The sequence below is a fragment of the Gorilla gorilla genome, chromosome 11 (genome assembly GCF_029281585.2).
Source record: "Gorilla gorilla gorilla isolate KB3781 chromosome 11, NHGRI_mGorGor1-v2.1_pri, whole genome shotgun sequence".
In the NCBI taxonomy this organism is placed as follows: domain Eukaryota; kingdom Metazoa; phylum Chordata; class Mammalia; order Primates; family Hominidae; genus Gorilla; species Gorilla gorilla.
Window position 1 is genome coordinate 125,853,921 of NC_073235.2, and position 72,089 is coordinate 125,926,009.

Here is a 72,089-nt window from a genome sequence, read left to right on the forward strand (position 1 = left end):
AATGTCCGTTCACTCATTTTCAGATAGCATAACTCCTGTTTCCTGTTTGTTTTGTCTTATGAAGAGCCATGGTTATATCTGACCATATGAAAGTCAAACTGGGTAACAGCTGGCTGCATTGTGGCCATTTCACATGTTAAGAAGATTACACCTAAGTAGCTTAACACTTTTAAATGTGTCATGGAGCCTCATACTGTGCTGAATAGTGCCCCCCTAAAAAATATTATATGCTCAGGTCCTAATTCCTCAAACATGTGAATGTGATCTTATTTTTTTTTTTTAAAAAGAGTCTTTGCAGATGTGATTAAGTTAAGGATTATCTGGGTGGGCCCCAAATCCAGTGACAACTGCCTTGTAAGAGACACATAAAAGAGATACACAGAGGATGGGGCAAAGAGACCAGGGAGTCAGAGTTTGAGGGATATGGCCCTAGGCCAAGGAATGCCCAGAGACAGAAAAAGCTGGAAGAGACAAGAAATAGATTATCCTTAAGAGCCCTAGGGGAGAGTACAACCCTGCTAACACCTTCCTTGATCTTGGACTTTTGGCCGCCAGGACTGTGAGAGAATAGAGAATACACTTCTGTTATTTTTTTAAATTTATTATTATTATTATTATTATTATTATTTATTTTATTTTTGAGACAGGGCCTCACTCTGTCACCCAAGCTGGATTCAGTCGTGCCATCTCAGCTCACTGCAGCCTTAACCTCCCAAGCCCAAGTGATCCTCCCACCTCAGCCTCCCAAGTAGCTGGGATTACAGACATGTACCACCATACCTGGCTAATTTTTGTATTTTTAGTAGAGACAGGGTTTTGCCATGTTGCCCAGGCTAGTCTCAAACTCCTGAGCTCAAGTGATCCACTTGCGTTGGCCTCCCAAATTGCTGGGATTACAGGCATGAGCTACTGTTCCCGGCTACATTTCCGTTGTTTAAAGCCATTTGTTATGGGAGCCCTCTGAAACTAATTTCAGCCCTAGTGATATCCAAGTTATGCCAAGTGTTGTCACACACAGTGCATGCTACATTTTTTATGATATGGGTTAAACAGGAAGACATTGTTATACTTGGAGACAAGCTTGCTCTTGAACTGGTCTTTCCTTTCTCTGAATTCTTATTGCATGTATGATAAGGTTTTACACAATCAGTATACATTGAGATTTCCAAAGGATTTTCAATGATCTACTGTCTCACTTGAGAGAGTACTACGCAATCTCCAACAGATAGACAGGGGAGGTGTATTAGTCTGTTCTCATGCTACTATGAAGAAATCCCCAAAACTGGTAATTTATAAAGGAAAGAGGCTTAACAGACTCACAGCCCTGCATTGCCAGGGAAGCCTCAGGAAACTTACAGTCATAGGGAGAGGTAAAGGAGAAACAGACACCTTCTCTACAGGGTGGCAGGATGGAGTGAGGGCAAGCAGGGAAAATGCCAGACACTTATAAAACCCTCAGATCTTGAGAAACTCACTCACTATCATGAGAACAGCTTGGGGGAAACAGCCCCCATGATTTAATTCTCCACTTGGTCCCTTAACACATGGGGATTATGGGGATTACAATTCAAGATGAGATTTTGGGTGGGGACACAGCTAAACTGTATCAGGAGGCATGATACTCCACTGATTCAAGAACTGAGGTTTAGGTTGATAACTTTCCCAAATGATTGAGACCCAGGCCTGCTTATCGCTAATGGGTGTCCTTTCAACAACCAGGAAGGCATGCCTAAAGGCCAGCAATAACAAGACAGATGTGCCAAGGACCTCCAATGAAGCAGGGTCTGTACTACAGTCATATCTACTCATGGTTTCCTCGATCAATATCAATAAATGCGGTATTATATTTCCCATTCATTTGGATGGATATTTTCTTTGTGGGAAAGCAAACACAAATGAATTTATTATATATATATAATGTAAGATTTCAGACCCACAGGTCATTAAGCTGAATGTTTTGTTTTTGTGGGGCTAAGTGAACTGTTGTGAATGAGTACGGCTCATCTCCATGGTACTGACCTCAAAAGTTGAGAGAAGTACTACCATTTCACCTTTAGTTTTACTTAATTGTTGCCATAAGCCTACTGGAGAAAATTTAGGTAACATTTTTAACTTCATTCTTCTTCTTATTTTTTTTAATTATACTTTAAGTTTTAGGGTACATGTGCACACCGTGCAGGTTTGTTAAATATGCATACATGTGCCATGTTGGTGTGCCGCACCCATTAACTCATCATTTAACATGAGGTATATCTCCTAATGCTATCCCTCCCCACTCCCCCCACCCCACAACAGGCCCCAGTGTGTGATGTTCCCCTTCGTGTGTCCATGTGATCTCATTGTTCAATTCCCACCTATGAGTGAGAATATGCGGTGTTTGGTTTTTTTGTCCTTGCGATAGTTTGCTGAGAATGATGGTTTCCAGCTTCATCCATGTCCCTACAAAGGACATGAACTCATCCTTTTTTATGGCTGCACAGTATTTCATGGTGTATATGTGCCACATTTTCTTAATCCAGTCTATCGTTGTTGGACATTTGGCTTGGTTCCAAGTCTTTGCTATTGGGAATAGTGCCACAATAAACATACATGTGCATCTTATTTGAAAATCAGAGCTAGGTATAGTGGCTTATGCCTAGAACTTTGAGAGGCTGATGTGGGAGGATTGCTTGAGCCCAGTAGTTCAAGGCTAACCTGGGCAACATGGTGAGACCCTGCCCCTACAAAAAATAATTAAATCAGCTGGGCATGCTGGTGCATACCTGTGGTCCCAGCTACTCAGGAGGCTAAGGTGGGATGATCTCTGGAGCCAGAGAGGTTGAGGCTGCAGTGAGCCATGATCACGCCATTACACTCTAGCCAGGGCAGCTGAGTGTTACCTTGTCTCAAAAAACAAAAACAAAAACAAAGACAAACCAGCCATAAACATTTTTAGGGTTTATCTTGTGTAAAACTTTTCTTATGTATCATTTATAACAACTCTACAAGTTAAGTATTGATATTCCTGTGAATGAAAGAAATTGAGACTTAGAGAGGTTAGAGTTATTCAGAGTCACAGAGCACCAAGTACTAAAGCCAGGATCTAAAGCCCAGGTCATTTGATTCCAGAGCCTGAGGTGTTAGATGTTGGTTACTTTTAATGTAATGGTAAAAACTGCAGTTACTTTTGCACCAGCCTAATAGTATGCTCCCACAAGTGGCAGGGCACAACCTTCCTCAGACCTGTGTGGACTTGGCTCTCACCCCAGGAGGGGAACTCGGAGAAATGGTGTCTTTCTTTGGCCCAGCATGTGTCACAAAGCAAAGCAGACATATTTCAGCAGCTTTGGGCTGCTGAGCTGCTGGGTCCTTGACACAGCACTGATGAAGTGCTCTATTTTCCTATCTGATTTCACTGCTTTTCACAAAGCTATTATTTAGTGTGCAGCAACAAGGAAGCATAAACATCGCTCTGACTTTTTGCAAGTAAATATCAGCTACAATAAGCATTTGGTCTCCCTCAAGGCTTTTAAATCTACTGAAATGTCAGGTGCAATGAGATTCTGGGCAAAGGACAGAAGAGCAAATGGATTTTATAAAGGTTCCCCGAATGCTCAGAGCCTTAAATGAGCTGACCAACCCTGCTTTGGCTAGCAGCTCCCAGGATCATTTGCGTGGTTCTAGCTGTATCTCCTCTGGTGGACAATGAGTGAGGATTTAACTTAGATGTCAATTCAGGTAGTTGCTTAAACTGCAGTCACAGATCACTAACCCATCTCCCCTTGACCATACCTGGAGCATCGTGTGGCACAGAAGACTGCTTGGGGTGTGCCCAATCTGAGGGAAGCAGCTGCCGAAAGGAGACTACTTGTTATCCAATGAATTTAACCTTTCTGCGGGCTTTCGTTAGAGGAAACTTTTTACATCTGGGTTGCCAGAAGAAAAACTGTTTGGGTTTACATTGGCATTCAATACAAATATAGGTCCTTCTGGCCAAGGCACAACATTAGCAGGATGTACACTGGCACTAGTGAGAATGTTCTGAGCATTGCATTCATACCTTCCCACTCATCATAGCTCTGGATTTCCAAGTAAACTATTTACATGGAGTAGGGGGGTCTCCTCATATTTGCCTATCAGAATCTTCAGGCTTTGTACATGAATGTTTTACACCCTCTTTGCACATTATTAAAAGATGAATTTAGGCTGGGCGCGGTGGCTCACGCCTGTAATCCCAGCACTTTGGGAGGCCGAGGAGGGTGGATCACGAGGTCAGGAGATCAAGACCATCCTGGCCAACATGGTGAAACTCTGTCTCTGCTAAAAGTACAAAAACTAGCCAGGCGTGGTGGCATGCACGTGTAGTCCCAGCTACTCAGGAGGCTGAGGCAGGAGAATTGCTTGAACTTGAGAGGCGGAGGTTGCAGTGAGCCGAGATCACACCACTGCACTCCAGACTGGCGACAGAGTGAGACTGCGTCTCAAAAAAAAAAAAAAAAAAAAAGAAGATTTTTTTCTCATGTAACCAGGATCTCCTGGGTAACAATTTTAGATGGGCCAAAAGTTACTGGTAGCTTTTATGGGCCATTTGAGTGGAGTGGTTTATTTACTTCTTCAAATACTTTTTCTCATCATTTATATGTCTCTAGGCTTGGGAGCAACTATTTCCAAAATTACACAGCTATGCCAAAACACCAACAACAATAAAACATAACAACAATGACTTATAGCATAGACTTGGCATTGGGGCGGGCAAGCATCATAAGGATAGCTATAATTCAACATAATTATTTAAATGTCTTTCTGATTTTTTTATGCTAAAAGCATCATCAGCATTTGCCCCATATTAATATTGATCAAGTCTCTGAAACAAACATTTCTGTGAAGTATTTTTATTAGCTATTTTTGTACTTTAAAAATCTATGGAAACATAAAGAAACACCCTATAAGATTTCATATTTTTAAAGGTTTTTAATTAACTCACCATCTCTCACAAGTTAACTCTTCTTTAATAGGAGCTTAAAAGGACATGTTGGGAACTCATAAAACTCTAAAGCCAATTAATTATAGGAGGTCTGGATAATTTATGGTAGTTTTGAGAAATACTAAGTAGCAAAAAAAAAAATTGCTCTTAAATTCATGTCCCTCTTATCTGACCTCTAGAAAAATGTTAGTAAGATTTATTATTTTGTGCTTGGGTGGTTGATGTATTCTGCAGATAATTCAGATAGGGCATTCAGAATTCAGGAACTCTTTAGTTTTATGACACTGCCTTTGCGGATATAAGAAAGTGATCCTCTGATGTGTGCAAAACTGGTGCTAAATCCTTTAGACTCATGTAGCACAAGGGTTTCGAAGTCTGTCAAGCCCCAGTCTTGCAGTAACTTCAAGAGTGCATCATTTGCAGAGGATTTGATGCAATTGTTTCTATGTTAATCTTAACGTTTAGTTGGGTCACTTATTGGAATCATTCTTGATCTCTCTGCTTTTTGTAAACATCAGGCTGGAGCTATGTAGACTCCATTTGCCTGAGGGAGTTGATGAGACCCTGACAACTGATGTGATTACCCTGACTGGTGGTATATCCCCTCCTCTCCCCAGCTGCCCATCCTCATGGCCTTTCCCTGAGTTAGGCAGCAAAGGCAGGGGATGTTGTCTTCAGAAGACCATAAAAAGTACAAATGCTATTTGGAAGCAAAGGGGAGATCTGGGGAATCTTCTTCTTTTTTTTTTTCCCCCCTCGTGAACCCTACTGACATGATTGGTTTGCTCAAGACTTGGAGAGGCACAAAGTCTGGCCCTAAGGAAATGTGATCCAGTGACTGGGGTTTGTTGGAGGGAAGGAAGAGGAGAGGCACACAGACACAAGCCTTTTGTGACCTCCTGAGCACCCGTAAGCCTGGCTTTGAGAAAGGATGTTCTCTGCTTATATTTTCAGTTAAGGAGGCAATGGGAAGCAATGGGAGTTCATAGGTGAAGTGCTTGGCAATGGCAGGTGTGATGGTAGAATGTTCCAAAGGAAAGATGAAGGTACAGCAAGGAAGCCACTCCATCTCTTGCATGATTATGCCTGAATCAACCCTACAGACTGGATTACTGGATTATAAATTCTGTGGGACTCCAGCCAACACCAATTTTAAGCATGTTTTCTAAGCTTTGTTTGAGGGCATTTGTGTATTAAGCCAATATTTCCCAGAGGCTCTGTTCTTTGTAATAGTCCATTTTAATCTTCGTTGTTCTACTAAGCAAATCATGTTTGAATGTTGGCTTATAAAGAATAAATACTGGAATCTAGTCTGTTGGCTTAATATGGCTTTGGGTTAGCATATACTTAACTATCTTTGAAACTGCTGTCTTCCTGCACTCCAATAATGTTGTAAGCTTAGTTAATGGATATAGGGAAATAATCTCCATTTATAAGTTGTTTACCTGCAATCCCCCATATTTCCAGCATCTTAGGCATATCTGTCTTTAAAATATAAACAACAGTATGGTAGCCAGGCTTGCTGGCTAACATACTGTAGATTATGGGCTTTTGGTATTATTCACAGCGGGGGTCCCCAAGCCCCAGGCTGCAGACTGGTACTGGTCTGTGGCCTGTTAGGAACTGGGCCACACTGCAGGAGGTGAGCATTACTGCCTGAGCTCCACCTCCTATCAGATCAGCAGTGGCATTAGGTTCTCACAGGCGTGCGAACCGTATTGTGAACTGCACATGTGGGAGATCTAGGTTGCACGCTCCTTATGAGAATCCACCTAATGCCTGATGATCCGAAGTGGAACAGTTTTATCTTGAAACCATCCCCCGCTGATCCTGTGGAAAAATTGTCTTCCAAAAAGGTTGGGGACTACAAATCTAGAGTAATACTGAAATTCAGAAAGACTGCTGACTGAGGATGAAGAAGATGATGAATTGCACTTTGAAATAGGTTCTAGTCAATGTCCTCAGAATGTGCAGGACTGGAACTCAGGAGAGAGAACAGGGATGGAACAAGAAGGTTAAGTCATTCTGCTGAGGGTGAATGTTAATGCCCTAAGTGTGCTGAGAGATGTGTCAGTTGGGAAAACAATAAAATAATTGCTTAAGAAAAATAGAAGATTATATCTCTATCATGTCACTGAGGTTCAGGCCTGGGATATTGGTCCTATAAAGCAATGATCCAGTATTCTTCCTGCTCATGGCTCCCTATTAGGGCGTGTCTGCATTTGTCTTTATGGTCTAAGATGACTGCTAGAACCGTGGCCGTTACATCTGTATTCCTGGGAGCAAGAAGGGCAAATATATTCATTTAAAGAAGACTTCCAGGAAGTTTCACAAAACATGTTCTTTTACCTCTTATTGGCCTAAATTTAGTCACTTGGGAGGCTGCAGGAGAGTCTGGCAATTGTAGTGTTTTTCCTGGATAGTGAAAGATCTGAGTGATCAGTTAAAAATTGAGAATTTCATTACCAAGGAAGAAATGGAGAGTAGTGGATATTGAGAGGCATCTATGATATTAGTGTCTTCCCTGAAGAGTCCTAAAGGAAATCATTTGGGATGTGAGTGCAACCCAAAAAGGAGAGAAAGATTTCTCCAGAAGGAAGTGTTAATTCCATTGCCAAGTAGAGAGAGAAGTCAAGGAGAATGGGAGCCAAGAAAAAGTCACAGGATTTCATGTTAGTGGATCATTTTAGACTTCAGCAGTATTTAGTTTGAGTACTTTGGGGCCTCGTTGCAGCAGCAAACAAAGCACAAACACCTTCAATTCTTAAGCTTACTGTTTGAGTAAAATAACAAAAAAACTAGCCAATGAACAAACAAATATATAATGTCAAGTAGTTATATACTTTCCATAGAACCAGGCAGGAAGAGGAGAGCATTATTAGTGTACCAGCTTGGAAACAGTGGCCAGGAAAGCTCTTTTGGAAGAGGTGATGTTTGAACAGAGACTTGAGGAAGTGAGGGATGGACTCAAAAAGTTGCCTGTTAGGAACAGAGAACAAATGGTCAAAGCCCCAGGCTGCAGTGTGCTTGTGTTATTACAGGAACCAGAGGAGGGTCATGTGGCCATAAAGAAAGGAACAGAGGAAGGATATTTAGGAAATAAGTCAGAGGAGTATCCAGGTGCTGTATTGTGAAAGCCCGTTCAGAGTACAATAAAATTTTATTCTGAAAATGATGAGGAGTCATTAGAAGGGTGAGTGCAAGAGGGTGACATTTTATTATCTACATTTTATTTTATTTTATTTTTATTTTTTTTAATTTTTTTTTCTTTTATTATTATACTTTAAGTTTTAGGGTACATGTGCACATTGTGCAGATTAGTTACATATGTATACACGTGCCATGCTGGTGCGCTGCACCCACTAACTCGTCATCTAGCATTAGGTATATCTCCCAATGCTATCCCTCCCCCATCCCCCCACCCCACCACAGTCCCCAGAGTGTGATGTTCCCCTTCCTGTGTCCATGTGATCTCATTGTTCAATTCCCACCTACATTTTAAAAGAATCTCTTTGACTACTCTATGGTGCGTGGGTTGCAAGGAAGCAAAAAAGAAGCAGAAAGACCAGACAGGTAGGGGCTGTGGTAATCAAGGCCAGGGATCATGGTGCCTTAGATTTCAGTTGTAGAGGTGGAGGTGGGAAGAGAGTATTTGGATCCATAAGATATTGAAGGTAGATAAAATAATATTTGCTGATGGATTTTATGTGAAATATGAAAGAAAGAAAGAAGTCAAGGACGATTCCTAAGTTTTTCGCTGTTGTAAATGGAGAAATAGCGTTGTCATTTGCTGAGATGAGAGGTTAGTGAGCTGGTTTGTGCAGGGGCGACAGGAGTTTGGTTGGACATGTTAAGCTTGAGATATCCATTAGACATCCAAGAAGAGATGTTTGGTGGACAGAGGGATATGCTAGTTTGGAGTTTATAGGAGAAATGGCTCAGATATAAATATTTGGACTTACCAGCAGATAGACAGTATTTAAAACCATGGGACAGGGTGAGATCACTTAAAGACAGCATGTAAATAGAGGGTAAAAGAAGGCTGGGGAGTGGGGGTGGGGGGCTGAGTCTAGGGGCACACTAACAATTTACAGCTGAGAAGAGAAAGAAGACCCAAAAAGGAGATGGAGAGGAAATGACCAAAGAGATAGGAGGCATACCAAAAGAGTACAGCCTTGCTAAAGCCAAGTGACTAACTTGTTTTAAATAAGAAGTGATCATGTATGTCAAATGCTGCTGAGAGGTCTAGAAAGATGAGGTCCATTGGATCTGGTGATGGGCAGAAGTAGTGGGGATAAGTCTGATTGAAGGGGATTCAGGAAAAAGTGGAATTTAAAAAAAATGGAGAAAAGGGTAGATAATTATTTAAAGAGTTTTTCTATAAAAGGAATCAGAGAACTAGAGGAGTAAATGAAAAATGTGAAGGTCTTAAATATGTATCTTTGTCATGGGAGATATCTTAGCATGTTTGCCTGGCTATGGAAATATCAAGGAGAAAGAGAAAAAAAATTGGTGGTACCACTGCAGGTAGATGGTTAGATTTCGTGGTCAGAAGTTGTAGTTCTTTTCTGATGGCATCTATTTCCTCAGTGAAATAAGAAACAAGATCACTAGATGAGAGTGAGAAGTGGCCAAGGGATCTCCTGGATTTTATGAGAAATATAAAGTGTGAAACAATTATCTTGGAAATTGGGAGATTCACTTGTAACATGGAAAAGGGTCAGTAATAAGCTACTAACACTACTGTGAATCAGCTTATTTGATAGTTTCTTGGAAGAGAGGATGGAACAAGGCTCAGAGAGGAAACCAAATTCCTAAGGTGGAACACACAGCAGGAGGGAAAGAGTTCAGAAGAGAAAGGAAGAGAGATCTCCTTTGTGATTTATTGTAGAACTTTACATACCAGGGGACCTCAAAAAGTTTATGGAAAATGTGCATTATGAAAAAACTATGCATGGATGAACTTTTTTTTGCACCACAATAAACTTAAATAACTTGTACTAACTTGTTATAACATGTCTGAAGAGAATCTACTTTGAGGGCCTGAGGAGGGTAATGTATCAGTTCGAATACAGCCCTTATCATAGTAACATGAATTCTGCTAAAATTGAAGCAAGAACAGACACCAAATTTATGGTGAAGCTTGTGTGGAAGAATGATGAAATTATCGATGCTTTACAGAAAGTTTATGGGGACAATGCCCCAAAGAAATCAGCAGTTTACAAATGGACAGGTCATTTTAAGAAGGGATAAAATGAGGTTGAAGATGAAGTCCACAGTGGCAGAGCATCCACATTAATTTGTGACCAAAAAATTCATCTTATTTGCACTCTAACTGAACAGAACTGATGATTAACAGCAGAAACAATAGCCAACACCATAGACATCTCGATTGGTTCAGATTATACAATTCTGACTGAAAAATTAAAGTTGAGCAAGCTTTTTACTTGGTAGATTGTTAAAACTGTTGTGCCCAGATCAGCTGCAGACATGAGCAGAACCCTCAATGGGAAATATAAACAAGTGAGATCAAGATCCTGAAGCATTTCCTCAAATAATTTAACAGGAGATAGAGCATGGCTTTATCAGTATGATTTTGAAGACAAAGCACAAAGCAGTGACTACTAAGAGATGGAAGTGGTCCAGTCAAAGCAAAAGCAGACCTTTCAAGAGTAAAGGTCATGGCAACAGTTTTTAGGATGCTCGAGGCGTTTTGCTTGTTGACTTTCTGGAAGGCCAAAGAACACTAATAACATCTGCTTATTATGAGGGTGTTTTGAAAAAGTTAGTCAAAGCTTTAGCAGAAAAATGCCCAAGAAAGTTTCACATGAGAGTCCTTCTTCACCATGACAATGTTCCTGCTCATTCCAGTCATCAAACAAAAGCAATTTTGTGAGAGTTTCAATGATAAATCATTAGGCATCTGATGTACGGTCTTGATCTGGATTTTTCTGACTTGTTTTCTAATCTTAAAAATATATACAGGGGACCCATTTTCTTCAGTTTATAATGTAAAAGAGAACATAGAAAAGAATTTAAGCATTGATGAGGTTAAATTCCCTGAATCCTCAGTTCTGTAGGGATGGACTAAATGGCTGGTACTATCATGCATAAAAGTGTCTTGACCTTGATAGGTCTTAGGTTGAGAAATAAAGTTTATGTTTTTCATTTTTATCTTTTAATTTCATTTTCTGTGAACTTTTTTGAAGTCTCCTTCTATACTGAAGAAGGGAGTTTAATCAAAAGGTAGCAGGAAATTATCCCTTTAAGAAATCCATTTGCCATGACTAATGATAGTGACATATATACAATCAGATCTTTAAAACAAGCGTAAAAAATCAGGACTTCTGTATTTGAGACACAATGTGAGTATTTACACCAGAAACTCATAATAATTTCTACAATTAAACATTAACTTATGCTCTGGGATTTTTGGCAGACAGGAAATCAAGCAAGCAAACAAACAAAATAAAACAAAACATAATGGCTTATATAGCTCTTATTGTCTGAAAAACAAAGCATATGATTTTCTAGATGAGTTAAATATTTTTATAGCATGCTATTCCAAAAGAAATTTATTTTGTGGGTTTGTTTACAATGACCAATTTAATTGAAAATCTCTTCAATAGCAATTTTACACAAGATTTAAACACAATTTTCCTATGACCATTTCATATCCAAATTTGCATAGAAGCAGATGGTATTATGTTAATTATTGTTTTGAGAAGACATTTACATGGGATGTAAAAATAATGTAGTCTAGTAGCTTCCTGCTGTTCAACATATACAGGAATAGAACTGAGAGATTCCTGGGGAGGAACAAATGGTTAGCATGTCCTTTAGCCTTCAAATATAAATGATTTCAAAGACATTTAGCATTTATTTTGAGATTAAACTATCTGGAAAGTATTGAGAAATTTGGTATACTGTGCTAAACACGAAAACTTGGGGACAAATGACACTTTGTTATTTATTTATGTAAAGTATTTATTGAGCATCTACAATATGTCTGGTACTGTTCTAGACACTTGGCTTACATTCATGAGCAAAATAAACAATGTTCCCTGCCCTCATGCATAAATGTTATGAAAATTAAAGACCCTGACTTGCTTCATGCTCACACGGGCAATAGCTATAAGATTTGGTGGGGAGGTGGAGTAATTAGCCAGGAGAGGAAAGGTCTTTAAAATTAATGTATTTGTTCATTCATTCTTTCATTCATTCACTCAGTAACATTTAGTAAGTGATTGCTAATAAATCGGGCACTGACCCAGGCTGAGATAGGTGAGTCAAGGCTGTGAGACAGTTATCAGAAAGAAAGACTGTTGGGACAATTTGCATCAAGGAAAAGCCTGTGGGCAAAATATTGGTGTAAGATAAAAGAATATCCTGCCATTTAGACTCCTTCAAAAATGTTGTGGGTTTTCAAGAGTGTGATGATATCCTCCTTACTGGAAATATTCAAACAGAGTCAGAATTAGATGCATCTGATAATAGCTTACTGGAAATTTTCTAACATCAATTCCAGCTCTGAGTTTATTTATTCTTCTGGTCCTGTGTCTTCGTAAATGACCAATGTATGCATATATCTGAAACTCCCTGGGCTGCAAGCTTGGTACTGAGCCTAACAGTGCATCCTAAAGGGAAGGACCTAGAAATCCGGAGGGGATACTTGAGCAATATGTTGTTTGACATGATGCCATGAAGTCCTCATTCCCAACCAGACTGAATTGGTTATTTCCAGAAGCCAACCTTACAATGGCAGAAGTGGAGGTGAGCTGGTGTTTGAAACAGATTTTCTGTATTTGTGTTTTTCTGTTCTGTGTCAGGATCATTTTCTGCCTTATTCTGTCTGGAGAGTTAAGAATGATTTAAGATGGTTGTTAAAATATGGATTTTTAGAGACCTTTAGTTGTCCACGTTGATTTGATGTGGTGTGATAGGTTGTTCACTGTGATGTACAATGGCATTAACGTCTTGAAGCCTAAAGGCCAGTTAGAAAATAGCAACTCTTGAAAGGTGATCATTCGTGAGATGTATTTATCTTGTAGATAGGTGTGAATGCAAAATCTCTCATCTCACTAACATTCTTCCTTGCTGCAGAACGGCAGCTGTCAAAAAGTTGTACAGGTGGAACGAGCGACTCTCAGCTGCAATCTGTTGGAACACTGGAGCCAGGCATCCTGCTCATGACACTCACAAGGGGAGTCCCTTTCTGACCAGAGAAACACGGAATTACTGGAAAAGATTTTCTTCATTAACTTTTTATCTCATAATGCTTTCCCTTTAAATGTTTCTGATTACTCAAAAAATCTCAGAACTAATAATCCTCATTTATCACAATGTGATATAGTTTGTCATTTTAAGTTTTATTAATAATATTTTGTGGTATTTAACAAAGAATAGTAAAATTTTCAGGGGTTCCACTGCCTGGATAAGGTTGAGAAAAGCTGTGTGAGATCCTCCTTTAATTTATATATTTAACAACCATTCATTAAATGTTTGCTAGGACTATACACAGTTAATAACACAGGGAGTGGATACATAAACTTTAAACATGATTCTAAGATAAAAATTATTAAACAGTTTAGGAATATAATGGGAGGAATATTGAACAAACAAGTATAATACAATATGTGATATAATAAGACAAGATAGTTAAATAGTCCAAAGAGAATTTAAATGTTGCCAGTGTCCAAAGCAATAATTAATCTTAACTGGAGATCTGGGGATAAAGTAGCCTTGAAGATTGAGTCGGTAGAAATGCTGGTTTAAGACTTTGGGCATCAGTTACAAAAACAGAGGTATGAAAAGGCACAAATTGTTTAGGGCAGTGAGTTGCCTTGCAAGTATGGTACTTGGTAGGGTGAAGTAGGACACACTAGATGGGTAAGCAGAGATGAGTCATTCAGCAATGGCTATTGAATACTTCCTATCAGCCACACTCCTATCCCAGTTTGTGAGGACCTTGAGTGTCATACTAAGGATTTAGAAGATAGCTCATCGCTTTTATGTTAAAGTCTGAAATCAGTGACTTGACCCTAACTGTGTAACAGAAAAGACTTGGCAGAAGGCTTGTGGATAGAGAGAAGCAAGACCAAAGTCATGGAGACTAATTGGAGAATATTGAAATAATCCAGATAGATGATGGAGAGGATTGGAAATCCTCTTACTTACTGAGGAAGTCAGTGGCAGTAAAAATAGAAAAGTGGGGTTGGTATATATATACCATGGAATATATGCAGCCATAAAAAGGAACAAGATCATGTCCTTTGCAGGGACATGGATGGAGCTGGAAGCTGTTATCCTCAGCAAACTAACACAGGAATAGAAAACCAAATACCGCATTTTCTCACTTACAAGTGGGAACTGTACGATGAGAACACATGGACACATGGTGGGGAGCAACATACACTGGGGTCTGTCGGGGGTCAGGGGAGGGAGAGCATCAGGAAGAACAGCTAATGGATGCTGGGCTTAATACCTGGGTGATGAGTTGATCTGTGCAGCAAACCACCATGGCACATGTTTACCTATGTAACAAACTTGCACATCAAGCATGTATCCCAGAATTTAAAATAAAATAAAAGTTGAAGAAAACATAAGTGGGGTTGGTTTGTTTCCTTTACCACAGATAATTTGCTACTGGGTAATCACAGCTGTATTTCCCATTACTGACTATCTCAGGTCTTTGATAGCTCATGGAAAACATTATCAATATATATCTTTAAAAAACTATCCTTAATTCTTAGCTATGGACTCTGAAACATTATAGAAGACACGTGGGTTTTCTATTTTCTTTCATGATTAATTAAATAGATATTTGTTGAGTACCTAAAGGGTGCTGGGGATAGAGCAGTAATCAAGACAAAGGGCTGCCCTGGGCAGTTTACATCCTCATGGGAAAGCATAGATGAATATGTCAACAAAGAAATAATGTTTACACGTACTGTTTTATTTTTTAATTATGTCTTCACATGCTACTATATTGTCCAAATATGAATCTTTATAGTCATAACATAATCATATGAATACATGCCAATATTGATATTAAGAGATGAGCTTAATATTTAATAGATAGAGGAGGTCTTTGAGAACATATTTTTAAAGCAGCAGTGGATTTGGCATGTATTAATATATTTAAACAAAATTAGAAAAGTTATTCTACTTGTACTGAGATAATATTTAAGCCATAGTAAAAGGCTAATCCACATTTAATTTATGACAAATGGAGGCATGGCAGAATCATGGGGAAAAGATGGTCTTTTCAATAAACAGTGTTGAGTGAATTAGATATGCTTATGTAAAAAAGGAAATTTGAACCCTACACCACATGGAAAATCAATTACAGATGCATTTAAATTTAATTATAAAAGTAAAACAATAAAGCTTCTAAAGGATAATATAGGAAAACATCTTCATAATTTTGAGGCATGGAAAGATTTTTTAAATAGGATACAAAACCACTAATATCACGGGAAAATCAAATAAATTACATTAAAACACGATTTTTTTGTTCTTCAAAGAACGCTGCTGAGAAGGTTAGAGAAAATAAGCAATAAGGTGGAAGATGATAGTTGCTATATATAAACCAACAATGGGCTTTATACAGGATGAATAAAGAATTTCTACAAATTCAAAAAAAGAAAGACAAGCCAACAAAAATGGAGGGGGAACAGATGTCAACAGCCACTTCACAAAGGAGGGTTTAAAAATAATCAATAGGCATTTGAAAAGGTGCTCACCCTCATTAACAATAGGAAATATAAATGACAACCATGATGAGATATTTCAATGAGTCACCTCTAAAGAATAATCAGACCAGGTAAAATAACAAAGAATGACCTGGCCGGGCGTGGTGGCTCATGCCTGTAATCCCAGCTCTTTGGGAGGCCAAGGTGGGTGGAACACTTCAGGTCAGGAGTTTGAGACCAGCCTGGCCAACATGGTGAAACTCCATTTCTACTAAAAATACAAAAATTAGCCGGGCATGGCTGTGGGCACCTGTAATCCCAGCTACTCAAGAGGATGAGGCAGGAGAATTGCTTGAACCCAGAAGGCGGAGTTTGCAGTGAGCTGAGATTCCGCCACTGCACTCCAACCTCGGCAACATAGTGAGACTCCATCTCAAAAAAAAAAAAAAAAAGAATAAGCAAGCTGTAATATGTTAATACAATGCAGTAGTATACAGCAGTGAAAATTAATCTATAGGAACACACAACCACTAGATAAATCTGCAAAACATAGTATTAAGCAAAAGAAGTCATACAAATAAGAAAACATCTTATGTGACTTTACTTGAACTTCAAAAATTAGGCATGAGAAATCTAAGGAGCTAAAAGTCAGGCGCATAGTTAGGTGTGGGGAGGAGGAAGTCAGTGTTCTATATCTTGATCTAGGTGATGATTGCATGGGTATATTCACCATGTAATAATTCATTGATCTATATACTTATAATTTGTGCTTTCTATTCTGAATATATGGTAGTTTACTTTTAAAATTTTTAAATGATTTTCAATTTCCCAGGGGAAGATTTGTTTTGAAGACACCTTGAGAATGGTCAATATGTAATTACCTTAGTTCCCTAACTTTTGTCTTACACTCCACCTTGGGGCTGGGAGGGAAACGTGAAAAATTTGAATTCTTAACACTATCTGTAGTTCTTAGATTTCATAATCGTCCCAGATTTTTTACTTTCAGATAATCCCTTGCTTGTATTTTCCAACAATACATGATAAATTATAGACAAATAAAATCTCATTTTCTCCATTTAAACTAACGTCTTTATTGCCAATCATTTCTGAACCAGCCAACTGTGGTAGAACTGATGAAATAGTATCCCACTTATAATAAATATGTGTTTTTCATTAAAGAGACCCAGACAATCTTGTTTTATTTCCTGCAAACTGATGTGATTTGTTTCTTCATGAAGTTAGAAACTGCTACAGAGCTAATTTATAATAAAAATTAGGAGAAAGTATTTAGCCAAACTTTCAAAAGGCATTTTCCTACCAGGGCATACGTTGAACAAACTGAATCTGTAGCTACTTTTTTGGATTATCTTAATCCAGCATCAAAGGGGTCAGTGGGGCAGGTCTAACAGGTCCGTGATGGCTTAGGTCTTTGATTAGAGACTTAAGTCAGCAAGCTTGGAAGGAAAAGATGCCTGAATTTAATTTTGTCTTTCCATGGCAATGGCTGGCTTTGACTTCTCTTCAGTGGTACTTCTGGTTGTTCTGTTGGAGTTTTTGATTTCCCAAACCAAAGTGAGGGGAGACCATGAAAGTACCTAAGCCCAGACTGCAATATCAATAAACATCCTCAAAGCATTTGTAGGCAGGTGGTAAATGATTTACCTTTGAGTTATAAACTACTAGAAGAATGCTTGTGTGTATAGGAAGAGGACTTCAGGAGCTTGCCTAGGCATGTCATCTTTCTAGGTTTTGCTGGGACTGCATGAAGCCAGATTTCAAGTTCTTTTAGCAGTCCCACTGACAAGATTGGGTTATCTCAAAAAAGGCAGGCAGATTCCCATGATGCAGGAGCCCTTCACAGAGAGATTTTGTTGGGATGACAGCCATTTTTCTCACCAAATTCCAGCCTGGCTTCCGACTGTTACCAGCGGCAAATCTGTGGGAGTCTGCAGCAAACTTGAGTCTTGCCTCCTCAGAGGAAAGAATTTGACTGACGGGAAGAAGTAAGTTTAAGGCAGAGGGAAAAATCAAGGCAAGTTTTTAGAGCAGGAGTGAAAGTTTATTAAAAAGTTTTAGAACAGGAACAAAAGGAAATCAAGTACACCTGGAAGAGGGACAAGCGGGTGGCTTGAAAGATCCTAGTGCCCTGTTTGGCCCTGGGCTTGGGGTTTTATGCAGTGGCATGGTTCTGGGGTTTGTTTCTCCTCCCTTGATTTTTCCCTTGGGGTGGACTGTGCACACGCACAGTGGCCTGCCAGCACTTGGGAGGGGCTGCATGTTCAGTGTGTTTATTGCATTTGTGCACATGTTCACTTGAGGCATTTTTCCCTTACCAGGTGAGTGTTCCCAGAGGAAGGTCATCTACTGGTTAAACTCTGCCATTTCACCTCTTCATGCACATCCTTGAGCCTGCTTGCCCTGGTCTTGAGATCTTATTGGGAAGCTGCTGATCACCAGCTTCAGGTGTTTTCTATCTATTGAGAGAACTTTTTTTTTTTCTGGCACTGGCTATGACAAATTATTATTTTACAGAGAGAGTCTAACAACCAACTGCCTGATCATCCAGGATGGTTACCTGACATTCCTAAGGGAGGAGGGCCTCTCTTGCCCTGCTCAAGTCTGCCTAATTATCTACTCTGGCTCAATGTGCCACTGCCCTCTTGCTTAGCATGAGGCTTTCCTTTTCTCCAACTCATATTTGAAGGTCCTTCTTATTCAAAATTTGATCCAAACATCAGCAGTGTCTAACTGGGGATTTGTTGGAAATGCTTTCAGTTAATCTACAGATTTTGAAGTTCTGTTAATTGCTTCAAAAGATGGAGGAAATCCCAACATCAGAGAGTTTTGACACTGTTAGTCACTCACTGGTTAAATAAAAATGTTATATTTAAACCCCTATTTTGGGAGTTGAAACATAGAACATTATTTGAAAAGTTATACATGGGCTTCAGATATATTTTGCACCTAGTTTCATTTTTCTGGAATTTGCAGAAGGGATTATTATGTGATTCTAGGGGCAGAAAAAAAATTTCACAAATTTCACTCACGTCCATGTGAAGAGACCACCAAACAGGCTTTGTGTGAGCAATAAAGCTGTTTATTTCACCTGGGTGCAGGTGGGCTGAGTCCGAAAAGAGAGTCAGCGAAGGGAAATAGGGGTGGGGCCGTTTTATAGGATTTGGGTAGGTAAAGGAAAAAGTGGGGTTGTTCTCTGAAGGGCAGGAGTGGGGGTCACAAGGTGCTCAGTAGGGGAGCTTTTGAGCCAGGATGAGCCAGGAGAAGAAATTTCACAAGATAATATCATCAGTTAAGGCAGGAACCCGCGATCTGGATGTGTATGTGCAGGTCACAGGGGATATGATGGCTTAGCTTGGGCTCAGAGGCCTGACATTCCTGTCTTCTTATGTTAATATGAAAAATAAAATGAAATAGTGGTAAAGTGTTGGACAGTGAAAATTTTTGGGGGATGATATGGACAGATAATGGGCGATGTTTCTCAGGGCTGCTTTGAGCGGGATTGGGGCGGCGTGGGAACCTAGAGTGGGAGAGATTAAGCTGAAGGAAGATTTTGTGGTAAGGGGTGATATTGTGGGGTTGTTAGAAGAAACATTTGTCATTTACAATTATTGATGATGGCCTGGATACAGTTTTGTATGAATTGAAAAACTAAACGGAATAAGAGAAGAAGAAAAACAGGTATTAAAGGACTGAGAATTGGGAGGACCTAGGACATCTGATTAGAGAGTGCTTAAGGAGGTTCAGCATAGCCTTGCCAGCAAAGATTATTTATTTACTTTAAGAGTTAAGAGTGGCGGTTTGGGGATAGCACCAGGAGATATCAGCTGTGATGGCTTGGAGAAACAGTGTAAACCGGCAGTGTAAACAAGAGCAGGGCATGTATGAGTAGTTAAGAACGGTGAATAGGAGTATGACTAGACAGAAGATAGTAGACATGACAAGTTTTTTGGGGCACAGTCCAAGTTGGTCTGGTGTCTGGAATGAGACTGGGGCCTAATAAAAAGGAATGTCCATACAAGAGCGCAAATGGGCTGTACCTTGTAGCATTCTGAGGACAGGCCTGAATTCTGAGAAGGGAAAGTGATAAAAGTATTGTCCAGTCCTTTTTAAGTTGGTGTCTGAGCTTGGTGAGGTGTGTTTTTTGAAGACCATTAGTCTGTTCTACTTTTCCTGAAGACTGAGGACTGTAAGGGATATAAAGGTTTCACTGAATACTAAGAGCCTGAAAAAATGCTTGGCTGATTTGACTAATAAAGGCCAGTCTGCTATCGGACTGTATAGAGGTGGGAAGGCCAAACCGAGGAATTATGTCTGACAGAAGGGAAGAAATGACCGTGGTGGCCTTCTTAGACCCTGTGGGAAAGGCCTGTACCTATCCAGTGAAAGTGTCTACCTAGACCAAGAGGTATTTTAGTTTCCTGAAGCGGGGCATGTTGAGTAAAGCTAATTTGCCAGTCCTGGGTGGGGGAAAATCCCTGAGCTTGATGTGTAGGGAAGGGAGGGGGCCAGAATAATTGCTGAGGAGTAGTAGAACAGCAGATGGAACACTGAGAAGTTATTTCCTTGAGGATAGATTTCCACGATGGAAAGGAAATGAGAGGTTCTAAGAGGCAGGCTAGTGGCTTGTACTATAGCATAGCCTGCCTTTGCTGGTGTGTGGTGATTAGGCCTGGTGGAACCGCCATCAATAAATCAAGCGTGATCAGGGTGAGGAACAGGAAATAAGGAAATGTGGGGAAATGGGGTGAACGTCAGGTTGGGGTGGATCAGTGTGGGGAAAAGAAAGAGAGATCAGATTGTTAATGTGTCTGTATAGAAAGTAGACATAAGAGACTCCATTTTAATCTGTAACCCTACCCCCAACCCTGTGCTCCCTGAGACACGTGCTGTGTCAACTCAGGGTTAAATGGATTAAGAGCTGTGCAAAATGTGCTTTGTTAAACAAATGCTTGAAGGCAGCATGCTCGTTAAGAGTCATCACCACTCCCTAGTCTCAAGTACCCAGGGACACAAAACACTGCGGAAGGCTGCAGGGACCCCTGCCTACGAAAGCCAGGTATTGTCCAAGGTTTCTCCCCATGTGATAGCCTGAGATATGGCCTTGTGGGAAGGGAAAGACCTGACCGTCCCCCAGCCCAACACCCGTAAAGGGTCTGTGCTGAGGAGGGTTAGTAAAAGAGGAAGGAACGCCTCGTTGCAGTTGAGACAAGAGGAAGGCATCTGTCTTCTGCTAGTCCCTGGGCAATGGAATGTCTCGGTGTAAAACCTGATTGTATATTCCATCTACTGAGATAGGGGAAAACCACCTTAGGGCTGGAGGTGGGACATGCCGGCAGCAATACTGCTCTTTAAGGCATTGAGGTGTTTATGTGTATACATATATAAAGCACAGCACTTAATTCTTTACCTTGTTTATGATGCAGAGACCTTTGTTCCTGCTGACCTTCTCTCCACTGTTATCCTATGATCCTGCCAAATCCCCCTCTCCGAGAAACACCCAATAATAATCAATAAATAATAAGGGAACTCAGAGGCTGGCGGGATCCTCAGTATGCTGAACACAGGTCCCCTGGGCCCCTTTTTCTTTCTCTATACTTTGTCTCTGTGTCTCTTTCTTTTCCAAGTCTCTTGTTCCACCTAATGAGAAACACCCACAGGTGTGGAGGGGCAACCCACCCCTTCAGATCAGAGAGATGCAATCATGAGGGTCAGGTGTGGTATCAGGAATAATGTGGGATGCTGGATTGAAGTCCCGGCCAGGAATAATGGTAACTGTAGGAGACTCAACGAAGAGTGAGTACAGCTGAAGGAGCCAGGAGCAGAAAGTACATGCATCAGGTGTGAGGAAGAAAATAGATTTTGGAAATTATGAGAGCTGTAGAGAGTTAGTTGAGCATAGTTTGTGATTTTAAGGGCCTCTAAAAGTATTAGGGCGGCAGAAGCCACTGCATGGAGACATGATGGCCAGCCTAAAACAGTAAGGTCAAGTTGTTTGGACAAAAAGGCTACAGGATGCGATCCTGGTCCTTGTGTAAGAATTCCGACTGCGCAGCCCTGCACTTCAGCTGTGTGTAATGAAAAGGGTTGGGATGAGTCAGGGAGAGCTGGGGTTGGGGCAGTCTCTAAAGCTGTCTTCAAGGAATGGAAAGAGGAGTGGGGAAAGGATTTAGGATCTATAGGGTCAGCTAGGTTTCCTTTTGTGAGTTTATATAATGGTTTTATTAGGATGGCAAAACCAGGTATCTAAAGGCAAAAGTATCTAACCATGCCTAGGAAGGAAAGGAGTTGTTGTTTTGTAGAAGGAGTTGGGGTTTGAGAGATTAGTCAGACATGATCTGCAGGGAGAACACGTGTGTTTTTATCAGAATTATGCTGAGATAGGTAACAGATAAGGAAGAAATTTGGGCTTGACTGAAGTAATGGGGGCTGTCTGTGAAGCTTTGCAGCAGTACAGCCCAGGTAATTTGCTGAGCCTGATGGGTGTCAGGGTCAGTCCAAGCGAAAGCAAAGAGAGGCTGGAATGAAGGGTGCAAAGGAATAGTAAAGAAAGTATGTTTGAGATCCAGAACAGAATAATGGATTGTGGAGGGAGGTATTGAGGATAGGAGAGTATATGGGTTTGGCACCATGGGGTGGATAGGCAAAACAATTTTGTTGATATGACATAGATCCTGAACTAACTTGTAAGGCTTGTCTAGTTTTAGGACAGGTAAAATGGGGGAATTGTAAGGAGAGTTTACAGGCTTTAAAAGGCCATGCTGTAGCAGGCGAGTGATAACAGGCTTTAATCCTTTCAAAGCATGGTGTGGGATGGGATATTGGCATTGAGTGGGGTAAGGGTGATTAGGTTTTAATGAGATGGTAAGGGGTGCATGATCGGTCACCAAGGAGGGAGTAGAGGTATCTTATACTTGTGGGTTAAGGTGGGGGGATACAAGAGGAGGATGCAAAGGAGGCTTTGGATTGGGAAGAAGGGCAGCAATGAGATGTAGCTGTAGTCCAGGAATAGTCAGGGAAGCAGATAATTTAGTTAAAGTGTCTCGGCCTAATAAGGGAACTGGGCAGGTGGGGATAACTAAAAAGGAGTGCTTAAAAGAGTATTGTTTAAGTTGGCATCAGAGTTGGGGAGTTTTAAGAGGTTTAGAAGCCTAGCTGTCAATACCCACAACAGTTATGGAGGCAAGGGAAACAGCCCGTTGAAAAGAAGGTAATGTGGAGTGGGTAGCCTCCTTATTGATTAAGAAGGGGACGGACTTACCCTCCACTGTGAGAGTTACCTAAAGCTCAGCATCTGTGATGGTCTACAGGGCTTCCGAGGCAATCGGGCAGCATCAGTCTTCAGCCACTAAGCCGAGAAGATCTGGGAAGGAATCAGTCGGAGAGCCTTGGGCCAGAGTTCCAGGGGCTCTGGGAGTGGCTGCCAGGTGAGTTGAACAGTCCAATTTCCAGTGGGGTCCCACACAGATGGGACATGGCTTAGGAGGAATCCCGGGCTGCGGGCATTCCTTGGCCTGGTGGCCAGATTTCTGGCACTTGTAGCAAGCTCCTGGGGGAGGCGGTTCTGGAGGAATGCCTGGCTACTGTGGTTTAGGCATTTGGAAGTTCTTGTATGCTGGAGATGTGGCTGGGGTTTGTCTCACAGTGGAGGCAAGGAATTGCAACTCAAAAATATGTTGCTACTTGGCTGCCTCTACTTTATTATTGTAGACCTTGAAGGTGAGGTTAATTAAGTCCTGTTGTGGGGTTTGAGGGCTGGAATTTAATTTTTGGAGTTTTATTTAATGTCGGGAGCAAATTAGGTAATAAAATGTATATTGAGAATAAGATGACCTTTTGACCTTTTAGGGTCTAGGGCTGTAAAGCGTCGTCTCAGGGTTGCTGCCAAATGAGCCATGAACTGGGCTGGATTTTTATATTTGATGAAAAAAGAGCCTAAACACTATCTGATTTGGGATAGAGAAAAAGGAGCATTAACCTTGACTATGCCTTTAGCTCCAGCCACCTTTTTAAGAGTAAATTGCTGGGCAGGTGGAGGAGGGCTAGTCACGGAACTTAACTGTAAGGTGGACCCAGTGTGAGGAGGGGAGGTGATAAAAGGATTATAGGGTGGAGGAGCGGAGGCTGAGGAAGGATTGGGACCTAGCTCGGCCTGGCGAGGAGGGGAGAGGTCAGATGGGTCTGTAGAAAAGCAAGATTAGAGAGACTCAGCGATGCTTGGGGTTGGGACTGAGGGGACAGGTGGGAGGGAAAGAAGGAAGATTTGGGACGAGTTGCATTGGGAGCAGAGACTAGGGAGGCACCGATGTGTAAAAGAATGCCTGGACGTCAGGCATCTCAGACCGTTTGCCTATTTTACGACAAGAATTATTTAGATCTTGTAGGATGGAAAAATTGAAAGTGCCATTTTCCGGCTATTTGGAACTACTGTCGAGTTTGTATTGGGGTCAAGTGGCATTGCAGAAGAAAATAAGATGCTTAGATTTTAGGTCAGGTGAGAGTTGAAGAGGTTTTAAGTTCTTAAGAACACAGGCTAAGGGAGAAGAAGGAGGAATGGAAGATGTAAGCTTGCCCATAGTGAAGGAGGCAAGCCCAGAGGAAAGAGAGTACAGACACGGAGAAGGGGTGGGGGTTCTTGCCTTCCAGAAAAGCAGAGAAGGGTTTGGGGCACAGAAATAAGGGGTTGGGGTGCAGAGATAAGAGGTTGGGGCACAGAAATAAGGGATCAGGGTGCAGAGATAAGAGGTCGGGGTTCCTGTCCCTCCCTCAGAAAAGCGGGACTTGCCACTAAGGGTGAAGGAGAAGGGGTTGAGGGGTTCTTGCGCCTCCCCTAGAAAAGCAGAGAAGGGGTAGAGACACGGAGATAAGGGTTTGGGGTTCTTGCCCCTCCCCCAGAAAAGCAGGACTTGCTGCTAAGGGTGAAGGACCAAAGCAGGCATCCCTGTGTGGTCTGACACCTCTGAAACCTGGGCGAATAATCAGAGAGGCATCCCTGCAATGATTAAACACCGAGGGAAGGCTGCCTTCCCTAGTCCGTGACCGGCACCAGAGTTTTGGGTCTCCTTTGTCTCTACCAGAAAATGAAAGGAATTGAAATTAAGAGAAGGGAGAGATTGAAGTGTGGCACCAAGATTGAAAGGAGAAAGAGGCTGAGGGATAGTGAGGGAGGTTGGGGAAGAGAGTAAAAAGAGGCCGCTTACCAGATTCGAAATTGGTGAGATATTTCTTGGGCTGGTCGGTCTGAGGACCTGTGGTCGTAGTGGATCTTTCTCATGGAGCAAAGAGCAGGAGGACAGGGGATTGATCTCCCAAGGGAGATCCCCCGATCTGAGTCATGGCACCAAATTTCACTCGCGTCCGTGTGAAGAGACCACCAAACAGGCTTTGTGTGAGCAATAAAGCTGTTTATTTCACCTGGGTGCAGGTGGGCTGAGTCCAAAAAGAGAGTCAGCGAAAGGAGATAGGGGTGGGGCTGTTTTATAGGATTTGGGTAGGTAAAGGAAAAAGGGGGATTGTTCTCTGGTGGGCAGGAGTGGAGGTCACAAGGTGCTCAGTAAGGGAGCTTTTGAGCCAGGACGAGCCAAGAGAAGGAATTTCACAAGATAATGTCATCAGTTAAGGCAGGAACAGGCCATTTTCACTTCTTTTGTGGTGGAATATCATCAGTGAAGGCAAGAACCGGCCATCTGGATGTGTTTGTGCCGGTCACAGGGGATATGATGACTTAGCTTAGGCTCAGAGGCCTGACAATTTGTTTAGGTTCTACCATAGAGAGTTTGTTTTAAGTTAGCAGGGCTATAAAATTAGCTTTATGTTGCCAGTGGAGAAAGGATTTGCAAGGGAAAATAGTCACAATAGCAATAACATGCAGTGCTTATTATTGTCATAAGTATATTGTCATAATTATTATATTATACTAAATATGATAATTATATGCCAGGCACATAGTAACTACCCTATGAGATAGGTACTATAATTATCACTGATTTACAGGTGAGGACACCAAGGGTCAGTGTGGTTTAATAACTTTCGCAGTCACCTAACCAGGAGGTGGGACAGCCAGGATTCAAACTCGGAGAATCTCGGTCCAGTGTCTGTCCCTTTAGAATCATCTTATTAAGATGTATCTCAGCTGTATTTTTAGCGTGGAAATGTAAACTTTTAAAGTTTCTATCAGAGGGGTCCAAAGAGTTGTGGCCATTTTAAAGAAAAGCTAAAAATCTTGATATTCGCCTGGAATTTATGGATCTTTAAATGTTGGCAATTAATTTGAATTGCTTTTAAAAACTCACTTCGGGGGCTAAATTATCTAAGGCTGCCAGTTTGAGATGAATGTCCTATATAATTTCCATTTCATTAAAATCTTGATATGCTAGTCTCAAATAATTATTTTTCTATTTCTTAAAATCTTCATCTGGCGCTTCACCAGGCAACATTTTGTTAACTTATTCTGGTAAAACAATAAATGGTTTATACCTAAACATAATAACATTGCATTTCTTCAAGTTATATTTTATATTTGACCATCTTAGTAGTCCAGGTTGGCCTCAGCTTTCCCCAGGGTCAGAATTCAGGGTGTCTGACTACTTTCAGAGGCCCTGAGGGCATGAAGGTTGCTGGGAACCTTCATGAAAGGTCATGAACAGTACATGAACGGGTTGGCCAGTGAAAGCTCCCTTTGGGCCCCCAGCGTCTACTTCTGACATCGTTTTTCCTGGGGCAGGACATTTCACACAGTCCCCCGCTGCTCCCTGGAATCTGGGACTCCTGCTTTCTTGAAGGAATGCCTTGTTGTGTAAGTGAACCCACAGGGAGGCAGCGGCAGGAAGCATTCTTCACAGGAGGCTCCTTTGAGGACCCAAAGCTGGCCTCTAGGAGGGGTCAGGACTGAACTTGAGTTTGTCTGTGTTGAGACCTTAGGAGACTCCATGATTTCTGTGTCTTCTAGATCCTGAACTGTCAACCACCATGAGTCTGTTGATCCTTTATCTGACACTTCCCCAGTTCCCTGTTCTGTTACTGGAAAGCTGTTCTGTTACTAGAAAGGGATCCAGAACCAGACCCCAGGAGAGGGTTCTTGGATCTTGCGCAAGAAAGGATTCAGGTCAATCTGTAAAGTGAAAGCAAGTTTATTAAGAAAGTAAAGGAATAAAGAATGGCTTCTCCATAGACAGAGCAGCCCTGAAGGCTGTTGGTTGCCCATTTTTATGGTTATTTCTTGATTATATGCTAAACAAGGGCTATGTTTTTTATGCCTCCCCTTTTTAGACCATACTGGGTGAGTTCCTGATGTTGCTATGGCATTTGTAAACTGTCATGAAGCTGGTGGGAGTGTAGCAGTGAGGACAACCAGAGGTCCTTCTTATTGCCATATTGGTTTTGGTGGGTTTTGGCTGGCCTCTTTACTGCAAGCTATTTTAACAGCAGGTCTTTATGACCTGTATCTTGTGCCGACCTCCTATCTCATCCTGTGACTTAGAATGCCTAACTGTCTGGGAATGCAGCCCAGTAGATTTCAGTCTTATTTTACCCAGCCCCTATTCAAGATGCAGTTGCTCTGGTTCAAGTGCCTTTGACAGTTCTTTACCCAGGCCTCTTCCAGTTTCCTCTCTCACTCAATGGAATTGTTCTTTACCAATTCCACAAACAAGCCTGAAACCTAGAATCTGCCCCTGACATTTCTTGCGCTTGCCTCCTACAGTCAACTTTCCTCAAGTCCTAGGGATTTTACCCTCTACCTCTGGAATCTTTATTTCTCTCATGCTCATTGCCACAGTCATATGCCAGGTGACCATTATATCTTGTCAAAGGGTTTTTCACACATTCTGGCCCTGCTCTAGTCTGTTCTCCCCAAAATGTAAAGGGATCATTAAACATGCAAATGTGGTTATATGACCAGCTTCACCTCACTATCCTACAGGGGTCACAGCCAGGCACTCCACAATCTCATTGCCCACCACTCACCCCATCGTGGACTGCCCTGATTAGCTAAGCATGGCTATTCCTACGTTTATGGTAACGGGAGTGTTTTCTGTCACCAGGTAGGAGGTGGGCTGATAGCACAAGCATTGGAGACCAGAATCAAGAGCTACCATACAGTTGGGAAAACTGGCTAGCCATATGCAGAAAACTGAAACTGGACCCCTTCCTTACATCTTATACAAAAATTAACTCAAGATGGATTAAAGACTTAAACATAAGACCTAAAACCATAAAAACCCTAGAAGAAAACCTAGGCAACACCATTAAGGAAGTAGGCATGGGCAAAGACTTCATGACTAAAACACCAAAAGCAATGGCAACAGAAACCAAAATTGACAAATGAGATCTAATTAAACTAAAGAGCTTCTGCACAGCAAAAGAAACATCATCAGAGTGAGCAGGCAACCTACAGAGTGGGAGAAAATGTTTGCAATCTATCCATGTGACAAAGGGCTAATATCCAGAATCTACAAAGAACTTAAACAAATTTGCAAGAAAAAAAAACAACCCCATAAAAAGTGGGCAAAGCATATGAACAGACACTTCTCAAAAGAAGACATTTATGTGACCAACAAACATATGAAAAAAAGCTCATCATCACTGGTCATTAGAGAAATGCAAATAAAAACCACAATGAGATACCATCTCATGCCAGTTAGAATGGTGATCATTAAAAAGTCAGGAAACAACAGATGCTGGAGAGGATGTGGAGAAATAGGAATGCTTTTACACTGTTGGTGGGAGTGTAAACTAGCTCAACCATTGTGGAAGGCAGTGTGGTGATTCCTCAAGGATCTAGAACCAGAAATACTATTTGACCCAGCAATCCCATTACTGGGTATATACCCAAAGGATTATAAAACATTCTACTATAAAGACACATGCACACGTATGTTTATTGCAGCACTGTTCACAATAGCAAAGGCTTGGAACCAACCCAAATGCCCATCAATGGTAGACTGGATTAAGAAAATGTGGCACATATACCCCATGGAATACTATGCAGCCATAAAAAAGGATGAGTTCAGTCCTTTGCAGGGAGATGGATGAAGCTGGAAACTATCATTCTCAGCAAACTAACACAAGAACAGAAAACCAAACACTGCATGTTCTCACTCATAAGTGGGAGTTGAACAATGAGAACAGTTGGACACAGGGAGGGCAACATCAGACACCTGGGCCTGTCAGGGAGTGGGAGGGGGCTAGGGGAGGGATAGCATTAGGAGAAATACCTAATGTAGATGATGAGTTGATGGGTGCAGCAAACCACCATGGCACATGTATACATATGTAACAAACCTGCACATCTGTACATGTATCCCAGAACTTAAAGTATAATAAAAAATTAAAAAATAAAGATGTCATGGGTGGTGAACAAAAAAACAAACCAAAAAAAGAGCTACTATACAATCTCACAGGTAAGACTGGCCTTGTAGTAAGAAAGTTGGTCTCATGTTGACTTAGTGGAGAATGCTACCTAGAATTTTTCTCATCATAGTCTGATTTCTCATATAGTTCTGTCTGCTGCAAGATAATATATTATTTGAGCTGATTTGTCTAACAGTTGTATTTCAGTGTAAATTAATTAATTAATTGCCATTCTGGTTTACACATTACCCCTGTGATCTTGGTAAGAAGTGTCTGTCTTTATGGACAGTTTCCCTTCTCAAGATGCTAACAATTCAGAGTTCTTAGCCTGCAAATCCTATCTGAATATCCATGAATTCACCTGTGGGGGCACCTTACCAGAAGGCCAAAGAGCAGTATCTCAGTGACATCCTCACCTCACCTTATAACTTCTATTTGACCTTTGATATGTAGTAGATGTGAGTAAGGATTAAACAGAAATTAGAAATGTGTCCCAAACAGTCAGAGTCCATATATCATCCAGAGTGGGCCTCAGAATTCCAAAAATTTTCCTCTGAATGTCTTCCTCTTGCTTTTTCCACTCTTTGTCCTTTTGTAGGTATAACTCCCCAGGGGGCTGTAAACTGTGTCTGTCTCATATATTGCTGTATCCTGAGTGCTGAGCCTGGTGATTACACATCAATAGTAGCTCAGTAGATATTGGTAGAATAAATGAAGGAAGGAAGGAAGGAAGGAAGGAAGGAAGGAAACCCTGACATTTTCCATTCTGCCTTTTCTTCTACTCCCCCTCTACCTAGGCAGAAGTAATTTAAAAATCCCAGTTTTCCTAGATTATAGATGCAAATTTCTCCCACATATTTGTGATATGTCTTACTATTGATGGGTGTTGAAATGCCAAACAATCCAGTTATTTCCATTGTGCTACTGGGACTTGTTCTGCAGGAGCATAGCAATGGCTGCTTTGATTATTCCACACCCTTAAGAGAACCCTCTGTTTTCCTCCAAAAATTTAGTCAGGTGGTTGAATTACTTGGCTTCCTTGAAGACTTCTCTGTTGTCAGGTTTTCCTTCTGAAAGGAAAAGCTTCATTAAAATTAGATGAAGAGCACACAGCTTCCTGTTGTTAAACTGTCAACCCTGGCAAAAACAGTGGTGAAGGCAAACCAAAGCTTTCAAGAGAGCGTGTTCTTGAAGAGAGCATGTTCTTGCCGGCTGAACTAATGAAGTGCAGACCCCCTGCTGAAGTCTCAAGTAGATTGCCAGTTCACACAAATGAGCTGAAAAATACCATTCAGTTTTAATTGTGACATTTCTTTTGCGAGGCAGTTCCTTTCGCTGGGTTTTTGCTTTTTTCTTGTTTTTGTTTTTGATTTTTTACAAAAATTCTTGACGAATAAAAAATGAAACCAGCAGGAATGTTCTTTAAAGAGCCCAAGAAATGGTTTTGAGAATGCACTGACACTTGAAACATGGGAGAAATCATTATTTTAAAATGCCCAATCCGCTTCCCTCAGTTTTGAACAAAATCAACGACAAAGCAAAACCAGTTTTCAAGTGTTATAGTAATTCGCAAAATAAATTGCAAAGAATGGCAGAGTACCATCAGGGTTCTTCAAGGGCTCTACAAACAATCAATTTGAATTTAAGTTTCTACATAGATTTTAAACTTTTTAAAGATGGTAATCTTTAAATAGTTAAATGTAACATGTTTAAAATATAACCTCATCAGAGGACTTCAATCAATGTATTTGCTTGGACTGATGGGTTCATATTTTTCCAAGTAGGAGTAAGTTATAATGCTTCTCCTGACCATTCAGTATCCTGAGACTCCAAGGCAAGTGGTGAAATGACCCTAACACTTATAAGTACTTGTCTGTCTTGAATGAGGATTTTCTTTATGCCATATTGCTAAAGGAAAACATATAAATTAATTGTAAGCTAAAACTGCAAGAAGTCTTTCACTGCCATTTATGAGCCTGGATTTATATTTTTGTATGAAAGAAAAAGGAATTGTGTTTTCATTATTTGGCTTTATAAGCAAAATGCCATAAATTTGAACCAATAAAATGAATTTATTCTAATAAGATGTCTCCTTGTTTTAAATCTCTGATAAGATGTTGTTTTAAAAAAGAATTCTATAGTTAAAAGTTATTTTAAAGACCACTTAATTATATTATCTCTATGTTATGTCTAAAACCATGAAATGACTTAGTGATTTTGTAGTGAAGCTAGTATTTGGCAATTGTTATAGGCTACCCTTTGGCTAGAATATTTTTAGTTCGTATTTCAGTTATATATTGCTATGTACCCCAAAACTCAGTGGCTTAAAACAAGTGCCATTTATGTATGATTCTGTGGGTTGACTGGGTGTCCCTTCTGCTGGTCTTACCTGGGCTCACTCATGTAGCTGTATCTGGCTGGTAGAACTGCAACCTGGGCCCAGCTGCACTCTTCTTTCTGCAGTGGCTTTTCATCCCAGGATTTTTATGGCATTGCAGTTTCAAGGTGTTCAAGAGAACAAGCCCCAGTGTACAAGCCCTTCTGAAGCTTCTATTTGTGTTACATTTGCTGATGTTCCGTTGGCCAAAGCAATTCACATGGCCAAGTCCAATGTCGACTTGGAAGGGGAATACATAAAGGCACGGATATGAAAAGGCATGTGATTCACTGGGTGCCATTACTGTAATAATTTACCATAGTTTCCAATCAATAGAATTATGAAAGACTCTCCTAAACTTTACAGTACTGGAAAACAGGGCCCACAGACTATAATACAAGAGGGAGTGTATTATAATAATGGCCTTAATGAATAACATTCTCTATATTCACGCTTATTTGCAATATAATACTGCCATTCTTCCTGTTTTGGTTGGGCTGCTATAACAAAATATCATAATATCATTATAAACAATGGAAATGTTTTTCTCACAGTTCTGGAGACTGGAAAGTTCAAGACCAAGGTGCCAGCAGATTCAGTGTTTGACAAAATCCTACTTCCTGGTTCACAGATGGTACCTTTGGGCTATGTCCTCACATTTTGGAAGGCGTGAATTCACTCTCTGGAGTCTCTTTTATAAGGCACTAATCTCAAAGAGGGCATGACCTTCAAGAATTAATAACCCTCTCAAGTCTCTACAATCTAATGCAATTACCTTGGGAATTAATATTTCAACATATCTATTTGATGGGACACAAACACTGAGACCAGAGCACTTTCCATTGAGTGGTAGATACTATTTCTCCACCTTGAATCCTAGTTAGCATTCTAACTTGCTTTAACCAGTAGAATGTGGCTGACATCATGTTTTGGAAGCTCTGGAGCCTAAGCCTCAAGATACCTTGAAGCCTCTGCCTTCACTTTCTTGGAACTTAGATGCCATATAAAGGTGGGCTAATCTACTGAATGATGACGAACCATGTGAAGAGAGAGGTCCCAGACTTCCAACCATTCCCATCAGGGCCTCAGACACATGCACGATGTCAACACAGACTCTCCAGCTCCAGCTGACCCACCAGATGAATACAACCACAAGAGCAAGCCCATGTGAGACCACCCAGCCATCCCAGGGATTTGTGAGAAATGATGTTGAGGTGTTTGTTACTTAGTGATAGATAACTGGTATGGGGGTAAATATTAACTCTTATTCGTTCCTTATATGAACCATATGAAGCAAGCATTAATTTTCCTCTTTTACAAAAAAAAAAAAAAAAAGAAACTGAGACCCAGAAAGTTTGAATCTCTTGCTGAAGGTCAGACAGCTAAATAACTGAGAGGATACACATTTGCTGACTTGCAAACTCATAGTCTTTCTATAACACATTGAATTTGGAAGATTTAAAACCTGTCTTTTTCAATCTGAATAAAGATGAGCGATTTCAGTCTAAGTTTCACTTTTTATCCCTTTGAGCAACATTACCCTGAAAGTGGATCCTTGGTGTTTTCTCCTTTGGTGGAATGCTTTCTCTTTCTTTGACTGATTGTTTGCCCTAAATTTTAGAAAATCCCACAGGCTTCAGAAATGGAAGAGTGAGGTGAAATCATCCCTAGGAAATAAGACAGCAGTTAGAATTGTATGGTTAAGTTAATCTTAACAATGAAAGAATTACTAAAACTTTTCTTCAGAAAATCAGCTAGAAACATTTCAGTAACCATGATATTCTGTTCTAGAATATTTCTACCTCATTTTTCTTCTGTGTTTTGATTTTGATGGGATAGCCTAAGTTTCTAAGTTATTTTTTGAGATTTTGGATTTAATACAGAAGCAGAAATTTGTCACAGTAAGGGAGGAGGCCACCCCTCATATCATCCTATGCCCAATTTCTGCCTCCAAAGAAAGAAGTAAAAACTAAAAGGCAGAAATGAAATCCACAGGCAGACAGCCCGGCGCCGCACCCTGGGCCTGGTAGTTAAAGATCGACCCCTGACCTAATTGGTTATGTTATCTATAGATTACAGACATTGTATAGAAATGCACTGTGAAAATCCCTGTCCTGTTTTGTTCTGATCTAATTACCTGTGCATGCAGCCCCCAGTCACATACCCTGGCTTGCTGAATCAATCACGACCCTCTCACATGCACCCCCTTAGAGTTGTGAACCCTTAAAAGGGACAGGAATTGCTCACTCAGGGAGCTCGGCTCTTGAGACAGGAGTCTTGCTGATGCCCCCGGCTGAATAAACCCCTTCCTTCTTTAACTCGGTGTCTGAGGAGTTTTGTCTGCGGCTCGTCCTGACACAACAGAAGTAGGTATAGTCCAATGACAGAAACGGGACTACTTCTATTTGTAAAATATTCATTGTTTTCCAATGATGACAGCCATTACAGCAATGCAGAGCATATTTTGGAGACTCCAAAAAAATGTGGAAGGCATAAATAAGGATGAGCATATTTGGTGACAGGGCCATCAAGACACTGGTGAGTCAAACTTGCGTGATCCAGGCTCTTACACTCAGTGACTCAAATTCACCAAACCCATTTTGCTCCTGAAGGCCATGCTCAGAGAATCAAATTCACATGCAGAGAAAGAGAAAATACTTCCTTTGTTATTGAATTTTTTTCTACAGGCACATCGGGAGCACATTTTTTTCTAACCACGTAAGACACAGCAGAGATAAACACTTCTGAGTATTGCTGAGAGAGAAAGTGAATTTAAGAAAGTTATGTTAATTTTGAACAAGAGGAATTAATTTCTGTTTTTGGAGAAACTTGAATCAGAAAGTGGCTCTAGATACTAACAAGAGTAAAAGAAGAGAGAGCTCTGTTCACTACCCCCAACTCCCCTCCCTAAGAAACATATTTACATAAACAAAGCAGGGTGGGGATGGGGTAATCTATGAGTCAATAGGATCATGTCCATCAGCTTCCAGCAAATGAAAGTCCATGAAAATGCTTTTTCCTTTCTCTTTTTAAATGTACTTAGTTAATTGATCATTTTAGAATGCGATACAACTCAAAAGGTGTTTAATGTGCTAGGAACAAAGGGTCTTTAAACATAAAGAGTCAGGATGACTACTAGAGGCACCCAGCACTAGCCTCCTCCACAAAGAAGGACTGAAACAGCCAGTAGGTAACCACGCACTGAATAGGGGCTTAGGGTGTCTAAGAGAGAACACTGAAACTTAGCAGGAAAGTGACAGGGAACCTCCCAGGCACAGAAGGAAAGGGAAACAATGCAGCTGACCTGGCTGGGGTTGGCTTGGAGCTGGGAAAAATGCTCCATTGTGGGGTAAAGGTAAGTGAGAGATCCCTAGTGGTCCACATTCCCACCACAGACTCCTGCAGTCCTAGCTATGAGAGAGTCCCTTAGACCTCATGGGCCCTAAGACTAGTATAGGGCACTGCCTGGGGTCCATGAGACAACATTGTTACAGACAGGACATTCTCTCCACATCCCACATCACCTCCCAAGACCTAAGCAGCTGCAGTGCATTGGCATTTGTGAGCCCAACACTTACCAGACTACATGCTGCCCTGGGCCCCAGCAACCCCTGCATCTCCACATCCATGAAGCCCCTCTGACATCCCCCCATGTCCATCCAAAGAACTATAGCATTACAATGCTGGCTGGACCTAGCAGCGCAGCCAGGTCTCAGCATTCCAGCCCTCTCAGAGTGCTAACCCTTGGTAAACAGGTGATGCAGTGCAACAGGGAGGCTGCCCCTGGGACAAAGGGAACCAAAGCATGGGCTCAACAGAGCTTGAGAGCTCTGCCTCTTCTGGGCTGCTGCCACTAACTGCAACCCTGCCTCCTATGTGCTTGCATGTGCCTTCATGGAACCTAGGGACTGAACTTCCCAGACACTGTCCTGGGGCTTGAGGACAAATCTCACATCCACTCCTGACAGCGCCATCCAGAGACCTTGAGAACAGGCTTGTACCACCTTTCTCCACCAGCACCCAAGTATGCGATCTGGGGGTCTGGGGATCAAGCCACCCTGCCCAATACTGCTGGTGCCCATATGTGCCATTCAGGGGACTAAGGACAGGCCGATCCCATGCACCATTACCACTGCCAGTGCCCAAGTGTGCCATTTGGGGGTCTGGGGATTGTCCTACTCTCTCTGCCACCACAGGTGCCCATGCACAGAATCTGTAAACCTGAGGGCAGTCTTGCCTAGCCCACTGCCACTGCTGCTGGCACTCCAGTGCATCATCTGGGGAACTGAAGATTAATCCTCTCCACCCACTGCTGCTGGCACCCATGCACATCTTCAGGGAGCCTGACAACAGGGCCTCCTTGCCAACCACTGCTGGTGCCTGCACAGGCCATCCAGCAGCTTGAGTACAGACCCGCTTCACCCACTGCCATTTCTGCTGGTAATTCCATGCACTGTCTGTGTGCCTGGAAACTGCTCTGCCCTGCTCATCACTGCTAGTGGCTGTGCACACTACTGAGGGGCCTAAGGACAGGTCTGCATTGCCTGCTGCTGGTGCTGGCACCTACATACATCATCCGAGGGTCTGGGGATTAATATACCCAACTGGTGTCTATGCAAGCCTCTTGGGGCCTGAGGATGGACCCACTCTGCCTGCCCCCACCCCATGTGCATGTTATCTGGGGGCCTGGGGATAGGGCTACCCTGTCCACTGCTGGGGCCCCATGAGTTCTTGGAGGACTACAAACTGGCCTGCCCTGCTTGCAGCTACTACTGCCACTGGCAATCACCCATGTGCACCACCTGGAATCCTGGGAACTGGCTTGTATAACCCACTGCTGCCACTACTGGCTCCCCGTGCATGGCTACTGCTGATGCCATGCACACAGCCTGGGGGCACAAGGACAAACCCAACCATCCAGCCTGCTGCTGCCATCACTGACAACTGAGCAAGCTGCCTGGAAACCTAAGGACTGGCCCGCCCAGCCTTATTACCACAGGTGCCCACATCTATTGCTTAGGTGCCTGAGAACTAGCATGGCCAACCCACTGCCACCACCACTGGTACCTGAGGACTGGAACACCTGGCATCCCTGTCCCCAGCAAAGCCTTGCCACAGCCTCCACTAAAAAACACAGCCTAAGCCACTAGGGAACTCAGAGACACTACTGATACTGATTACAGCCAAAGAAATCATATAGAGAAGACACTACTATACCCATCCAGAATAAAAGTCAAATGTTAATTACAGATACATCTATGGGAAAAACTTCTTCCCTACAAAAGCCAATCCACAAAATGGGAAAAAGTAGCTGTTACACCAGGTGTGCAGATGTCAATGTAAAGACACAAGAAACACAAAAAAAGCAAAGAAATATGACATCTTCAAAGAAACACTGTAATTCTCCAGTAATAGATCCTGATGAAAAGGAAATCTATGAAATGCCTGAAAAAAATTCAAAATGGTTATATTTAAAGGAACTCAGTGAGATGCAAGAAGACACAGATCAATAATACAAAGAAATCAGAAAAACAATGTATGATACAAATGAGGAATTCAACAAAGAGATAGACATAAAAAAGAACCAAACAAATTCTAGAAGTGAAGAATTCAATGAATAAAATAAAAATACAAGAGGTTCAACAACAGACCATATTAAGCAGAGGAAAGAATTTCTGAATTTGAAGACAGGTCTTTCAAAATAACCCAGTCAGACAAAAGAGAAATTAAAAGAAAAAATAATAATTTTATAACTTTAATATGGGCCATCATAAAACAACCTAATATGAATTTGGGGAGTTCCAGAAGAAAAAATGATGGGCAAAGTCATAGAAAACCTATTTAATAAAATAATGGCTGAAAATTTCCCAAGCCTTACAAGAGTTAGAGACAACCAGATACAGGAAGCTCAAATATACCCAAATATATCAACCAAAAATGTCTTCTCTGAGGCACATTATAGTCAAACTGTAAAAAGTCAAAGACAAAGAGAGAATTAAAAAAAAAAGCAGGACAAATGCATCAAGTCACATATAAGAGAATCTCTATCAGACTAACAGCAGATGTTCTCAGCAGCAACCTTACAGGCCATGAGAGAATGAGATGATATATTCAAAGTACTGAAAAAAAATCCTTTTGCAAGCAAGAATACCAAACCCAACAAATACATCCTCCAAAACTGAAGGAGAAATAAAGTCATTCCCAGACAAGCAAAAACAGGGAATTCATCACTAGTAGTCTGGCTCTACACAAAATGTTTAAGGGATTCCTACACCTGGAAGCAAAAGGATGATATCTACTATCATGAAAACACATAAAAGTGTAAAACTCATGTACATAAATACACAAATGAGAAAGGGAAAGGAGTCAAATATTACTGCTGCAGAAAACAAGCAAATCACAATGACAAACAATAAGAGAGGAAGAAAAGAGCAAATGATATATGAAAGAATTAGAGAATAATTAACAAAATAGCAGGAATAAGTCCTCACCTATCAATAATAACTTTGCATGTAAATAGATTAAATTTTATGCTTAAAAAATATAGACAGGCTAAATAGACTTTTAAAAAACCTGATTCAACTATATGTTGCCTACAAGGCACTCACTACACATGTAAAGACACGTGTAGATTGAAAGCAAAGAAACGAAAAAAAAATTAAGTTGGTGCAAAAGCAATTGCGATTTTGGCCATTACTTTTAATGCTATTAATGGCAAAAACCACAATTACTTTTGCAGCATAATGGCATTAAAAGTAATGGCAAAAACCACAATCACTTTTGCAGCAACCAACTACATTCATGCCAATGAAAACAAAAGGTGAGCAGGAATAGCTATACTTACATCAGATGAAACAGGATGCAAGTCAAAATCTGTAAAGAGAAAGGAGATCACTATATAAAGTAATTAATTCAGCAAGAGGTTATAACAATTCTAAATATATACTTATCCAATACCAGAGCACCCAGATACATAAAGCAAATATTATTAGATCTAAAGGGAAAGATAGACTACAATGCAATAGTAGTTGAGAACTTCAACACTCACTCTTAGCATTGGACAGGTAATCTAGGCAGAAAATAAACACAGAAATGTTGAATTTAAACTGTGCCATAAATCACGTAGACCTCACAGACATTTACAGAACAATTTATCCAACAGCTGCAAAATACACATTCTTCCTATCAGCACATGGAGTGTTGTCCAGGACAGACAATCTGTTAGGCAGCAAAACAAGTCTCAACAAATTTGAAAAAATCAAAATTATGTCTGAGGGCTCTGTTCTGTTCCATTGGTCTATATCTCTGTTTTTGTACCAGTACCACGCTGTTTTGGTTAGCCTTGTAGTATAGTTTGAAGTCAGGTAGCATGATGCCTCCAGCTTTGTTCTTTTGGCTTAGGATTGTCTTGGCAATGCCGGCTCTTTTGGTTCCATATGAACTTTAAAGTAGTTTTTTCCAATTCTGTGAAGAAAGTCGTTGGTAGCTTGATGGGGATTGCATTGAATCTATAAATTACCTTGGGCAGTATGGCCATTTTCACGATATTGATTCTTCCTATCCATGAGCAGGGAATGTTCTTCCGTTTGTTTGTATCCTCTTTTATTTCGTTGAGCAGTGGTTTGTAGTTCTCTTTGAAGAGGTCCTTCACATCCCCTGTAAGTTGGATTCCTAGGTATTTTATTCTCTTTGAAGCAATTGTGAATGGGAGTTCACTCATGATTTGGCCCTCTGTTTGTCTGTTATTGTTGTATAAGAATGCTTGTGAGACACAGGAAGGGGAACATCACACACAGGGGCCTGTCGTGGGGTGGGGGGAGAGGGGAGGAAAAGCATCAGGAGATATACCTAATGTAAATGACGAGTTAATGGGCGCAGCACACCAACATGGCACATGTATACATATGTAACAAGCCTACACTTTGTGCACATGTACCCTAGAACTTCAAGTAAAAAAAAAAGAATCAAAATTATGTCAAGCATTTTCTCAGGTGACAATGGAATAAACCTAGAAATCGGTAGTAAGAGAAATGTTGGAAACAATACAAATACATGGAAACTAAACAACATGCTCTTGAATAACATTGGGTCAATGAAGAAATTAAGAAGTAAATACCAGCCTGGCCAATATGATGAAAGCCTGTCTTTACTAAAAATACAAAAATTAGTTGGGCATGGTGGTGGACACCTGTAGTCCCAGCTACTTGTGAGACTGAGGCAGGAGAATCGCTTGAACCCGGGAGGAAGAGGTTGCAGTGAGCTGAGATCACATCACTGCACTCCAGCCTGGGTGACAGAGTGAGACTCCATCTCAAAAAAAAAAAAAAAAAATAGAAAGAAAGAAAAAGAAAAAAAAAGAAGTAAATAAAAAAATTTCTTGAAAAAAATAAAAAATGAAAACATCACATACCAAAACCTATGGGATACAGCAAAAGCAATGCTAAGAGGGAAGTTTATAGCAATAAGCACCCACATCAAAAAGTAGAAAGACTTCAAATAAACAACCTAACAATATACCTCAAAGAATTAGGAAGGGTATTACAAACCAAACCCAAAATTACTAGAAGGAAAAACATAATAAAGATCAAAACAAGACTACCCAAATTAGAGAATAAAGAAACAAAACAAAAGATCAATGCGACAAAGAGTTGCTTTTAGAACACATAAACAAAATTGAGAAAGCACTGGTTATACTAAGAAAAAAGGACAGAAGACCCATATAAATAAAATGAAAAAGGGAAAAGGAAACCTTAAAATTAATACTACAGATACAGATACTAATACTACGGATACTGATACTAATACAAAGGAACATAGAGATTACTATGAACAACTATCTGTTAATAAATTGGAAAATCTAGAGGGAATGTATAAATTCCTGGACACACTCAGCTTACCAAGATTGAACCAGGAAGAAAGAAAATCTGAACATACCAATAACAAGTAGTGAGATTGAATCAGTAATAAAAAGTCTCTCAACAAGGAAAGTACAGGACCAATGGTTTTATTGCTGAATTCTACCAAACATATAAAGGAGAACTAGCCCTAATTCTTCTCAAACTATTCCAAATAATTCAAGTGGAGAGATTTTTTTTTCTAACTTATACTATGAGATTAGCATTACTTTGATCCCAAAACCAGACAAGGACAGAACAAAAAAGAAAGCTGGCCAATATCTGTGATGAACGCAGACATCAAAATTCTTAACAAAATACTAGCAAGCCTAATCCAACAATATATTAAAACAGGAATGTAGCATAATTCATTGGGATTTATCCCAGGAATGCAAGGATGGTTCAACATATGCAAATCAATAAGTGTGATACATCACATCAACATAATGGAGGACAAAAACCATATGATCATCTCCATAGATGCAAAAAAAGCATTTGATAAAATTCAACATCCCTTTATAAAAACTCTCAACAAATTAGGCACAGAAAGAATGTACCTCAACATAGTAAAGGTCATGTGAATGGGGAAAAGCTGGAAGACTTACTCTAAAAATTAGAACAAGACAAGGATATCCACTTTTACCACTCCTTTTCAACATAGTACTGGAAGTCCTAGACAGAATAATCAATCAAGAGAAAGAAATAATTAGAAAAGAGGAAGTCAAATTGTCATTCTTTGCAGATAACATGATCTTATATATAGAAAAGCCTAAAGGCTCCACCAAAAACCTCTTAGAATTGATAAATTCAGTAAAGTTGTGGGACCCGAAATCAACCCACAAAAATCAGTTGTATTTCTACACATCAATAACAAACTAGCTGAAAAACAAATCAAGAAAGCAATCTCATTTATAATAGCTAAAGAAAAATTAAATACTTTGTTAAATAAATAAATTTAAGCAAGGAGGTAAAAGACTTCTACAAGAAAAACTACAAAAAAACTATTTAAAGAAACTGAAGAGGACACAAACAATTGGAGATACATCCCATGCTCATAGATCAGAAGAATTAGTGTTATTAAATTTTAACATCTACAGATTCAATACAATTTCCATTAAAATACTAAGGACATTTTTCAGAGAAATAGAAATAACAATCCTGAAATTTGTATAGAACCACAAAAGACCCTGAATAGCCAAAGCAATAGTGAGCAAGAAAACAAAGCCAGAAGCATAAAAATACCTGACTTCAAAATATACTACAAAACTAATAATATCACCCCAGTAAGAATGGTTATTATCAAAACGGCAAAGAAAAACAAATGCTGGAGATAATGTGGAGGAAAGGGAATTTTTATGCACTCTTGGTGGAAATGTAAATTAGTATGTTCATTTTGAAAAATAGTATGAAATTTTCTCAAAAAACTAAAAATAGAACTACTACATGATCCAGCAATCCCAGTACTGGGTATTTATCCAAAGAAAAGGAATCAGTATATCAAAGAGATACCTGCACCCCCATGTTCATTGCAGCATTATTCACAATAGTCAAGACATGGATTCAACCTAAATCCCCATCAACAAATGAATGCATAAAGAAAATGTGGTGGTATACACAATGGAATACTATTCAGCCATAGAAAATAATGAAATCCTCTCATTTGTAGCAACATAGATGGAACTAAAGGACATTATGTTAAGTAAAATAAGCCATGCACAGAAAGAAAAACACTGCACATTCTAACACTGTGGGAGCTAAAAAAGTTGATCTTATGGTTCTTATGGATGTTTTGGAGATTAGAATGATAGTTACCTGAGACCAGGAAAGGTGGAGAATCAGGTGAAAAGAAGTCGATTAACGGACACAAACATACAGTTAGATAGAAACGGCAAGTTCTACTGTTTGATAGCACAGTAGGGTGACTATAGTTAACAATAATTTATTATATATTTCAAAATAGCTAGAAGATTTGAAATGTTCCCAACACAAAGAAATAATAGATGTTTGAGTTTATGGATATCTTAAATATCCTGATTTGATCATTACGTGTTGTATACATGTACCAAAATATCATATGTACCACATAAATATGTTCAATTATTATGTACCAACAAAAAAAAAAGAGAAGAGTTCTACTATTTTTCAATAAACTCTCTTATTCTGTCAAAAAAGCATATTATAATGTTATATTCCCTTCCCCCATGCAAGGAACAGAAAACGTGCCATGAAGTGCTAACAGTTCCTAATGAATGTTGTAGTGTCCATAAAATTAACAAATTAACAAATTGTTTTAGTTTACATTAGGGTTCATTTTTGGTGTTGTACATCTATGGGTTTAGAAAAATGTGTAAAGCCATGCGTCTTCCATTATAGTATACTGGATGATAATGATGTGTCAGTGTAGGTTCACCAATTACAACAAAATTTAACCAAATTTTCAATTTTTAATATTATAAATTGCACTACAATAAACAACTTGCACATACGTCTTTGTGCATTTGTCAGATTAATTCATTAGGATACATCCTAAGAAGTAGGATGTCTAGGTCAAATAAAATATGCCTGTTTGGAGGCATTTATGCATATACCCAATTGCCCATCATGATAGTGATATCAATTTACACTCCCTTTAGTCATTTGTCCTTAGATTCTTTTAAATCTTGGCCAATCTGATAGAATAAGTAATTGTGTCTCATTTTTGTTTAAATTTGTACTGCTTAGATTATTGATGAGGCAGAATATAGTTTTGTGTATTCATCAGCCATTTGCATTTGTGTGTGTGTATGTGATTTCCTCATTTAGTTATTTAACAATTCTAGGAGATAATTCAAACTACCTTTGGCTATGTAAATCAATCTGAAAATTTCCCCAAAATTTTATGTTTTTACCTTATTTAAATCTGTTTTTTCTTGTCTGATTCTTACGAAAAGACTAGGAATCTACTATTCACCAAAACAAATTATTTGGTATGAAAAACAGGCTTTTCCAACAGGTTTTGACCTCTCCTCTTTTGTTTTTTTGTTTTTTTTTAATACAGTGCAAAGCAGCACTTTCAAAATTTGACAGGACAATAATAATGCTTGTTGAGGTTTTGGATGGGGCAAAGGCTGTGGCAAAAGAGAGGAAAATCTGGTTGAAGAAATGGGGGGGATATTAATAGGCAAGCTGTCTCAAACTTGTTTTTTAATCACAGAATCATTTTTTTAACCTCTTTGCATTTGTGATGGTCACATGTAAACGGCAACAAACAGTAAGACTAGACCTATGCCAACCTTTCATGCACTGTTTGAAAAATCAGCTCAAAATGCGTGCCCTGCAAATGGTGTGTCAGAAACGTCGTCATTTCATGTGAAACATGAAATAATGATAATAATTATTATTACTTGTATATTAGGGTTCTCCAGAGAAACAGAACCAATAGCATATATATGGAATACTATTATGAAATACTAATATATATTATTATGAATATATATTATATAGTATGATAAATTAATATAATATGTAATAATATATATTAAGGACATAATGTATGTTATAGAAATAGGCTCATGCAATTATGAGACTGAGAAATCCCACAATCTGCCCTCTGCAAGCCGAAGAACTAGGAAGGCTGGTGGTATAATTAAGTTCAAGTCTGAAGACTTGAGAACCAGAATGTCGACATCTGAGGGGAAGAGCAAATGGGTGTTACAGCTCAAGAAGAGAGAGCAAATTCATCCATCTTCCGCCTTTCTGTTCTATTTGGATCCTTCTGGGTCCAGTGGATTGGATGATGTTCACTCACGTTGAGGAGGGCCATCTGCTTTACTCAGTTCACCAGTTCAAACACTGATCTCTTCCAGAAACACCCTCACAGACACACCGAGAAATAATAAGCTATCTGGGTGCCCCTTAGCCCTGTCAAGTTGACACATAAAACTAACCATCACATTACTCAGAAATGTATCTCTGAACGACTTATATTTACTGAGTTAAAGGAGCTTCCTTTGAGATGCCCACTTTCTCAATACAGAAGCAGGACTACAAGCTGAAATGTTAAAGCTGGAAGAACCTTTGAAGCACCTCCCTCACCTCAGTTTCCCTACCTGTGTAATGATGGTTGTGTATAAATGAAATATTTTACCTTGGTTCATATAATTTAGAGTAGGAGAAGCCCAGCGATTCCTAAATAGAAACTCCACAGGTACTGCCTTTGTAGCAATACCCATGGTAGCTCTGGGTCATGGCTGTGATACCCAATGTGCATATGAGTCAACACTTTGCTCTGATGAGACCCTGAGCCAGTATTAGACTGCGCTTCTCCTAAACACTGATGCACTTATGAGATGGTTTCCTATCAGCTTACAGGGTTTATGAGCTGCGATTATTTGTTATATTTTCAAGTTTATGCTTCACAAAGATAACAAAGCTGATTATGACTCTTAAGACCCACAAGAATAATTGTTGCCGTGAGGCGAGCTTAAGATTTCTGCTTGCATCATAAAGCACACTCCTAATGAGAGATGCAGAATTTTGTAGCTTCTCTGCTTTTTAAAATACATTTTTGATGAAAAGATATTTCATGCTCCATAGCTTCTTATACCTCTGACCAGCTTTAAACTTAATTAGTCCCATCTAAACCAATGTCAGCTGTGTTATGGAGAACTCTTCATGGCAAACTTTCCCATTTGGATGAAATATGAGATGTGCATGGGCACATTCTGCTGAACAAAAAAAAAAAAAAAAAAAAAGCAAAGACTAAATTTCTTGTCTGGAAGCAAAGTTTCTGGAACATGTAACTCAGGCGGTTCAGACAGCAGCAGTTTGTGCTTCATTTTGAAAACATTCCTGCTCGTGAAGAACAGAATGCAAAGGGTAATCAACGTCTGGGACTTTGCAGAAAACCCTTCTGAAAAAGAAGAGAGTGATGAGCAAACTAGGCCCCCACACACCATGGAAATTTTAGAAGTTTTCTTAAGCTGCTTTTCACTGATAAGCTACCTTATGTTTTTCAAGTTCCCATAGTGAGGAAAACATTCAAGTGTGTAGTCTACAAAATTAACTGTCTGGCTAAATCCCACGGAGGTGGATTCTGCAACTCAACCTCCTGCCTCCCCAGACCCGCCCCTCCCTTCTCACTTCTATCCCTTGCTGCTACCCTATAAGGATCTTCTGGAGTCCATTTGCTCTGCTTAATATTCTGTAAATATTACTTGCTCTCTCTGCTTTGTTCCCCTGCTTGGGGTACTTTCTGTGTCTTCTTGGCTATCTTTCACTGTTCCTGAGGTATGGAGAGCTATATAACCTGTTCATATGAAACAAGTTTTAATGAAGACTGTCTTTGGGACCAGGTACTTTCTTCAGAGTGATGTGCACATCAATGTGAATAAGATGTCGTTCCCTCCCTCAAAGTATTCACACTTTAGTGAACTCCAAAGGCTTTGCATTTATTCCAACCCCTTGGAACCCACTTGTTTGCTAAATTCCCACAGCATTTACTTTCAAAATCTTTTGGTTTCTAACTAACCAATTATTGTTGTCTTAGAAAAATTTCCCAAGCTGTCTTAGAACAGTTCCCTGGTCTTTTGGCTGCTGCATTCATGAAATTGAACAAATATATTCCTTAATGTACAATTATTTATTTACAATGTTCTAGAAATTTTGTTTTTTTAAATCAATTAAGTTTAAAATGAACTATTTTATTGCTATTTGAAATAGATAACCAGTCTACAGCCATGCTACCCTGAATGCACCCAAAACAGATAACCAGAATTACTTGCCTTAAATAAGAAGCAACCGTAATGAATGCAATGAAAGCAAAACATTGTTTTTAAATTCTAGTGAAAAGAAAACAATGTTTATGGCAGCCTTATTTATAACAGCCCCAAACTGGAAACAACTCAAATGTCCACACTAGTACAATAGATAAGTTGTGGTGTATCTGCACAATGAAATACTACCCAGCAACAAAAAAAGAACAAACTATTATAACATCCAACTGCATTGAATATCAAAGACATGATAGATAAAAGAGGCAAGGATATGAACTATATGATTCAATTTCTGTAAAAGTCAAGAATGGGAAAATCTAATCTATGGAAACAGAAGTCAGGATACTAGTTACAACTAGAGAGGGGTATTGATTGGAAAAGGGCACAAAAGAACTCTCTGGATGATAGATACATTCTGTATCTTAATCTGTCAATGGTTACATAAATCCATCCATATGTATATAAAAATGTATCAAGCTGTGAGTTTAGGATTAGTTCAAGTTATGCATATTACACTTCATATAAATGTAAAAATGCAAGTGACATGTGATGAGATCTTAAAAATAATTCCAGCTGAAGACTCTTAGCTTGGAAATCTCTGAGTCTGAGATCTGTTTCCTGTAAAAAAGGAGATTAGTAAGGGAGAGGGGTATTAAGGACATATTAGCCCCAAACTGAGAATCTTGTCGTATATAGAGGTTGAGGAGAATTGAAAAAGGATGTCTTTCTCATTATTGAGATTAAATGTTCCATGGCATTATATCCATGTGCCACTCACATTTTAAGAAATTGCTATATGGCATTTCTTACATTTCCTTTTTATGATTAGGTCCAGTCTTTTGACCTATACTAGAAATCCTATGAGAGTGGAGATCATTGCTGATGTGTCTTGCTAGTTTCCCGTATCACTCATTACAAAAGCCATAATTTCCTGGAAAAATAGGCGCTCACGTCATGCTGATAGTTTAACCTACCCTAAGTCAGTTACTCCACAACTGTAGACTGTGCGCCTCCTATTGAATGTGACAGATGAAAAAAGTGTGATGAGTAGCTTCACTAGAAGCTGCTACACCTTGCAAGATAGGGGGATTCCTAGGGCACAGTTTCTTAACTATCTTCCCTCATTCCCCTTTGGACTCACAAATACATTTAAGGTTGTAATGGAATCTATGGGTTCCCTCCTTAGGAAAATGCAAATATGTACACACACATACTGTTTTGCATAAAGTTTATTTCATTGAATTGAAACTTGATTGTCTTCACATAGAATATTTAAAACATCTTTACCATAATATATTTCTTTTTTTGTACAAATTAATGTCTAGTTCATGAAAAATAGGGAAGCTAATCCAAATTATCTATTCAGAAATATAAATGTTAATCTTGTTCAGAAATAAATAGATGGCATTATCATTTTATTGATAATAAGATAAAATCATAAAGTAATCTTTGATGTGTTATCTTTGACATGACATCAGTCTCAACTTTGTTTCTTTTGGCAACATGTCCTGAAAATTGTGATTCATGAAAATCTTTAGTAGCAAAGATAATTGGAGCCCCATAGCTTGCTTTGTCAGGAGAGATTAAGGAAGGGAACAACAAAATTTCAAAGATTCTTCATCACATAGTAGAATACAAGTTCATAAAGCAGGAATCCTATTTTGTTCAGTGCTATATCCCCAGTACCTAGAATGGTACCCAGCACATGGCAAATACTAAGTAAACATTTGAATAAATAAGTAAAGGGATTCCTTTTTCCAGAAGTCTATGAGATTATTTCTGGAAAGCCTTTCTTCTTGAATTTATGTTAGCTGGGAAAGGATTACGAATCTTTATTTCACATTTATGGAAGCCTGAACGGAAGGACCTTCAGAATCCTTTGGGGTTTCTGGCACTTTATCCCTTTGACTTTAGCCTGTACAGGCTCTCCTCCTTCATTAGAAAGTTTGTCCTCTCCAAACTCCCAGAATAGCTGCCCAGACAGAAGAGTTGGGCCCTTCTCCCATCCTGAAAATATAAAGCATTTATATTGGGACATATCCAAATTTTGCTGAAATTGTAGCCTTTTGCAATTTAATCTGCCCCTGAGAAGAAGCCACACTATTGGATGTATTTCCAGGTTGGGTAACATAACATTCCTTTGGCTTTGCTGGTTTTATACTTTGCAGAAAGGTAAGAGACCTTTTCCAGAAAGAGGATACACTCATGACATTTCAAAATGAAAGTAAAACCTTAATATGCATAGCTTTGTAGTATTCCCTTTTCTTTGACATTTTCCAGCCTAAAAAGATCAAGGCAAACAAAGACTCATGCCATAATTAAAATGATGAATTTTTTAAAATTCCTACCCTGATGAACAGTATTACATGAAAATAATGGCAGCTATACATTTCTTCGTTGTATAACATCATGTCTCACATTGTACTTCTTCGATAGAAAATAGTAATATAATTGCAAAAAGTAGCATTCAACTCTCTTACTTACAAAAATAGTTTCCAGAGCAATAGAAAGAAAATCAAAGAAACATTACTAATGAGTGTTCTCTAGTTCACAAACCTTCTGGAAACTCCTCCATGGACCCCAGGTTAGAAATGCAATCTGAGCTCAAGTCTTGGCAACAGAGGTAAAGGGAACTCTATAGAGGCCCCAGACTCCAAAAGGTGGAGAAAACTGCATTAGCAATCCACCTAAGAATAACAGAATTATTGGAAGTTGGGACATAAGGTTCAAGAAAGAGACTCCCACATCAGGAAGCAGCTGGTTTTACTACCAGTTTTACAGATACTCTGGGTAGTGTCAGTCAAGTCTCTGCTCTCTTTCTTTTTCGTTGCTTTCTCTTCTCTCCCTTCCCTTCCCTTCCCTTCCCTTCCCTTCCCTTCCCTTCCCTTCCCTTCCCTTCCCTTCCCTGATTGGCATTCATATCTCATACACTGGAAAACAAATCTCATAGCATTTAGCTGTTATACATCATGTCAATAAAATGGGCCAAAAGTCCAAACTTCATCTGTATGCCAATGAGAGACATAGACTTTAAGAAACGTTCAGAGTAAGTTTTAACTGTGGCATCAGGTAAATTGTGATGTGGCTCTGCTATCTTCCCCACAATGATCCAAACATCATTCCTCCCTTCCCCAGCTTCTGCCCCTGTGACCTGCCTTGAAGGTATGGTTCGACCCTATGCTCTCTGTTAAACTAATTTCCAAGCAGCTTTAAATTTCACATCCCCTTGATATTAACATGCCATTAATTGTAAGATATGTCACTGATTTTACAGCTTTTTGTTGGCAGTAGAGGGTGGCGGAATACTACTACATTAAATGTAGACATCAACATTGATTGCAAAATACATTTAGATTTTAGAAATGAGAAATTATGAAAAGTATTGTAGAATGGATAAAATATGTTATTGCCTTTGTTAGGACAACACATTTTAATGGGGGGAATTCAAGCCTCTGATAGATGTGTGAGAAGGAAGAATATTTTCATTTGGGATGAGAAGCCTTCCTTCTGCACCTCCTCATTTCATACCATTTGGTAGGCAACTATCTGTCTTCTTCTACCCTAATTTCTTTAAGACTGGTCTGGTGAGTTGCTCCTTTATTATCTTATGAAATTAATAGGTTGTTAATAAAAGAAATATTATTTAAAAATGAATCTGCATATGATGTGTGTGAAAATTTAGAGATAAAGTTAATCTTATCTTAGGCGATGGCCTAATACTTTCAGGAGGAAGCACAAGTCTCCTTCTGAGATAACGAGCTAGAAGCACATTTGCAGGGTGTCTCTACTTCTTCAGCATTTCACACATGAAAATCATAAGGAAGTATTGGTAAAATCAGATCTTTTGATTTTCAGTTATTGCCCTTTCCACCCTGGAACAAATGATATATGACTATCTCTTTCTTGTTGGTTAAATAAGTTGTGCTTTTAAAAGGAATGTACTGCTTGGAGAATAAGGGCTGCAACTCACTGAGCTCTGATCAGATCCTTTTGAGGTAGGAAGTTGAGGTAATAGAATTATCACAAGGAGGCGCTGTGGCGAGGCACGGAGGGAAAGGGGACTGTGGTTCAGGGTGGGCAGGGACACTGGGATCCGGAGACAGAGCAGAGGCATCGTAGTGGGGAGAGGAGTACTGCAAGAGGGGAAGTGGGAGAAGGCTGATGGCCAACACTTTGCTCAAATCAGTTCTACGCACATCTTTTTGTACTTTAAAAAAAATGCACAGAAGGAGACAAATACGTCTGAGATTACCGTTCTATAATTTTTCTTCAATACCACCAATTTGTAACCTGGAGGTGGCATATTTAGGGCTTGCAGATTTTATGATCTGCCCTCAACATGATCCTGTGCTGGTGTGACTCTGAGCCTGGCCTTAGGAAGGTGTTTGCTTTGATATCTGCTTGAAAACCCAACACTCTGTTAATGACAGCTTGTTCCCAGCTGTTTGCCATGGGATAATTCTTTTTAGCCATGCTTCATTTCAGCTTCATGGGAGCACTAACTGACCTTCAGAAGTACACATTAAAACTATACCTGTAGTCAGAACATGGAAACAATCCTCATTAGGTTTATAGTGGCCTTCGAGCCCAGAAATTGATTTCCCTGCACAGCAGCTCATCCCCAGAACTGTTGGATGTAGCATTGCTATTCTCATTTTAAACATGAGGAAATGCCCAACGTGGCCAACTGGCATACAGTAAAACAGCAGTTGCCAATGTGGGGTGGAGGGCAAATTTGCAAACATTTGGCAATGTCTGGAGACATGTTTGATTTTCACAACATGTAAGGCATGGGCTACTGGCATCTAGTGGGTAGAGGCCAGGGATACTGCTAAAAATCCTGCCATGGCAAGACAGCCCCTGACAATATAGAATTATCTGGCCTCGAACATCAATATTGCCGAGGACAAGAAATCCTGCACTACTAGGATTTGGATTCAGTTTCTCTGAATTTGAAGCCCAGCCTTCCTACTACATGGTGCAGAAGAGATGATTCCTTTTAGTATATCTTCTATTTCCAAAAGAGGAGGTGGAAAAGGTGAGGGCAGAACTTGATCTGCTCCAGAAAACAACGGGGGATGGAAAAATCATTATTGACCCTTTCCTCTGTCAGGCACTGCTCTAAGTACTTTGCATGGTTTATTTCATTTAATGTGTTAACTTAAGAATCACAAGATCTATAAATTTAAAAAAGGAGACTTTATTTCTTAAAAAGGGTTACAGCTTGCAAGGTGACTATCTCACAGGCTGGGAAGCGCAGCCTCCCGCAAAGACTAGAGAAAGGCATTTCAAAGGAGGAGAGGTTGGAATAGGAGCTTTATGTTGACTAGGTTGACTAAATGTACATATTCAAGAGGTCACAGGAAGGGCCATGAATATTCATGAAGGAGGGTCCTGATGCATGCTTATTTAACAAACTTGCATGTTACACATGACCCATGCTCAAGTTGGGGTGGAAGATTAATATTTACATGTATTACAATTAGGCACCATAAGTCAAAAAGTCTTTTTGAGACATGAAAGCACTCAGTGCAAACCTTCTGTAAACTGGCTAGGACCAGTCCATGGTCAGCCATCTTGTTATCAGTAAAAAATTACTGAAATCAGTCTTTAGTCCAATCAAAGTTGCAGTTATGGTTTGTGAAACAGAGGACTAGTTAATGTGTCTAGTGGTGGGTGATAATTGTTTTAATATTGCTTATCTTGAGGCCAATGTTTGTTTAGCTGCTAGAGAAAAAGAAAATCCTTGTGGCACTTAGAACATAGTTTATTCTTTAACCGTAGGGCTGTGTGGCTTATCTTTTACCTGGCATGGCTTTAGGTCCTGTTTATAATTTGGTATCTTTTTGCCACAAAGAGTCTGTTCTGTCAGTCTTATGATCTCTATTTTAACATTAACACTGGTCAGATGTGTTTAAAACTTGTTGAACCTGCAGCCCGCAGGCCACATGCTGCCCAGGGCGGCATTGAATGTGGCCCAACACAAATTCATAAACTTTCTTAGAACATTATGAGTTTGTTTGTTTGTTTGTTTGTTTTGTTTTTGTTTTGTGTGTGTTTGTGTGTGTTTTTAGCTCATCAGCTGTTGTTAGTGTTAGCATATTTTATGTGTGGTCCAAGACAGTTCTTCTTCCCATGTGGCCCAGGGAAGCCAAAAGATTATACACCCCTGGTCTAAACCACAAAGGGAGCGGGGATAATGTGGTGTGTCTGACCTCCCACGCTGTCATGTCTGCAAACAGATTTGTAAGGTTTCTCTGGAGTGCCCTTAGCCAAGAAGGGGTCTGTTCAGTTCGTTGGGGGTAGGGGTGGGGGTAGGGGTGGGGTTAGGGGTAGGGGTGGGGGGAGCTAGGGTTTTATTTTTAGTTTACCAATGTTAAATAAGTATAACTCTATGAAGTAGTTGCCACATAAATCACAATAAAGTTAAAAAACATGCAAAGATCATGGATCGAGGGATGGACTCACATGAATGTGTTGTTTCTCAGAAGAAAGTCGGAGGAGCCAGGAAACTTTATGTTTACATTCAGGTGCAGAGAGCAACACTAATCATACCAAGAGAGGATTCATATGCCCACTTTCCTGCCCCTTAGCCCAAGGGTAACACTTACTCACTCTGTCAACATTTGGGATGCCAGGATTTTAAAATGCTGGGTAACTCTACATTATTATAGCATTTCATTAAATCTAAGACACCATTGGTTGTAAGATGCACTGTTTATTTTATATACCAATAAGAAAAAAAAAGCCACATAATCTGTATTTGTAAGACATTGCCAATTCTCAGAGACATATTTCTATATTTTAAAAACATGTATCTAACAATTCAGTGCAATATAGTAAATACCAATCCTCTATGACATGAGGCTGTGTTGTACAGAATACAATGGGGCATGAGAACTATCCTTGTCCTCAGGAAATAAACAAAAGCCTTTATAATCATGTAAACCATGTTCATAATCATGTAAACAATATCAGAGCCATTGACTTTGCTTACTTCACTGCCAAGTTTTAGACCAGTGCCTGACACAAACTAGGTTCTCAAAATGTTAGTTGAATGAATGAATGAATGATTGTTTTAGAATTCTCCCTTTCTTTCAACATTTTTTTTTCCAGGTGAGAATACATCTAGGTTCTTACACTTACTTTCATGTTCTGAGCCTACAATGGAGCAAAACTTTGGGTTTAATTCAGAAAATAAATGGCCATGGAAAAGGATGTTAACCAGCAAGCTGGAAGGATTCTTCCCTAGACATTTTACAACAAGTGCTTGGGGGTCTCATCAATCTTTTAGACAAGGGTCAGGTTTAAGGATGAAAAGTGAAAGCACATGTGCCTCTTGTGACAGCGTGCTGTGGTGGTGCTTTGTGTGCCATTGACAGACATCATCAATCTTCCTTCCTTGCGTTGCCTAACACTCCAGTTGGAAGTTCAGGCAAAATTCTGGGATGCTGAAAGGACTGTAGTCTCTGAAATAAAAATTTCTGAATGGGCATTATTTGCATCCTTTGACCTTGTCATTCTACTTCTTGAAATAGTTTCTTGAGAAAGCGAGTCCTTTGTTCACCAGATATCTATTGAATGCTTCCATGGCAGATACCATTCTGGGCACTGGGGACATGGTGGTAAGTGAGATGGACAAGAGCCTCTTCCACTGAGGCTCATATTCTACAGGAAGGGAGACAGATAGACAACAAACCGACACCATCATAGAGTGATGTGTACTGTGCGGAAATGTAAATAGTATAGTTGGAAGAGACTTATAAGAGCTTACTTTAGACTTCAGACCCTGAATATATCAGGGAATCTTTTCGAATGACATAGCATCCAAAATACATCAGCTTAAAGCTAAAGTGCACCAACCCTGTACAGATTTGGAAGTAGCATTTCAGGAAGAGGAAGCAACTGGTAAAAAGGCCCAAAAGCAGAAACAGGGGTGATCAACGTGTGGTGGACAAAGAGAAGAGTTTTTTGAAAGGATGGTGAGGAGGGTAGAAGCTGGCTGTGTAGGACTTTATAAGCCAGGGTCAGCAGTTGTTCAATCTCATCAAGTTGTATACATTAATATCTGTAGATGTTTATGCATGTGTGTAATATATATATTATATAATTTTTAAGCATGGTAGTGACATTATCTGACTTTTACTTTTAAAAGATTGTTTTGGTTTGGCATGGAGAATAGATTGTAGAGGGAGCAAAAGAGGAAGTAGAGACACCAATTAGAAATCTGGTACAGTTGTCCAATACAGAGGTGATGATGGCCTGCCCTAGCACAGTGGCAATAAAAATAGAGAGATGATGGATACAGGATATGTTTTGCAGCTGAATAGATAAGACACATTGATAGACTTGACGTGAAACTAAATAAATTTAGGATAACACCTAAATATTTACTTTGAGCTGTTTTATGGTGGCAACTTTAGAGGAAGAATGGGTGGCAGTGGCAGGAGAAGGGCATTAAGAATTTTGTTTTGGTCTTATTACATTTGTGATGCCTATTAGACATATATTTTAGACATTGAAGAGACAATTATATATAAAAGTCAAGAATTCCAGGAAGAAATCAGGCCTGGAGATAGAAATTAGAAGTCATTTTTATATAAATGTTATCTAAAGTCTGTGACAAACATTGCTGAGTACATAGATAAGAAAGAGGGGAGTGGCCAGCAGAGTGGCCAGTCATCTGTGGGTGACTCCAAAATTTAGTAGTTAAAGAGAGGTAGAATTGCTAGCGAAGGAGAACAAGGAGGAACAAATAGTGTGACAGGAAGAATATGGTAATACAAAACCAAGAGAAGAAAGTGTTTCAAGAAGAATGGAGCATTCAGCTGCACCAAGACATTGGAAATTAAGGTAAGAAGTAGTAACTGATATTGGATTAAGCAAAATGAAGATCAATGGGGACTTTGACAAGAGCATTCCCTCAGGTAGGTACAGAGGGCAAACTTTATTCAAATGAGGGAATGAGGGAAGAAAGAAAGGGAGGGAGGAAAGGAGGCAGGGTGGCAGGGAGGGAGGGAAGGAAGGAAGAAAGGAAGGAAGGAAGAACTGGAATAATAGAGACAAGTATTTCAAGAAGTTTTATTTTAGCTAGATGGATATATGGGATAAAGGGAGGTTTTATTTTTCAAAGTTAGTTGGCCATTTTTTATGTTGATGGGAATGACTCAGTAGAGAGGCAGCTGTCAATAACACAGGAAAGAGAAGGGGTAATTGCAGAAGGGGAGTCTTTGAGAAGATGGAGAAAGATGAGCTCCAGAGTATTGCTGGAAGTGTAGGTCATGGTTGGGAGTAGGAAGATTTTATCCAATGTAACAGGAGGCGAGATTATGAGAAAAGATGTGAGGCGAGGGGCTTTGCTGATGAGAAGATGGAGGCATTGATTTTTTCTTTCGGTAAAGTACAAGGCAAGGCTATTGGCTGTGAGTGAGATGGTCAGATGGGGAGCAGATTGTTGGAGAATGTGCGAAACAGTTTGAGGCAGTGGGAAAGCAAATAAATTAAGGAAGTACGGTAGGATTGCTATGCTGTGTTGATTGCTTTTTTGAAATTTATTATCATAAATTGTAAGAGAGACCAGACAGCACTGTTGTATATTTTTCTCACCAATAGTCAGCTGCTTGGATGCACCACTGGCATATAGTTGGGTTTAAACAAGACTGGGGCTTTGTTTGGCATGGCAGTGGTGGGAGAGAGGGGCAGGGAGGTACAGTGTTTTCAAGACAATGATTAGAATGATGGACAGGTGCAATTTCAGCTGTGTGGGCCGCAAAACTGTGGGCTGATGATGGTATGTAGTAAGCAGCTTTTAAAATGGCTCCTAATTATCCTCGCTTGTGGGTATTCACATTTAAGCAATTCTCTCACCTTGTGTGTGGGCTGGACCTAGTGACTTGCTTCTAGTGAATAAAATATGCTAACGATAATTGGCTGCCATTTTTGAGAATGTTACAAAAGACTGTGACTTTGGTCTTGGTAACACCCTCTCATCTCATTTGCTCGCTCTGATAAGGAAGCACTCATGTCGTGAGCTGTGCATTGGGAGGCCCACATGACCAGGAACTGAGAGTAGCCTCTGAACAACAGCCAGTGAAAAACTGAAGTCCTCAGTCCAGCAAACTGCAAGGAACTGAATCTTGTCAGCAACAAAAAGCAGATTCTTCTTCCATCAAGCTTTTAGATAAGACCACCGCTATGGCCAGCATCACCATTGAAGCCTTGAAAAAGACCCAAAGCTGGAGGACCCAGTTTAGTCATGCCCAGATTTTTTACCTACAGAAACCACACACACACAAAAATGTTCATTGTTTTAAGCTATTATGTTTTGGTGTAATATGTTATGCAGTAACAGGTAGCCAATACATGACATGGTGACAGAATGAGTGAGTCAAAGTGCTATAGTGGCTGAAGAACTGCTCAAGTGGTTGTGCTAGAGCAGCTGAGGTCAGGAAACAGTGGTCACAGAGGGGAATGCTTGAAGTTAAGACTTCAGAGGTGATGCAGATAGTGATAACAACAAGATCAAAAGGATGACTACAAAGATGGTGGCTGAGATGAGATCAAATAATAGATCTTTGGAAGTTAGAAGACCAAGAAACCTAGAGATCAAGATGTTACATTTATGTGGATGTTGGTAATACCAAAAGTAGTGACGGGAGAAGAACTGAAAAGAAAGATGAGTGTAAAATATTAACTTAGTCAATTGATGAGAAGCCATGGTTAGGGTCCTGAGGACAGTAACCAGGAAAAGTGATGGCTTCCGAGGAAGTAAGCCCCTGTTATCTTGGGTGTTCTTCCACCTTGGGAGGCGAAGTCCATCTCCAAGATACTTGCTGCTCCCCTTTCCTAGAAGCTGGACCACGCACCTATAGCCTATGATCTGATAATGATTCTAAGTTGGCAAAATGAAGAAGCATAGAGATATTGCATGCATTCCAGAAATGGTGAGGACAGCAGCTCCTTCTAGTTTCTAGTGGCAATGGTGGCGACAGTACCAGTGTTTAGAATCCAGTCCCAGGGCCCAGGCGCGGTGGCTCATGCCTGTAATCCCAGCACTCTGGGAGGCTGAGGTGGGCGGATTACGAGGTCAAGAGATTGAAACCATCCTGGCCAACATGGTGAAACCCTGTCTCTACTAAAAATACAGAAATTAGTTGGGTGTGGTGGTGCACGCCTGTAGTCCCAGCTACTTGGGAATCTGAGGCAGGAGGATCGCTTGAACCCGGGAGGCGGAGGTTGCAGTGAGCAGAGATAGTGCCACTGCACTCCAGCCTGGTGACAGAACGTGACTTTATCTCAAAAAAAAAAAAAAAAATCCAGTCTCAGGGAGGCTGGGGATAGAAGCTGCAGGTTCTGTGTGCAATGGTGTGTGGAAACAGCAGGGAGTTCACTGGGACAGAGCCGTGCCTCCAGTGAGCTCTCCAGGCTTCCTGGAGATTCTGTAAGCTGCCAATAAATTCACTTTTGGCATAAGTTACTATAATGTACCTCATCTGCTTACAACAAAGAATCCTGACTAACATCCAGTAAAATATGATGCCATGAACATCAAAGAAACTGAGGAATGTAAGATGAGAGGACCATATAAAGGAGCTGAAGAGGAAATGGTTTTGCCAAATCACAGACAAAGCATTATCATAAGCATGCTATGAAATGTATTTATGAGGATGTTCATTTTAGCATTATTTATAATAGCAAAATAGAGAGTTCCTTACACAAATGGTAGCATAGTCAAAAATTGTTCTCTATGGGACCTAGAAATGGTGTGCTGTTGGAAAACTAATGATATGGAAGAGTGCTTAAGATTTGTTGGTAAATGAGAAGAACAAGGCTACGGGATAGTATTTGCAGTGTGATCACAAATTGGTTTATAGAACTATAGATACCTGCATAAAAATACTAGAGGTGTACATCACCAATATCTCTGGAAAATAAGATTATAAGTCATATACATTTTCTTCTTTGTGCTTTTAAGTATCCTTCGAATCTTCTGCAACAGATTTAAATGTTCTAATTTTTTTTAAGTTAAAACAAAAGCAGGACTTCTTTTCATAATTTCAACTTTTATTTTAGATTTCAGGGTACATGTACAGGTTTGTTACCTGGGTATACTGTGTAATGCTGAGGTTTGAGGTATGAACGATTCTGTCACCCAAGTAGTGAGTGAAGTGCTCAATAGGTAGTTTTTCAGCCCTTCCCCCACTCCCTCTTCCCCCACACTAGCAGTCCCCAGTGTCTATTGTTCTCATCTTTATACCCACGCGTACTCAATGCTTAGCTCCCTCTTATAAGTGAGAACATATGCCACATTTGGTTTTCTATTCCTGTGTTAATTTGCAAAGTAAGAACTTTGATGGTGAGTATTCGTTCTAAAAGCACACTGGGGAGTTGGTCTGGACTTTCTTGGTTGTAACCTAACCGTTGTGACCTGACCCCAGGAGGCTAGGGATTCCCATCCAGAATTCCGTGGCTTTAGTGCTCATTGTGTCATGGCATGCCTCCCTAGAGATGCAGAAGCCTACCATGGCCATCAACCTATCTACACTGACCAAGAATGGAACTTTGGAATCTTCTATTTGTCTAGGGTATATCTCCCTTAGGTGACAAGAGAAAGGACAGAGTGAATCTGGAATGGTTGTCCTTTCAAAATCAGGTGTGGAAACACCAGCTGTGCTGAAGAATGCACTTGGCCAGTATCACTAGTCCTAATTCTCAGTATAGATTCACAGGGTAGTTTTTAGATTTTTTTTAAAAACCTACATTTTCTCCTTGTTCAAGGAATTAGTAAAGATTTCTTTTCTTGAAACCTGTGGTTTAATCTCTGTGACATTATTTTCCAAAGGTGTTTTGAAAGCCTTTTTTCCTCATTGAAGGAAAGCTTATGAAACCCTGTTTATCTTGAAAAAAGTCTCTCTTTATGATAATACAGTACAGAAAGAAGAAAACCCTCCCTCAAAAATTAGAGCAGTGTTCACTCAAGCAAAATGATTCGCTCATTTAATCCTTTTTTGTGCTTCAATACAATAAGATTAAAAAATCATTTAGCTAGGTCGAGGTTAATATGCTTTAAATTACATTATAGAAAAAGATAAAATCAATTTTGTCTATATATTTCAACAGCAGGACACAATTTTTTTTAAATTCCATATCAGATAAGATGCATGTGCTGTAAACAATACAAATGGGCTAAAATGCATTGTTTTTATAAATTTAACTTAATATAGTCAGTTGCAACTGTATGGCATCTGACCTTGGAGGACTGAACACAAAGAACCAAACTTTGAACTTTCACATTACACATTTTCTTTCAAATTTGGTGAATACAATACTGCACTATCCTCACTAGAAATTGGCTCTTCCTGGCTTTGCTTTTTATGCACCACAGAGAATTTTTGAGGTCACTATCAGGAGGGGACCCAGACTTCCTTCTGATATCCAGAACTAGTGCCCTAGTACATTTTCTCCAACCCAGTGATGAAATCTATAGTATCAATGCCTCAACTTCAGGAATTTTGTAGTGGAAGAACATTGGTCATAGCCTCCTTAGAGGTCAACCCAGAACTAAAATTAGAGGTGCAACGATTGTCAAATTTTATTTTAATTGTATTTTTTTCAGGGAAGCAGACATGGGCAACATTCAGGCCATGTAAGTCAATACCCAGGTAAGGAATTCCAGATAAAGTTGCTCAGAAGAGAGTTATCTGAGCAACCCTATCTGGAATTTGCAGTTGCCTGCAAGTTTTAGGGACTGTACCCATGGTCTGTGTGGAGTGCATGATGGCCTCTGTGGAAGTAGGCTACACCAGGCCTCACATAAATAGTTATATGTGTCCAGAACTAGCCCTGGAATGCTGGTTTCTGTCGCAGAGCTCCTGTTTTAAAACTTGAAAGCTGTGCCTAAATCCAGGGTTATTTCATGTGTGCAGAAAGTAAAGAAATTTTGTCATTATTGTTTTCATTATTATGGATGCAGGATATAGGTCCTTACAATTTACTTCTTAGTTACATACATCACAAGACCATCTTACTCATAAATAAGATAGTTTACCATTTTACTTATAGAGAAAGTTTATAGCAAAACTTGTTGGACTTTTCTATGACATTATGGGTTGTTCTGTTAAGCCAATGGATGAAATACCATTTTTTAATAGGAATGCTTATAAACATTTAGATGACTTTCTATGTTTTGAGCTATTAATGTAGTGCTTTTATGCAGCATTAAATAGTATAAAATGGTGCTTGCTTAGAAATCCCTGACACAGCTCTCACATTCTCAATATAATACAACAAAATGAGGAAAATCCACAATAGTTTCAAAAAAATGAGATTACTAGCGAATCTATCGGCAGCATCTTGGGTGGATTATTCAATAATTTCAAGGCCAATGGAACTACACAAAGAAATTATGGCCACCAGAGACAAAGTGATTCCCCTGCAGAAAGGTATGAAGACATTCTGTCCTTCTGTCCCTGACTCAAAAGCACACAGTGTTTTAACAATCAGAAACCAAGGCAGCTTTGCCTGGAGGCTAATCTTTGTGGGAGTCAGAGGGTGTTTGCTCAAGCCCAGAGCTGCCAATACTTTGTACTCATGTATGTAGAATTCTCCTTACCAGTAAGAGGGGATAATAGCATGTGGCTTCCTGGTAGATGCTGCTTCTATAGTGGAAGCACTATCAGCAGTGAATAAAAGATGATATTCTCAGAGTTTCATCAGGTACCTGAGCTCAGATATATAATGACATTTTCATTTATTTGGTTTTATTGGAAATGTAACATTTCCTCTAGCCTTTCAAGTTTGTTACCACATAATTACTGGTAGTGTTAACATTTATATTACAATTTCCAAGACAGTTTATCTATCTTCCTTTCTTCCTTCCTTCTTTCCTTCCTTCCTTCCTTCCTTCCTTCTTTCCTTCCTTCCTTCCTCCATCCCTTCCTTCCTCCTTCCCATCCTTCCTCTATTTCTCTCCATTTCCCTCTGTTTCTCATCTATTACTTTCTCTGTCTCTCATCTATTACCCTCTTGTTTATAGAGATTCTTGATTAGTACAATTTCTCTTCCTCTTATCTTTTCTGTCATGATCTCTCTATTTTGGTTAATTTACTGCTGGTTAGAATGCTTTTTCAAGAATTGTACTCAAATTGAGTATTTGGATTCTGTGTATTCCTTCGATCTTTGGTATCTTTTTGTCATGTTAGACAAATAATCTATTAATTTTGTAGTCATTTTCTGTCAATGATCTGTAGATGCTATTTTACTGTCAATTAGGTGTTAAATGTTGTAGATGAGAATTCTGATGCTAGTCTCATTATTGGCAAATACTTTTGTTGTTTCTGTCTAGAAGCTGCCAAGATTTTTTTTTTGAATTTCATAAATTTTGATTTTAGTAGACATAAAATATGCATACTAAAGATATATCTACCTTTTCATAAAAAATATTTGGAATTGTCAGTCTTCCTTCAGATGAGAGAATACACTTCTAGTGTTAGTTTAATCACCATGTAACCTGCTTCCTGTTGTCCTTCTGAGATGAATGTCATTGATATAACAGGTCTTTTGGATCTCTCCATCAGGTCTCTTGCATTTTCTTTAACAATTTCTATCTCTGTATTACTCTTCCACTTCAGTTTTAAAATGGAAAGTACAAGTCTTAATAGTAGCCATGTCTTTCAATTTACTTACTGATTTAAAAAATCTAATATCAAGTTTTTTATTTGGCTAATCCAAGAAATCTCTTTGTTCTTATTTTAATTTGCCTCAAGTACTCTTATTATGTTGTTATTCAAACTATTTTCTGTCTCTTCCAGCAAGTCTATTTCATCAGGGCAAGTTCAGGTATTCTATTTGTTCTTCTTGATGGCTGCCAAACCCATGTGTGACTGTTACTTGGTAATATAAGCTCAGTTCCAACCAAAGAGACTCAATGTAACTGGTATTAGATGAGAGGTGTCTCTAGCATGGCAGTCAGGCTGTTCCTGTAGAGACAGCAAAAGGAATCCTGTTTTCTCTGTTCCCTAGTCTCCTCTCCTTTCCTCTCCCAGTACTGGAAGTAGAGGTTAAGATCAATTGTCAAAGAGATAGGAAGACCTGGCACTCTTATACTGTGAATGTCCACCCTCTCTGCAGAGTCCTGAGATCTTGTAGGGGCAAGTTCTTTTAGTATCGTGGCAGTCAGATCCTTGGGACCTCTTTTAATTCTGCCATCAGGATCCCTCCTAACCCACAGAGAAAGGAACCCTGCAATAGCTATACAGCTGCTCCCCATTGACCCATATACATTTTTTGGCCCCAGCAGAAGTGGATGGGTTGGAGCCAGAATGAAGCTAAAGAAACATGGGAAGCAGTCAGCTATCTTCTTTCCAAATCCCTTTCTCCAGGAAAAAACCCTTTCACGGAGAGGATTCATTCTGAGATCATGATATATATCTCACACAATATGCAGAAAGCTTTACTGGGTTGGCCTCTGAATTATAAATGACTATCTGCTTCCATATTTTATTAACAACAATGACTGATGATCACAGTGGTGCCCTTGAGCAACTATAAGATTTGTAAAGGATTTATAGTATTGCTAAAGAAAGTCAAATTATGCTAAGCACAAGATTTAGTGTTGTCTGACTTTATACTATCCAGATACTTTGGAAATGTAATCCCATGGATGATTTCCACAGTAACAATATGGAAACCAGACTGATTAATCAAAACACTCAAAAAAACTGGTTGAAAAGTGTTTACTAGTTATTTCTGTGTTAGGTCAAATGGAGCTATTCTAAGCTTTATGTAACAGCATAGAATATGTTTTTTAAAGTTTTGTTGCATAATATTATAAAACTTTCACCTTTTGCAAAATTCAGGAGGTTGAACTTCAAGCTGATAATAATTTTGCTTCTGCTTATATAAATAAGATTTTCCTCTGTTACTCTCTGACTGTTTTCCTATTGAAGTAAAAAAATGTTGCTTTTCAACTTCCTACATATTCCTTGTAGGACAATTTTTGTGCCTGTAGGGCTAAGATTTGAGATTCTCTTTCAGCTTTAATTTGCTTCCCTTAAGATACCAGTGACAGGAGATGAAATGCTAGTAATATGAATCTAGAACACAACTTTATGACCGTGGAATCTTAGAGAATTTATTACGATATGTAATATGCAATTCTTGGCACAAGAGTATGGACATTCCTGATTTTACAATGTTCTTTTCCTAATCTAATGTCTCCAAGCAAAGACACAAAGATTCTACTTTCATAAAATGCTATCCTCAAGTACAGAGGCTTTCAAATATCATGATCATATTTATTATAAATTTGCTTTTTTCTATTTTTCAGGTCCTTTTGAGAAAAATATTTTAAAATTGGGTTATTAAGAAAATGGGTTCGTGACTTGTGTTTCAGTCTAAGTCATGTTTCAGATATTTTGGTAAAAATTTTATTGTATTAGAAATGTAACAATATACTGGTAACATCCAAGTTATTATTTCCATTGCAGATTTTTCTCTTGAACTTGAAACATAAATTCAATGGCATATTTGAATTGTTTACTAGGATATACAAGAATTAAATATCGTGTGTCAAAGTAGAATTCTGTTTCCCACCTGTAGGAGTTTAATGGTGTCCTTCTAGATGTTATGTTCACCTGGAACCTCACAATATGGCCTTATTTGGAATAAGGACTTTTAAATATATAATTATAGTAAAGATTTTAAGATGAGATCATCCTGGATTAGGGTGGGCCCTAAACCAATGACAAGCATTTATATAAGAAACTCTCTGAAAACAGAGAGACACAAAGGAAAAGACCATGTACAAATGAAAGTAGGTATTGGAGTTATGCTGCCGTAAGCCAAGGAACACCAGGAGCCACCAGAGGCTGGAAGAAGCTCCCCTAGGATCTTTGAAGGGAGTGTGGCCCCGCCAATACCTTCATTTAAGACTTTTGACCTCCAAATCTGTGAGAGAATACATTTCTGATGTTTTAAGGTCATGTGGTTTGTGGCAATTTGTTACAGCAGTCACAGGAAACTAACACACCACCCCTTCCGAAACCTGTTACACTATAATCTTCCAAATTCAAGTAAGTGACAACCCCATTTTCAAAAAGTTGAAGACATGCATAACTGTTTTTTTAGTTTTACATGTAAAATCCAGTTTATTACAACAAAAACATGGAATCAACCTAGGTGCCCATCAATGGCAAATTGGATAAATAAAACATACTACGTATACATCATGGAAAACCATGCAGCTCTAAAAAGGAATGAAATCATGTCCTTTCCAGCAACACAGATGCAGCTGGAGGCTATTATTTTAAGCAAATTAACACAGAAACGGAAAACCAAATATCATATGTTCTCGCTTATAAGTGAAAGCTAAATCTTAAGTATGCCCGCACATAAAGATGGGAACGACAGACACTAGGGACTCCAAAAGGAGGAAGGGAGGGAGGGGAGCAAGGACTGAAACATTTTCTGTTGGGTACTTTCTGGGTGACGGGATCAATAGAAGCCCAAACCTCAGCATCATGCAATACACCCTTGTAACAAACATGCACACATACCCACTGAATTTAAAATAAAAATTAAAAGTTAAAAAAAGTCCAGTTTATTAGCTAATATTATTGGTTTCATCTGCCAAAGGTAGCTGAAATCCAACTACTTCTTAATACCACCAACACTCTAACCCTGCCCAGGGCACCACCAGCCTTTGCCCAGATCTCAGCAGTGGCCTCCTAGCAGATGTTCTTGGTTCCACCCTTGTCCCTCCTTTACGTATAGTAAATTCTTCATACAGCAGCTGAGGTGATCCTTTTAAAGCTAAGGCAGGCACTCCTTGGCTCAAACTCCTTTAGGGGATGTATGCCTATCTCAGTGAGGGTTGTAGCCAAAGGCCTTGCCATCTTTCCTGTGATCTTTCATCTCCCAATGAACACTCAGCTCATTCTCTGCCTCTGCTTCTCCCCACCTTTCCCCACTCCCCCACACAATGTACTTCCACTACACTGGCCTCTTTGCTTGTCACCTCAGGGCCTTTGCATCTGCCACGGCTTCTGCCTGGAGTGTTTTGCATGGTTTGCCCACATCTTCAGTTTCATCTCTGTACTCAAATGTCACAGGAGGCTTTCTCTGTCTTCCCTATATATAAAAATAGCCCCCTTCAGGCTGGGCATGGTGGCTCATGCCTGTAATCCCAGCACTTTGGGAGGCCAAGGCAAGTGGATCACATGAGGTCAGGAGTGTGAGACCAGCCTGACCAACATGGTGAAATCCCATCTGTATTAAAAATACAAAAATTGGCTGGGTGTGGTGGCACGTGGCTGTAGTCCCAGCTACTCGGGGTGGGTTGGAGGTTGCAATGAGCCGGGATCATGCCACTGCAGTCTAGCCTGGGCGATGGAGCAAGACTCCATCTCAAACAAAAAACAAAAAAACAAACAAAAATAGCCCCCTTCATTCTCTGTCCCCCCTCACTTAACTTCCATCTTCCTAATAGCAGTGATAATGACCTGACATGCTGCATGTTTATTGCCTGTTCACCACTGTCCCCATCTCCAGCCTTGAGTGTAAACCTCCGTAGAACAAGAGCTTTGGTTAGTTCAGTTGTTATATCCCTAGTACTGATCCACAGCAAACACTCCGTAATTATTTATTGAATGAAAGCGCAGCTCAGACCGCACTGTGAGACTCATTTGCTAATACTGTTTATACATTAGAAAAAACTCAAGCATTTTTTCTATATGCTTCTTTAGAAGTTGTTTGGAATTTTTATCAGTAATTATTTTATTTTAAATGGATTGAAAAATTATTTGGGTACAGTGGGTTCACAGAACACCACTTGAATCAACTCATATATTCTGTGAGTAAAAATAACCAAACAATCCAAAAGAAAAGGTAAAAGACCTTTCCATCTCTCTCTAGGATTCTTGATTTGTGACTCAGCTTTATCACTCTTCTTCTATGCAGCTGTTAATTTGCTTTTAAAATTTCTGTTAGCAATTAGGATGATCCGATTAAAATGTAATGGGTCTGACGTTTGCTATAATTCTTCTACTTCAATGACATGAAAAATTTTGTAACTTTGGGACTCAGAGGAGATGTCAGCTGCTTTCTCTCCTCCTCCCTGCCCCATCTTCCATTCCTTCTTGCTCTAGAGGTGATAGCCACACCCCCTATTAAAGCTGTCTTTGCCAAGAATACCAGTGATATATTAATGGCTCAACTCAGGAACTCCAGTACTGTTTTCTCAGCATATTTCACACTTGCAATTTCTCCACTTGGTTGGGTTATGGTTTTTTCCCCATTATCAGCTGTTCCCTGACACATTTCTTCACAGCATCAGTCTCTCCTCCTCTCTAAATATGGACAGAACGTGAAGCCGTCTCCAGTGCTCTCTGAACCTATCTTTTTGGCAGCTTCAGTAATTGCCTTCCCAAACAACATCCCTAATTCCAACCTCTGTTGACATCTGTTTCCACAGCCCCAAGTGACTGATGGGCACTTCCATCTAAAATCCAGTTTATTATAGCAAAGACATGGAATCAACCTAGGTGCCCATCAATGGCACATTGGATAAAGAAAATGTGTTACATATACACCATGGAATACCATGCAGCTGTAAAAAAAGAATGAAATCATCTCCTTTGCAGCAACAAAGATGCAGCTGGAGGCCATTATCCTAAGCAAATTAACACAGAAACAGACAACCAAATATCACATATTCTCACTTAGAAGTGGGAGCTATATCTTTAAATCTGTTTCCACAGCCCCAAGTGACTGACGGGAATTTCCACTGTAAACCATGGACTCATTAAATTTGTTTCTTCTTGAACTTGTTTTTCACACCCCAACAGAGTATTCTGGACACACATATTCCGCTTCACATGGCCACACATTCACTTCTTTGTTTCCATGCCTATGTCCTTCATTAAAACATGCTTATCATCTATGCATGTAAATGTTTTTGAGAACCTTCAATGTCCTTCTTGATTTTCCTTATTGGGTGGAATACATCCAAATTAACTTTTACAAAATATCTCTCTGATCGTCTCATTTTCTCTACCACCAAACAAGATTAAAAACCTTTAGTGGCTCCCTAATCCTGTAGGTTATCTGATTCCCTATAGACAACATTTAAACATTTAGCTTTGAATAAACAGGTCTAGCCCAAGCCTTCCTGTCAAATACTATCTTATTTCCTTTTCTTTGCCTAAACTCACTGCTCAGCCAAACTGATTTCCCGTTGTCCCCTGAACCTGCCGCATACATCTCCACTTTTACGGTTTTATTCTCCTCTCCTTTCTTATTCTCTGACCACATCCTATCTGTTCTTTAAAAACTAATCAATCCACCTTTGCTGATTCCACCAGCCTTAGATTATTTCTCCTTCCTAAAGTTCTTTACTAGCGTTTATCGTCCACGAGATGAAGCCGAGTGCAGTGGCTCACGCCTGTAATAGTAGCACTTTGGGAGGCCGAGGCGGGCGGATCACCTGAGACTGGGAGTTTGAGACCAGCCTGACCAATATGGAGAAACCTCGTCTCTACTAAAAATACAAAATTAGTTGGGTGTGGTGGTGCATGACTGTAATTCCAGCTACTTGGGAGGCTGAGGCAGGAGAATCACTTGAACCCAGGAGGCGGATGTTGCAGTGAGCTGAGATTGCACCATTGCACTCCAGCCTAGGCAACAAGAGTGAAACTCCATCTCAAAAAAAAAAAGAAAAAAAAAAAAGATGAATTCAATTGTATTGTAGATCTCTTTTTATATTCTTCCCAACTAACTTTTAAGACCCTGTGTATGTGAATTGTCTTCTATTGTTTAAATATCCTTCATTTTTCTCAGTAAAGAATCTTACTTACTTACTTACTTACTTACATTTGAATTACCATCTCTGTCTCTGTCTCAGTCTCCGTCTCTGTCTGTCACTGTCTCTCTCTCTCTCTCTCACACACACACACACACACACACACACACACACACACAATTATTTACTTTTGTTTTATAGCCAACCCTGTTAAATTAGAATTCAGGCAGTCACATTTAAGTATTTTTAAAGTTTTGTTTCTCAGGTTATATGGAAGCAATACATTGTCACTCTAGAGAACTTAGAAAATTGTGAAAAAATAGAAGGCATTAAAATCCTTCTGTAAGGTTTGTTTGTTTGTTTGTTTAACTTTAAGTCCAGGGATACATGTGCAGAACATGCAGGTTTGTTACATAGGTATACATGTGCCGTGGTGGTTTGCTGCCCCTATCAACCCATCATCTGGGTTTTAAGCCTTGTTTTAAATCTTTTTCTCTGCATGAAACCCACAGATATATGATCATTATCATTCATTATCCACAATTTTGTATTCCTTTTTAATGTCATGTCATAAGTGTTTTTTGTTTCAATTGATACACTTTTAATTATTTCTAAATCCCTATTGGTAGCTGTATAAGATGGGCTTGCTATGACTGATGTCAATGCAATCCTCGAATACAGGAAGGCCTGAGTAATTTCCCTAAGATCAACCACTAGAATGTTGTAGACTTTTTTCCTCCATTACTATTTTCATCCTAGCCCTGCTCGGTCCCTCTTACTGCAATGAAAGGATCGCTCTCTAGGGATCAAGAAATAGATAAATTTCTAGGACCCAGCTTCTCTCCAGTCAGTTGAGTTAGGTGCTACCCTTCACCTTAATACTTTTAATAGCTATGTCCAGAGGACAGCAATAGGGGTAGTGAGGGGAATTTCAACAAAGCCAAATGAGGAGCTATTGAAGCAACTGAAGATGTTGAGCTTGGAGGGAAGACGCAGAAGTGATCATCGCAGCAACCTTCAGACATTGGAAGAGCAGTTACGTGGAAGACGGTTATGGCTTGTTCTACTCACCTTTGCAGAGGGTAGAAATAGGACCAAATGAAAGCAGATTTCAACTCAACCAAGGCAAGATATATCTATCAAGATTTCTGAAAATTAAACTATAAAAAAATCCTGGGCCTCTGTGAGTCATGGTGAGGGCCCTGGCCCTGGATATACTCTGAGAAGATGCTGCAGAGGGGATTCCAGGATTTCATAGGTGTTTTGACACCAAATTGGATCCTCATGTCACTTCTGGATTTGGAGCTATGTGTCTGCATTCACATCTTTTTTAAAAATTTATTTAATGAGAAGGAGTCTTGCTCTTGTCACCCAGGCTGGAGTGCAGTGGCGCTACCTTGACTTTCTGTGACCTCTGCCTCCTGGGTTCAGGGGATTCTCAGCCTTCCGAGTAGCTGGGACCACAAGTGTGTGCCAGCATGCCCAGCTAATTTTTGTGTTTTCAGTAGAGACAGGGTTTCACCATATTGACCAGGCTGCTCTTGAACTCCTAACCTCAGGAGATCTGCCCACCTTGGCCGCCCAAAGTGCTGGGATTACAGGAGTGAGCCACCGCGTCCGGCCGTGTAGTCACATCCTTTTTAACTTCACCTTCACCCAAATAAAGCCTCATTTGGCCACTAAAAGAGCAAAAGCCTTGCTCACATTATTCCAGTCGTATCCTTCAGGCTATGTCGTACTTCATTCTAAATAATTCCTGATATCACTAAAGATGATTACTATCCCAGATATTTCTATCTTTCATCAAGAGAGCCAACAATCATCCTTTGTTGATGATGATGAACATCTGAATGATTGCAGAGTGGAATAGGCAGTACCCTGCAGCAACAGACTGTGGTTTCTGCTGAATACTGACTCTGCCACTTTGCTGTCTATGGGTCTTTGGGCCACTTGCCAAAGCCCTCTGTGTCTTTGGGGGTGATAACTTCACAGGGCTGTTGGAAGATTAAATCTCCTGCTGTTTATAAAGTTCATAAGGCAGTGCCTGGTACATAATAGATGCTCAGTAAATATTAAGCATTATATATATATTATTTTATATAAGATGCCATGCTGAGCTCTCTGATTACTCAATGAATACATTGCATGATCTGTTTTCAAGAAGCCCTTAGCCTGGTGGAAGATAACCTGGGTGAAGAAAACATCACTATGAGGTATGTTTATACTCTGGCAGGGAATGTACAAATGCAGGGGATGCTCATAGCCAAAGCGCCTTGCTCTGCCTTTGGTGATTAAGGAAGGCTTGTGAGAGAGGATAGCTAAGCTGAAGCTGAAGCATGAACTACACTTGGTGAGTGAAGTTGAGAGTAGCAGTGCTTTGGGAGTAATGAACAGTATGTGCAAAACTTTGGAGGTGAGAGAGAAGATGCCACATTAGAGGAGACCAAAAGTAAGAGAGTAGATGGTATTTGAGGAGACTCTAAATACCTGCAGATAATATAAAATGGCAGAAGTGGGTAGATGTGAGAGGGGCCTATATTTTTGTTAACAGTATTCTTTGCAATTTTCTATTATACTCATCTCGCAATCTGATTCAATTTCTATGCTCTATTTTCAGATAGTCTCATAATTGATCTTGTAGTACAGCGATCCCCAAGCTTTCTGGCATCAGGGATCAGTTTCATGGAAGACAATTTTTCCTTGGACAGGGGTTCTGGGGGATGATTGAAGTGCATTACATTTATTGTGTACTTTATTTCTATTATTATTACATAGTAACATATAACGAAATAATTATATAACTCACCATAATGCAGAATCAGTGGAAGCCCTGAGCTTATTCTCCTACAACTAGATGATCCTACTGGGGGTGATGGGAGACAGTGACAGATCATAGGCATTAGATTCTCATAAGGAGCATGCAACCTAGATCCCTCACATGGGCAGTTCACAATAGGGTTCACACTTCTGTGTGAATATAATGCCACTGCTGATCTGACAGGACGTGGAGCTCAGGGAGTAAGGTGAGTGATGGGGAGCAGCTGTAAATACAGATGAAGCTTCTTTTGCTCGCCTGCTGCTCACTGGTCCATGGCATGGGGTTGGGGACCCCTGTTCTAGTGTAGCTACAAAGCTTTCATAGTTCTTTCCATCATTGAAAGACACCTCTAAACCCAATTTGACTTTTGTCCTGTTTGGTAGGCCACTGACCCCAAAACTCATGTGTGTAACCCCAAAGCACCTTATTATTCTGGCCCCAGTAACAAGGCACCCCTGAGTTCGGAGGAAGTTTTATATGTCAGAATTCTATAATGTATCTGCTTATGTTTTGACAATGAACTGAGATAACCCTAAGCTAATAGTACTTGGCTCTACCTAGTTTATCCAGAGGTTGTTCATTCAACTATTTACAGATGATTAATTATAAGAGAGCTGAGACATCTCCTTCCCAAATACTCATATAAAATAGAATATTTTTCAAATTTAGCATTTTCTTTTTACCAGATGGTTTCTCTGTTTTCTCTTTCCTTCTCTTTTTTTCTCTGTAAGTACAATATTAGCATCAAAATGGTCAGCTCAATTTCAAACTTAAACTTGATTCTTCATAAGGAATCTGTGCTCAATGATTAGAATTAGGCATAATGCTATAAATAATCTTTGCGGTTATTCAACCTGGCCCATTCATTTAATTTTAATTTTAATTAATTTATTTTTCATTTCCAACTTTTATTTTAACTTCAGGGGTACATGTACAGGGTGTGCAGGTTTGTTACATAGGTAACCATGTGCCAAGATGGTTTGTTGCACAGATCATCTCATCACCTAGGTATTAAGTCCAGCATCATTAGCTATTCTTCCTGATACTCTCCCTCTTCCCACCCCCAACCATCCAACAGGTCTGAATATGTGTTTTTACCCACCATGTGTCCATGTGTTCTCATCGTTCAGCTTCCATTTATAAGTAAGAACATGCAGTACTTGGTTTTCTGTTCCTGCATTAGTTTGCTAAGGATAATGGCTTCAAGCTCCATCTATGCCCCTGCAAAGAACACAATTTCATTCATTTTTAGGGCTGCATAGTATTCTATGGTGGATATAAACCACATTTTCTTTATCCAGTCTATCATTGATGGGCATTTAGGTTGATTCTATGTCTTTGCTATTGTAAACAGTGCTGCAATGCATGTACATGTGCATGTATCTTTATAATAGAATGATTTATATTCTTTTGGGTATATATCTAGTAA

The 72,089-nt window shown here is 39.8% G+C and overlaps 2 long non-coding RNA genes across 2 annotated transcripts; one reads left to right on the top strand and one right to left on the bottom strand.

The window, feature by feature from the left end:
* The first annotated feature begins 22,982 nt into the window (after window positions 1-22,982).
* On the top strand, window positions 22,983-31,106 carry LOC134756683 (uncharacterized). Its single transcript, XR_010129711.1, has 2 exons — window positions 22,983-23,099; window positions 27,714-31,106. It is a non-coding gene; the product is annotated as an uncharacterized lncRNA (long non-coding RNA).
* Window positions 31,107-32,946: 1,840 nt separating this feature from the next.
* On the bottom strand, window positions 32,947-44,494 carry LOC129532183 (uncharacterized). Its single transcript, XR_008677828.1, has 3 exons — window positions 44,420-44,494; window positions 38,244-38,272; window positions 32,947-33,066 (listed from the first exon to the last, which is right to left on the bottom strand). It is a non-coding gene; the product is annotated as an uncharacterized lncRNA (long non-coding RNA).
* Between the last annotated feature and the right edge of the window lie 27,595 nt (window positions 44,495-72,089).